The sequence below is a fragment of the Balaenoptera physalus genome (genome assembly GCF_965194825.1).
Source record: "Balaenoptera physalus genome assembly, chromosome: 16".
NCBI classification, from domain to species: domain Eukaryota; kingdom Metazoa; phylum Chordata; class Mammalia; order Artiodactyla; family Balaenopteridae; genus Balaenoptera; species Balaenoptera physalus.
Window position 1 is genome coordinate 92,631,921 of NC_138898.1, and position 68,024 is coordinate 92,699,944.

Genomic DNA, 68,024 nt, shown 5'->3' on the forward strand with positions numbered 1-68,024 from the left:
CTTTCCGTGAGCCCCAGGCTCCGACCTCTGCCTGGTGGGGGGGCGAGCCCTGTCAAATCTGAAGGCCAAGGGGGAGTGTAGGCCCCTCCCACCCCATCCACAGTCAGGACAGAGGGACAGGGCCTGCAGGCGGCCCCCAGGGAAGGAGATGCGGGTTAGCTGTGGGTTCAAGCCAGGTGATCAGCCAGACCCTGTGAACCCTTGGAATTCATATCCAAGATGCAGGGACTTGGCCATGAGTCCTGAAGACCCTGGGAGTTGGTGGTGGTGGGGGGAGCAGTTAGCTGCTCTGCTCTGGCAGGCTGGCAGGTGGTCGGTGGTCAGTAGAGTTTCTGTTTATGTCCCTACATGTTGTGTCCCCGCCCACAGCCTTCCAGTGGCCTGTGTCCCCCTAGAACAAATCCACATCCCTAACTTGGTATTAAGGCCTGTGTGACCTGCCCACTGCCGACCTGTCCCAGCTCATGCCCTCCTACCACCCCCTCTTGTTGGTCCTCGACAAACCAAGCCGGTTCCTGCCTCAGGGCCTTTGCACAGGATGCTGTGACCTCTGCCTAGAATGCTCCATCCTGATCTTCTCATCACTGGCTCCTTTTCTTTTTTTTTTTTTAATGAAATAGCTCTTTTTATTTATTTATTTTTAATTAAATAAAGCCCATTGTGGTGTGCGGGCTTCTCATTGCAGTGGCTTCTCTTGTTGCAGAGCACGGTCTCTAGGTGTGTGGGCTTCAGTAGTTGCGGTGTGTGGCCTCAGTAGTTGTGGCATGCAAGCTCTAGGGTGCGTGGGCTTCAGTAGTTGTGGTGCATGGGCTTAGTAGTTGTGGCTCGTAGGCTTAGCTGCTCCGGGGCATGTGGGATCTTCCTGGACCGGGGCTTGAACCCGTGTCCCCTGCATTGGCAGGCGGATTCTTAACCACTGCGCCACCAGGGAAGCCCCGCACTGGCTCCTTTTCAAACAGGCCTTCCTGACAACCCCAGATTCCTGACCTGGAAGAGTGTACACTTACTTGTCACTTGCTTAGTACTCCCTGAAGAGACTGTGTGTTCCGTGAGGGCATCGTGTTAGCACTGCTTCCCCGTGCCGTGCCCAGTGCCTGGCACAGAATATCTGTTGCGTGAACGAGTGAATATTTCCTCAAGTGGCCCTATGAGTTGGCTGTTACCCAGAGGAGGCAGCTGAGGCTCCGAGATGCTAAAGAGTTTGCTCAAGGTCATATGGCAGATGAAGCAACGGGGGGTGGGCAGAGCAGACCCCCAGCTCTGCTGGTCTCCAGGTCCTTCAGGGTTTCCAGGGCAGGACATGCCCCCACCCCGCCCCCTACACTCACACTCACCTGCTTAGCTCTACCCAGTAGATATGAACTCCGGGTGTCTAGACCAGCCTTGTCCAGTAGAAACGTCATTAAAGCCACATGCGGAATTTAAAATTTTCTAGTAAACACATTAAACAAAGGAAAAACACACGGGTGAAATTAATTGCAATCATACAGTTTACTGAACTCAATATGTCAAAATCTTATCATTTCAACAGGTAATTAATGGAAAAATTATTAACGAGAAATTTTACACTCTTCACTTTCATACCAAGTCCTGGAGGCTGCGTGTGTTTTACACGAACAACAGCACATCACAGCTCAGACCGGCCATGTTTCAAATGCCCAATGGCCTTGCGTGGCTAGTGGCTCCTGTCCTGGACAGTCCAGGTCTGGCCTCGGTTCCCGAAGCCCCCCCAGTGCCCCTTCCCGTAGGTCTTCATTCACAAAATAGCCACAAAACGATTGCGGGCTCGTATGCTATTTAAAACTTCATTGCTGTTTGTGTATTTAAAAAGGAAAATAAAAATATTTAATGGAGATTTAAAATCAACATTGAGAATGCCCTCCTGGGCTGCTGGCTGGCTCATCTCCCTTTCTGGGGAGGCTGGACTGGAAAGGCCTGATCCCGAGCCGGGGCCTGGGGCGGCCTGAGATGACGACTTAATTAACACCCGCCCGGCACTTTCAATCTTCAAGGAGAGGTGCCCACTCAGCTGAGGCTGCTCCTGGGTTAATTGCCCTGAACCAAGAAATCCTTGCCAGAGATAAAGGGAAATGTGCTGTTTCGTCATTACAAGTTGTTCTGAAATCTGCTCTGGCACCAGGCAGAGGCCTGGGTCTGGACTCCCAGCTGGCCCCCACCTGCACCACCCAGATGAAGGCAGCTGGGCGGCCGTGCCCTTGCCTCAGGGCACCAGGCCCTGCAGGGGTGCGCAAGGCTGCTGCCTTCCTGGGCAGGAGGCTCAATGGCGGGGGGCAGCCGTGCATGGTGAAGTTATCGGCCCCCACTTTTCAGATGAGAGAACAGACTCAAGGCAGTGCAGGGACAAACCACCCCAACAAGGCCAAGGTCAAGGGGCAGAGGGCAGCTAGAGCACCTTGGGACTGGGGATCAGGTGGACGTGGGCTCCAGTCCTGGCGCCTTCACTGCCAGGTGGCCACATCATCCTTCTTGCCTGCCTGAGAGATGCAGGACAAGCCGGCCTGAGGGTCCCCTCGGGAGCTCGTGCAGAGCAGCCAGGGCCCAGGGGCGACCGCCTGGGCCAGCGTTCTGCCGCTGTGGGCAAACGCCTGACATCCTGGTATCTGTCAAATGGGAGGTGGGGCAGCTCTCCACTCCTAGGGGTCACTCAGGGACCGAGGTGCCCAGTAGATATTAGTCATGACTCCCACTGTGAAAAAAATGATGAGAGCAATAATGGAGCGCCGGCTGGTGCCAGGTCCCAGGCAGGCACTGCACGGGGCAGAGCGGGAGTGGGGTGAGGGGGGCTGTAGGGTGAAATGCTGGCTGCGCACCACCAAGTGCTGGGCTGGCTGACAGGTCCTTAATGAAGCCCCCCCCCCACCACCTCTGAGGAACGGCCAAGGCCCTTCCCTCTCCTCCCAGGGTGCGGGGGCCATGGGCGGTGCCCGAGGGAACCCAGCGAGGGGCAGACGGCCAGACAGTCACCCCAGCTGCGCCGGGAGCCCCCCTCTGCGCCTATTCGGAGCACCTGACTCACCTTAATTATAGGTCCGCGGCACGTCGGGGCGCGCCGGGGACGCCCGAGATAGCCCGGAAGCACCGGCTCCGGGGGCGACCGGACATCCCGGGCAGCCAGGTGCGCCTTCACCGCCCACCAGCACCTCCCCCCGCCACCCGCGGAGCTCCCCGCAGCGCCCCCTTCTTCCGCCAGGGGCCCTCTGGCTGGCCTGGGGGCGCCCGCTGCCTGCCCGGGTCACGTGTCCGGGTCTGGGGTCCGAATTGTGTGTGTGTGGCGGCGGGGGGTGGGTGGTGGGCACGCGGGGCGGGGAACTGGTCGGGGGTCCGAGCCGGCCTCCCGCCCTGGGCGGGGATGCCCCGCGGAGCCCGGAGCGCCGCGCCCACGCGCTCAGCACCGCCGCCCACGCCTCCTCCGACTCCGATGTATATTTAGCCTCTTTATCAAATGTTTGCAGTGAACCGTGTGAACCGAAGTGAAACTCGATTCCCGGACAGAAAGGAGCATGTGACCACGCCTGAGCTGCAGGGATCGCCGACAGGGGCAGGTGCTGGAGCCCCCACGCGCCCGGCCTCCGGAGTGAGGCCCCCTCTCCCGCCGAGCATCCGAAACCGCCTTCCCACTTAGCCCCCTTCTCCAGAGATGAGGACGCCAGAGTGTGAAACGGGGAGGGGTGTCGGGGAGAGGTGGCAGGGCCAGGGAGTCCACGCGTGCGTGGGTTCTCATCCAAGTTGGTGACCTCTTGGTCAAGACAGTCCAAGGTCTAGGAGACAGCTTCTAGGGATCTATTTCTGCCAGTTTCTTCCGAGGATCCGGGGGGAGGGTGGGGCGGGCTGGGTTGGGGGTCCCTGTCCCACCCCAGGGCAGGCCTTGGTGCGCCAACGCGCGTCGTGCCCCGAGTCTCCCCCCAAAGCGGCTGTCGCGCGGCTGCACAAGTTTGTGCCACCCTCGCGCAGCCGCTGTTGTCGTGGTCGCTATGACGACGCGCCGCGGTTTTATTTTTAATAGCGGCCAGCGATTAGAAGGATGCCGGCGCCGCCCCCCCGCAGATCTCCAGTCCCGGTGGTGGATGCACCCAGGCCTGCCCCGCTCCCCGCCTAGCTTTGGCTGGAGCTCCCGGAGAAGGCGGCCCCCCTTTCCGCGTTCCCAGATCTCCTCTCCTCCGCCCCAAACTCGAACTGAGAGCCCCTGAATTGCTAGGCCGGGATGGGCACAGAGGGAATCACCCATCGAGGTTTGCTCAAAGGTGGCGGGACACCCAGGAACCAGCGAGCCTCTGTACAGAGGTTAGAGCAGGAAGGGCCCCTGCCCCCGCCCCCCCTGCAATACAAGGTGACCTTTCCTCTTTCATTCCCACACCCACTATCAAACCGAGTTCTTTCACCCCAAAGAAGTGTCCTCGGGTCCCCTCTGCCTGCGAGGAATCCGAGGCTCAGCCGGACGTGATGCAGTCAACAATCAGGATGAGTAAGCCACGGAGGGCTCCGCTCGGGGTGCAGCCTGTCCTGGCAGTGTGCTTTTGGCGGCCTTCCAGAAACCGTCCAGTGGTCTCCCTCCGAAGCCGTGGAGGTCCACCTGGTTGGACAGGGGCTGGCTCTAACGTGCTTTTAAACGGTTCCAAGGTTTCCCTAGTTCTGCCTCGGTCATCCTTCATCCTGACCCCTGAAAGCGCGCTTGACGGGGGAGGTCGCAGGTGGGGCTACGGTAGACGAGACAGGTGCGTTGGGGGGGCTGCAGGTGTGTGGAGGCCAGTGGAAGAGCGCTGGTAGCCCCGGCCCACTGGGAATCGCAGGAGGGGCCCACCCCTCCCCCCAGGAATCTGGGGGAAGGCGAGCGCCCCCCAAGCACCCACTGGACTCCGCCTTTGAAATGCCAGAGCCGGCCGAGCCGAGGATGAAAGACCGCCTGCGGGGCTGCGCCTTTACTGCCTTTGGCGGGAGGGCGGCCGCGGCGGGCCAGGGCCTAATCCACAGGATGGGGGCGTGGGGGTGGAGGGCTGGGGTGGGCGGAATTCTCCGTCGGCCACCCACCGCTCGGCAGTCTCCTAGCCTCTAACGGCCTCGCCGTCTAGGTTCGGGGTCGCTTGGCCCGTCACCCCTCGAGCCCTGATGCCGGGGCTCGTCCGCCCCCTCGAGGGACCCGCCGCCGGGGTGCGATCCCGCCAGGTCTAGGCAGGCGGAATCTACCCAGCCCGGCGCATCGCCCTTTGGTGGCGGGGGAGCCGTCCGGCCCAGTTCAGGCCTCGGCCTCCCTCGCGTCTCTCCCCCGCATCGCTCTGTGCGGCGCCGCGGCCGGAGGTGGCGCTCTGTGCGCCCAGCGGATACCGGCGCGGGAGGCTCAGACTCCTGGGTGCCTCATGAGCGGCTCTTTTCTTTTCCTTGTCTTCCAACCCCTCGAGTTCCCGGCTCAGGCCGCCGCCCGGCTTTCCACGAGGCCGCGGGGACTTGGAGGATGAGGGGTCCCAGGGTGGGGACGAGGCACGCTGCAGCCCCCTCCTCCGACCTGGGCGCTCTCCCCTCGCGGACTGTGGGTGGAGGTTCCTCAGTCAGACGCCCCAGGCATCGGATTCTGGGCGGGGGCGCGTGGCAGCCGCCAGGTGAGTGCCCCAGACGCGCCCCTAAACCCGCCCCACCTCTCACCAGAGACTCACTCCCCCTCCTTTTATGGAGAGGGGGAGGCAGGGGCCCATGATCCAAACCGTGGAAAGAGGCCGGAGCGCCGGGGCGGGGGGCGGGAGGCGGGGGCCGGCTCGCTTTTGCCCTTTTTGGCGTAGCAGTTCTGGGCGCTGCCCTCTGCCGCCGCTGGGGCCCGAGAGAGGCGAGCCGGCGACGGCGGCACTTCGGCGGCGGCCTCCTCCCCTCCCCGTCCGGTGCTGCAGGATTGCAGTTGGCACTGGAGGGTGGGCAAGCTCGAGGGAGGGGCGCGCGGGGAGCCCCGGCGGCTGTGCTCGGGGCCGGGAGCGGGGCCTTGATGGATTTTACTGCCTGCGTGAGCGCGTGTGTGTGCTCACTGCGGCGGCGGCGGCGGCGGCCGGGCCCTGCCCGGCCCGTGCGGCCCCCGCACGCTTCCGAGGTGCGGGTCCGGGGCCCGGAATCCGGGGGAGGCGAGGGGGAGGGGGCGGGGGAGGGGCGCAGCGGCGGCGGCGCTATAACCCCCTCCCCGCCGCCGGCCGGCTCCACACGCGCGCCCTGCGGAGCCCGCACAACTCCGGCGAGCCGGGCCTGCCCGCGCCTCCTCCTCCTCTCCTGCCGGCGGCGGCGGCGGCGGCGGCTCGGCCCTGCGCCCGCCCTCAGGCCCGCGCGGCGAGGCCCCGGGCGGGCGGCGGCTGCCAGGCGGAGCGGCCGCGGGCTCTGCCCGGCTCGGGCCGGCGGAGGGCGGAGCGCGGCGCCGGAGCCGAGGGCGCGCCGCGGAGGGGCGCACGCAGGCCGCCGGGCCGCGCCGTGCTGGGCCGCGCCGTGCCCGGCCGGGCGGCGGCGACTAGAGGAGGCCGGAGGCGAGCGCGGGGTCGGCGGCGGGCGCGCAGGGCCGCCCGCAGCCCGCAGGGAGAGCGCGAGCCCGCGCCGGGCCTGGCCGGGTGTCCAGACAGGTGATGGGTGGTGCGGCGGCAGCGGCTCCAGCCTCGCTCCGGGGTCCCTTTCGGGGCTGACGCCCGCAAATATGCAGAATTACCGGCCTGGTCGCTCCTAGAGCCAGCGCCGGGGAGCGAGCGCGGCGGCGGCCAGCACCGGGAACGCACCAAGGAAGAGGCCCAGCCCCCGCCCTCCGCCCCTTCCGTCCCCACCCCCTACCCGGCGGCCCAGGAGGCTCCCGGCGCGGCGGGCGCGGCGAGCGCGCACTCCCTGCTCCTCCTCCTCGGTGGCGCTGCCTGCCTCTCCGCACTCGCTGCTCGCGCCTGGCGCGCTCCGTCGGCTCCCTGCTCTCCGCGCCACCCTCCTCCGGGCCGCGCTCCCTGAGGGATGGTACTGAATTTCGCCGCCACAGGAGCCCGGCTGGAGCGCCCGCCCCGCGGCCTCGCCACCCCGCCGAGCCGCCAGCGCCTCGGGACGCGATGAGGACCTGGGCTTGTTTGCTGCTCCTCGGCTGCGGATACCTCGCCAGTGCCCTGGCCGAGGTGGGTGCCACCCCCGCGCCCCGTCCTCTCTCCGACTCCCCCCTGCGCACGCCCCCTGCGGCCGCTCGCGGGCCGAGGAGCCCAGGCTCTGGGGCTCTGCAGAGCGCATTTTGATTTCTGCTAGCGTGGTCGATTTTTAAATTTTCCCAACTGGGTTCTATTTTCTGCCATGCCTAAGTGTGTCTGGTGAGTTTCCAGCGTGTTGCGTCGCTCTGCCGTGGAGGGACGGAGTGGCGGCTGGGTGGACGAGTGGGGAGAAACTTCGGGGGGCGCGGGCTCCTCTCCGAGGAGGGAAACCCGGGGCGCGGCGGACAATGCAGCATCGGGGTGCGGGGAGCGCGGAAGGGGGTGTGTGTGTGAGCCAGCGGAGTCAGGGAAGGTAGAAGAGCCGCCGAGAAACAGGTAGGGGCGGTTGCGGCGGGAGCCCCCGGCAGGCAGGGTGGGCAACGCGGAGCCGCAGACCCGGGTCCCCGGTCCCCATGCCCGGAGGGGCGGCTGGGCCAGCGCAGTCCCGCTCGCCCTGGGCCTGCTTACAGGTGGCTGAGCGAGGCGAGCCGGGGCCGGGCCAGGCGCCCTCGCCCTCCCACCAGCCGCGTCCCCACCCCCAGCCCCCAATCTCGAATTCCGAATCCCCGGGAGCTCTGCTGTGATGAATGACTTTCTACACCCCGTCGTGGGAACTTAGTGCTTGAGACCCCCCAGCTACCTCCGACTCCCTTTAAAAATCAGGAAGGAGCGGGGTTGGCGGTGGGGGGGGGGTGCGGGGGGGGGAGGCCGAGTGGTGGGGGTGGTCTGGGCGGGGACCCGGAGCTGTGAGAGGTAGATGTTTAACCCTTAAGTTCCCTGGCAGCCCCTCCCAGCCGCGGCTGGATTTGGGGCGTCTTAGTCGGCGCTAGGGCCGCGGCTGGGCCGGAGCCCGGGGTGGGGCGAGTGTGTGAGTGTGTGTGCGTGCGCGTGTTTGCAGACGAGAGACCCTCTCCCCCGCAGGTTCGGCCCGGGATTCTGGGTGTGAAATTTAAGCCCCAGGGTAGATTAAAGTGTTAGGGCTGCCGTGACTTTCGTCGCCCATCCGTGACGCATTTCAACTTGATCTTCCTAGATGTTGATTTCACTGTTAGATCAGCAACTCCCTGGGCCCCTCTCTGCCCCAGACCTCTTGTAACCGACACCCCGGGGCGGAGGGGCCGAGTGTTTTTTTTTTTTTTTTTTTTTTTAATTTAATGGTGGGAAGCGCTTTCTTTTTGCAAAGGGCAGACATGGCTGGGGACGGAGAAATGGGGGTCTCACCCAGCCCCACCCCGGCCTCAGGCTCCAGGGCCCGGGCTGGGGGTCGGGCGGCCTGCGTGCGAGGCGCCCGCGCGCGCTGGGGCGGGGCAACCTCGGGCCGGGGACCAGGCGCTCTGGGCGGCCCGGGGCGCTGACCGTGTTGCTCTGCTTGCAGGAAGCCGAGATCCCCCGCGAGGTCATTGAGAGGCTGGCGTACAGTCAGATACACAGCATCCGGGACCTCCAGCGGCTCCTGGAGATAGACTCCGTAGGTAAATCGCGCCCCTTCCCTCGGCGCGCGGGGAGGGCGCGGGCGGCGGGCAGGCGGGCAGGCGGTATGTGCGCCCCGCGCCGCCTCCCGCGTTCGGGCCGGGCCGGGCGCCGAGCAGGAGCGCACCGAAAGGTCAGAATCCAATCCCGGGCCATAAAAGCCCAGGCGGATGAGTCAGGAGTTTCTCTTCCAATCACCACTTTCTCTCCCGGCTGCGGCCGAGGGCTGCTTGCTCGCCCAGGGATTGTTTTTGCACTTAAGGAAAATGCCCAGTGTGTCACAGAAAGTTCAGCCGCATAGAGGGCGCCGGCGCCCCGGCCAGGTGTGCGGCCCGGGGCCTGCCCGAGGGAGCCGGCCCAGGCCCTGGGCGCCGGTCGGGCAGGCGTGCACCGGTGCCCCCCCGCCCCGGCAGGGCCCCTTTGTCATCGCTGCGAACTTGCCCCGCTCCTGACGTGGGGCTGGGCCTTTGTGGTTGTAGGAGGCCCGTGTCTTTCTGTTTTCATGAGCCAATAAAAAGGCGCGCCTTGGACACATCTGCTGTTTGGGGACTATTTTGGGGCTCCCCCTCAGGCTCTGGAGCTGAGCCACTTTAGAAGACAGTTTCTTCCACAAGAGGACCCTGAAGCTCTTTTGAATGTCAGTGGCAGGGTTGGACTGGCCCCAGGTGGGCAAAGGTGGTGAGGGACCCAGGTTGGCTGGGCGGGGAGCCTGATGATGTTGGGTGACTGCGCTTGGGTGTGGACCAGAGGAAGGCCCTTCCTACAGGACAGGGATTCTGGCCCACATTTTTGTGGCAGGAACTCCAATGTGAGTTAGCTAGGGAGATACTCATATCGGAAAACTTACTGTTGACTGGATAAAAAGAGGTCCCAAATGAACTTGTCAGATGGAGCAAGTAAAGTCAGTAGGAGTTGGTTGGAAGAATTTTACGTGAAATGAAGATTTTTCTCTCACTGCAAACTACTCTGAAAAAGGGGGGCGGCGGGGGAATTAAGTAAAATCACATGGTCTAGTCATTTGGAAATTTGTACCTAATTATGGTGGTGGAGAGGCCTGAACTATTTTCATTTCATGCCAAAACCATTTTCTAGCAAGGGCGATGGTTTCTGTAGTTTCTTGACCCAGGAAATCCTTTGGCTGATCCTTATCAGGAAGGGGGGTAGAATTTCACTTGGAGATCAGAGTTGGGCGGGGGGGGGGGGGGGGGGGATTTTGATCTGGTTCCTTGATGTGTAACCCTGGGGGAAAGGATTTGGCTGTGGTTAGCCGAGGAAAACACTTGCCTGCATTCTGCTGCTCCCTGATGGATTTGGGAAAGTGGGGAGACTGGCTCCCAGAGAGGTTTTTTTCTGGCTGGCAGAAGCGAGGCCTGGGAAAGGCTGGGCCTCCTTGCAGGACCAGCTTTGGTTTGCCGTTGGGAAATGGGCCATTCACTTTCTGCTGGGACCATTCTTATTCTGGTCTCCGCGGCCCCGCCTCTCCCCCAGCCCCCATCCATGAATGCTTTTAGCATTGCAGCTCTGGGGTCATGCTGATAGATAGCATTCCTGACCTGGGGGCTTCTGGGTCCACCGCCTCCTTGGAGGGTCCAAACAGAAAAACTAAGGGTGCACCAGCCGGTTCTCCAGGCTGGTTTCAAATTGCCCCCTTATAAAAGCCCCCGGGAGCCCGGCTCCCTCCTGCCCCAGGGGGTGGAGAGAGTGGATCGCCTCCCCCCGTCACCCCCCCCCCCACCCCGGTCAGAAGATCTGGGGTCTGAGAGTGGGACTCCTAGTGCCTGGGAAACTTTGGGGTGAGAACATTGGAGGGGCCCCAGGGTCTCCCTTGCTCAGCAGCCATGCCCCTCTGGGACCCTTTGTGATACAAACCCCAAAGTGGGTCTCCTTCATCCTGGTCAGTCCCCCTTTCACAGATATGGAAGCTCTGACCTGAGCTGTTTGCTTCTATAGCTTGTTTTACGGGGTTGAGGGGGGTGTCTTTTCCCCGATATCTGTTTCTATCCAACGTGAAGAGTAGAAATGGAGCTGGCTGCTAGGAAAGGTTGCAAACAGCTGTGGGGTCATTTCTTGGAGGATTAAGCTGCCCTGCAGGCCCAGGACTCCCCACCAGGTCCAGTCAGAGGCCGGTCTGGGATCAGTGAGGATGGGGCTGGGTGCGGAGGAGACCCGTTGTTCTGGGTGTCCTTATTCTTCTTTGTAACTCTAAAGGGGGCTCTTCCAGGCTGACGCCCAGGAAGCAGGAAAGAGGCTCCTTTAACAGAGTGGCTCCTCCCGAGTGGGCGGGGCTGTGTGATTGGCAGGTGGGGGCGTGGCCTCCTCCCAGTAGCCGGACCCTGTTCCCATTTTACAGGTGAGAAGCTGTGCTGGAGGCCCCGAGGCGGTGGATTCCTGTGCCAGCGCCTGCGAGTTGCAAGCGTGCACGAGGACCGGGCAGTTGGTTTTTCACGTGTGGCCTTTGGGTGGAGAGACCAGCATGTGGTCTTCGAATGGCCAGCAGCGTGAAGTTTGTGGCCTGTGTGCCGGGTGTGCTGAGAGCAGGCCATTCAGCAGAGCTGTGGCGGGAGCTGGGAGCTTTGTTCTCTGAGCAGCCTGGCCCGGCGCCCGTGGTCATTGAGTAACTGATACATAAATATCCCATCTCGGCTATTAACGCTCCTGCAGGACGGATGGCTGGAGGACGGCTCCCCATCCTTTGGACATGTGTGCATAACAGACAAAAGGGAAAACCGTTGATTAACTGTTCTGAGAGCAGTTTTAGGGCATGATTCACGCGTGGCCTTCTCTTGGGAGTCCCCACTAGTTGCATCTCGACCTGCGTAAATCAGAGGGCTGCCTCCGCGTCAGCGGGTCCGAGCTGCGTTTCCAGACCACCCATCTCGATGGGGCAGTGGATGAGCTTGTCTGACCGGGAGCTCTCTCTCTACTCCTGAGTGAGATCGAGTCCCTGGTTCAGGTTTCAGGACAGTTGACGGACTGGGAGGAGGCTGTGTCTTCTCTGCTTTTTTGGGGGCGAGAGGCCTGGGCGGAAGGCGGTCTGGGTCTGGCCACGGGCCCCTGGGGTCTCCTGCCGGCCGTCGGCCTTGCTCGTCCTTCCACGTCTCAGGCCTCAGTTTCCTCCGAGGTGAAGAAGTGGCAGCACCTACTGCACACAGGGTGCCGTGACATCCCAGGAGGCGGCTGTCGCCTGGCTAGAGTGAGGCGCGTGAGTGCAGCCCGGGTTGCTGCCGTTCCATTTTCTCTTAGAAGCTCAGGATGGACCAGCTGCTTCTGGGTTTGGCGATGGCAAGATGGCCACCACCAGGACATGACTCATAATGTCACTTTTTCATGAAAAAATGTTTCTTGTAACAGTTGGTTGATGGGAAATTCTTACTGCATGAGTAGTTCTGTTCTGATCTTATTTTGGGTCTCAAAAAAAATTAGTGGCAGTGGAACATTGAGTCATTTTGAGGGAAGAGCTGGGTTCTCCTGGACGCCGGCATTCAAGGCAGGCATGTCTTCTGCATTCCCAGCGCGTTTGCCCCGTTTGTGCTCCATTTCCGATGAGTGCAGGTTCCAGACTTGTGGGTGTGTGGACAGTCACCAAGGCCTAGGTGGGCCGGGCACCGAGGAGGGGGCCTCTGGTCTGAGCTGGTGGCCAGGACACCACTGGAGCTTCTTGGGGTGGGGGGGGTGGCAAGAGGGGGAATCTTTGTGCAGCTGCTGACTATTGGGGCATGCCTTCTCGGGACCTGTTGCCCCTGGGTATCTATGGGGGAGGCAGTGACGGAGGGGAGAAGTGGGAAGATCCCCCAGTGGGTCTGGAGGCCAGGGTGGGGAGGCCAAGTGTGACCCACTTCATCCAGGTGCAGGCGCTGTCCTTGGGCTGGGTCAGGCCAGATGGCAGGTGGCAGGACTGTGTCCCTTGCACCCCCTTTCTGGGGTCCCTGGGGACAGAGAGGGTGGTGGTGTGCATACCAAGGGGACTGTAGCCAGTCCGGGGGACTAGGCCCAGCTGTGACCTTGGCTCTGAGGCCGCTGCTCTGCAGGTCTTAGATACTTGGATGGCAAAGCACTTTGCTTCCTGAAAGCTGTGTCCCCCCGGCAGGCACCCAGACTCCTGACTCCCCGCTCCCGGTTCTCGTGTCCTCTTCCTTGCAGTGGGCTAAGTTCAGGGACTAGTGGGGTCTGGCTGAGGCCCAGTCTGGCCTTGCTTCCGACGCCCCTCGAAGGCCAGGATGCTCATCGAGGGTTGGTTTAAGTGAGGGCGGTGGGGGAGGGAGACACGTGCAGTGCACGAGTCGCGGCAGCAGCCTCTGCTGGTCCTCGGTCCAGCCCGCTGTCCAAGGTCCCCTGTCCAGCTGGGAGCAGCAGGCCTGTTGGCTCTGGTCTCCTGGGCAGGGAGGGCTGGCCTCGGGTGCCTCCCTACCTGGTTCAGCCCTCACCTGCGCTTCCTTGAGGAGGAGCCATGGGGCAGGCTGGCTGCAGCCCCTTCCCCACTGGCCTGCGGCTTCGGCTTCGGCTTCGTGGTGACGTGCAGCAGGGGCAACGTGTGTCGGGGACCTCGTGTCAGCTGCGTGGGGGTGGGTGGGACGTTGTTGGCAGTTGGGAGTCTCATCCTGTGCACATCTTGAAGCCCGCCTTGTGGGTGTGGAGGCACCCCGTCCGGTCTGGGGAGGGACGTGCGGCTGGACAGACCCTGTGTGCCCAGGTGTGGGCGGCTGGTCGCTATCTCCTGTTTCTACCTGCAGGGGCCGAGGAGCCTTTGGAGACCAGCCTGAGAGCCCACGGGGGCCATGGCGCCAAGCATGCGCCGGAGAAGCGGCCTGTGCCCATTCGGAGGAAAAGAAGCATCGGTGAGCCCCAGGACTGCTGGGGCGGTGAGGGGCTGCGGGAGGGGCTCTGGGGCCTGCCCTCTCCCCCATTCCCCCAACCGTGGCCTCGGGGGATCCGTCCCTCTTCTCTGTAAGACAAAGGCACAGCCCGCTCAGGGCCCCGCGCGCGCGTCCCTCCTCCCTGCCGCAGCCCGCCTGCTCACTGCTGCAGGCCTGGCCTGGGCCGAGAGTTTCCAGGAGGGGGGAGCCGTCATAAATTCCTGAAGTGCCCGGTCTTGTTGGGGCCTGCGCTGGAGACAGCCTCGCTGGAAGACGGGTCGTGTTTGATTTCCAGTTCGTAGCGTGGAGCACCCCGTGCCCCCAGCTGCGCCGCAGAGCAGTGGGTACAGCCGTGCTGGGCCTGGCGGGCCCTTCCCAGGGCCCCCAGCCCACTCAGGCCTGGCCCCCCGGCCCCCGCGCAGGGTTTGTTCCCTCTCGCAGAGCACCCCCGGGTCTGCCTGGTCCCTTTAGGAGTGACTAGCTGGTGGGGGTCTCCTGGGGCCCCAGGCTCAGCCTTGAGGGAAGATCTTGCCTCAGGGGCGCAGCTGGGGGGCGGGTGTGACCACCCACTCCCTTGCCACCTGGGGGTCCCGACTGCTGCCCATCCCCCGTGTGACCTTGGGCACGTGACTCCCTCTGTCCGAGCTTTATTTCTTCCAAGGATATGGATTTTATAGCTTGTACCTTTGGGCGTGGTGTGTGGGTAAGTGATCCCTAGCTGAGGCCAGCGGGCCCTCCCCAGGTGACATTTGCCGTTGTGAACATATATTCCCATCTCCAAGGCCAGGTGCTCTGGTAGGGCTGCAGGATCCTCGATGGAGGCCTGTCCTGCTCCAGATGAAGGGGGTGCCTGTGAGCAGAGCTCACAGGACTGAAGGTCCCTGTCCCTGGCTCCGCCTCTGGCCGTGCCTGGCTGGGCTCCCCAGGCCCCTCCTGCTGGTGGGCGCTGTGAGTGGAGCCCCTTCCCCCACTGGGTCGGCCAGACCCCAGCACCCAGCCCTCTTGATTTGGTGGCTTGTCCCTAGAGGCCACTGAGGATGCACGTGCAGGAGGAGGGGGCCCTCAGGAGGCGGGGGCATCTGAGAGACCGCCCCCCCGACCCCCCTGCCCCCTGGCACTGGGGTGAAGGCGGTCGTCCCTGCTGGCTGCAGGGGTTGTGTGAGCCCCCGGGGTGTTGGGGGATTTCCAGCCCTCCGCCCCCAGGGTGGGCTCCCCGCAGCCCCCTTCCCCGGGGTCTCCCCTCCCGGCCCTCAAGCCCCTGCTCATCTTTGGGCCAGTCGGGTGCGCCCGTTGGGGGCTGGGGTCCTTCTGCCTCTGCTGGACCGGGGGCTGTGTGACAGGTCCTGTTGGAGAAAGCTGTGGCCCATGGCGGTGCTCCTGCCTGGGCCCCTGGGAGCTGCTGCAGCCCTGGGGCTTCCAGAACATTCACCGGGCTCTTGCCTCTGCAGAGGAAGCCATCCCCGCGGTCTGCAAGACCAGGACGGTCATTTACGAGATACCTCGGAGCCAGGTGGACCCCACGTCTGCCAACTTTCTGATCTGGCCCCCGTGCGTGGAGGTGAAGCGCTGTACCGGCTGCTGCAACACCAGCAGCGTCAAGTGCCAGCCGTCCCGCGTCCACCACCGGAGTGTCAAGGTGAGCCCGCGTGTCCCCCGGCCCCGGGGCAGCCCCACCCAGCTGGGCGGCCAGGCGTGCTGGTGAGCTGGAGGACGCTCCCGTGTCTCTGACAGGCACACCGAGGCCGGGGGGCGGAGCCGGGGCTTGGGTCCTGGTCGGTCACGCGAAACAAGTTCGGATCTTGTGACGCAGTTGTTTGCCTCACTAACAGGTCTTGCGAGGTGCCCAGCCACTTAGCTGGGAGCTGCCTGACTTCTCCTCCAGGCCCTGGAGAGGTCTCGCGGGCACTTTAGTGGGGGCTGTGGTGCACGGCAAGGGGCTGGTGGTCCCCTCAGGGCCTCACCCTGCTGGAGACGGGCAGGGAGCGCTGGGGTGGCACCCGGTGTGGGGGGAGGCTGGGGGTCGGGGGGAGGCTGACTTCCTCTGCGGCTCAGGCCGAGGGGCCAGGCGCACTGCCTGCCGTGCTGGGCCTCCGTCCCCGTCTGAAATCTGGGAGGGTGCCCCCGTTCCACTGGACGTGCGTGTCAGTGGAGTGCTAGCCAGAAGGGTCCTTCTGGGGGTGCTGAGGTCCTGGGGGCCAGGCCCCTCCCCTGTTGCGGGTAGGTATACTCTTGCTCGGAGACCCACAGGCTCCATGGCTTGGGTTGGATGTCTTTGCCGCCCGCCTGGGGCCCCTGGGAGCCAGCACATGGCCAGTGCTTGCCATGAAGCCCTCTCCCAGGCAGGGGGCTGGCCGTGATGACCTCTAAGGGCAGCACCGGGGGCATGCAGAAAGGTCAGGCTCACATGACACGTCCAGGGGCTCCTCCGCTGAGTCCTGGGGGAAAATTCTGCTTCCTTGGGTCACTGGGCAGCCCGATTGGGGTCTGGCTTTTGGCCCGATGGCTGGAAGCCTGTCTCGGCCTTGGCTTGCTCCCCTCTGGCTGCACTTGCCTCTTCTGTGGAATGGGTCTGAGGCACTGGGACTCAGTCTCTGGGACTGTGAAATGGGGGCAGCTGGCCTTGCTATTTGGAGGCAAGGTTCCCTGCTTCTGGGTGTCAGTCTTTCTGTTTTCAAAAGGGCAGCGTTGGAGGGAGGCTTCTAGGCTGTCTCCTGGCTTCTCCGAAGTGTGGCTGAGGCTGGAGAGTTCTGGGGGGGGTCCCTGTCTAGAGGAGGGGCTGCCCCCCCACCCCGGAAGCTGGCTCTGGGCGGGTCATGATCCCGTGTGACCCTGGGGGCGTGGACTCGGCACCTTCCACGTGGAGCAGCCCCGCCCCCTCTCAGCTGGGCCTACGGTGGCGGGGGGTCAATTTTTCCCGGAATGAGGCCTTCGGTTGTGGGGTGCAGTAGAATTCATTTCTCCGCCGGGAATTATTTCAGATCCCCTGTGAGTCAGTGAGTCCAGGCCTGTCGAGTCGGCCGCTGGCCCCCGAGTGAGGTGCGGGGTTAAGGACCCTGTAGCTGGCACGTGAGAAGCACTTTAGACTTGTAACTGGGGCTTGACTTGACCTTGGGGACTTGTCCTCTGCGTGCTTTGGGTGTGGAGTAAGCAAATTCCACGGCCTGCTGCCCCATGGTCTCAGGCGGACGCTCCCCTTGGGGCCGAGTTGCCCCTGGAGTGCTTGCCTGGGGCGCCGGCTTCCGCCTCAGGGCTCCAGACTCGGGCGGTAGGGCCCCCAGCCCACCACTGCATCCCTGCTTTCCCCGCTGCTGCCTCTTCCTCAGTTAAAGGAGGAAACTGGGGTCTAACCGCCCTGCCTGTGGGGTCTCTGCTGCCAGCCCGGCCAGCCTGCCTCTGCTTCCTTGGGTCTGGGGGTCGTCGCCTGTGGCGTGTTGGAGGGGTCTTGTGAGCCCCAGAAGCTGGGTAACTGAGGTCTTTCTCTCTTGGGCATGGGGGTGGGGTGCCCAAGATTAGATTGTCCTGCAGGTGGGCTCTGGGGCCTGTCCTTAGGGCATGAGACAGGGGCTTGGAGGCACAGGGGAGCGGGAATGGAGTGGGGGGTCTCTGCTCGTGGGCTCCAGCCTTTGGGGATCCCCCACTGCTCCCACTCCTGCTTCCCGTGGTGTGAGGACCAGGGCGTGTCCGGTCCTGGGATGGGCGTTAACCCCGCCTCTCTGCCCTGGTCCGCGCTGAGGGCGGGTGGGTGTGCAGAGCTCCTTGGGCATCCTGGCGGCACGGCGGGTGAGGATGGGTGGTCCCTCTCTGCTTGGGCACAGGCCCGACTGGCTTGGGGCGGGTGGGGCAGCCAGCCCGGGGCTTCCCCGCGGGCCCCCGTCTGCCCAGGGGGCCCAGTCCTGCAGCCAAGGGCCGGGCGGCCTGGCTCCACGTCCGGGGCCTTGCCCTCCTCAGACCCGGCCCCCTTCCTCCGTCTCCCTCTTCAGGCAAGGCGTCCCCTCCCTGCCTACCCATCCAAAGGTTGGCAGGAAAACATCCGGCCCCAGACACTGGGGGTTCTGGCAGAGAGGAGACAGAGGTCAGTGGGAACAGGAGGCCCATTGTGGAGGCTGGCCTGGCCCCCCAGCCTGGCCAGGAACCGTTCCTGTTCCATTCGGGGTTGAGGCCGAGCAGGGAGGGGGCCCCTGGGAACCCCAGGCTGGATGTGGTGTGATGGCTGCTGGGGGTCGGTAGGGACGACGCGCTCCTGGTCGTTCACGGACGGAGGCGCCCCTTGCTGAAGGGAGATAACGGTGAGGCCGGGAGTGGTTGCCCTCCTGAGGCCCAGGTGGCCGAACCGTGCCAAGGTGTCCTCGGCTGAAGGCAGCCCCCAGGCCCTGGGTCAGGACATGCTGGGGTCGATGGCCCGCCCCCCAGCTCCCCATCATGACCTCCATGAGGCTTTTTGTGCCCACAGCTCACTGGCGACCTTGGACCTCGAGGGCCTGCCCTCGGGGTGGCATCTGGAGCGGGCCCCGGCACCCCTGCAGACCCTCCAGCGTTGCCAGGTGGGCAGGGGTCCCGGGGGTCGACTTCCCTGCCTTCTGCTCAGCATGATCAGCGCTTGGTGTCTGCCCCACAGTGCGGACCCCGGCATGGGCTGGCAGTGGGGTCAGGGCGAAGGAGCAGCTCTGAGTAGCCATGTCCCCACCTACGGGCGAGCCTCCAGACCCTCACACGTTGGAAGTTTGGGGCTGCATTTGGTTTCAGGGCAGCCCGTGGGCCAGGCCTCCAGAAGCTTGGGCCCAGCTCTGTGGTCATGTCCAGGGTGGTTGTCTGCAGCTCTGCTTTGCTAGACCTCAGGCTTCTGGAAGGTGGGTCTGGCATGTCCACCTGGGATGTCCAGTATGGGCCTCTGCACCCAGTATTGGACTGGGGGGTTGCTTTGGGTGGGAGGTTCCAGCTGGGGCCCCATTAGCCATTGCTGTTTGGGGAGCTAGTTTGGGGCTTTGGGGAGAAAGCAGTGGCAGTGGCAGTGAGTCTCAAGTAAAGGGCTCCTGAGTCCCTCCCCTCTGGTGGGTAGGGATGCCCTATGCTTGCCTGAGGTTGGGGGGGGGCCCTAACGGGTCAGGGAGGCCAGCACCTCAGAAGGTGGACATGCCTCTGGGGCCCTGCCCATCGGCCTCAGGCCCTGGAGCTGGTCGCTTTCTCTGTGCCACTGTGACCCCCTAAGCCGGGCCTGGAGAAAGATCACCTGCCTGTGAGCCAGGTCGAGGTCCGTCGGCCATGACCCCGACCCCAGGAGTCGGCCGTGGAGCCCTGGAGTCCTCACCTGATAGACTCAGGGTGTCCCCCGGCTAAGCGGTGAGCTCAGGGCCTCTGCCGGTTCCAAGTCCAGGCCTCCTTCCAGCGAAACAAGCCCTGTTCATGCTGCCTCAGTTTCCCCGTCTGTAAAACAAGCCGCTGCTGTGCCCTCTCAGGGTAGCTGTGAGTGTCGTAGGCCTGGCACGTGGGGTTCAGCAGATGCTGGTGTTTATTCTGGACGGCACTCTGATAATCTGGGGGGTCCCCTGCAGGACGTGGCTCTCCCTGGCCCTCCTGGGGGCGTCCTGCCTCATAGCAGCCCAGCTGCGGGGGCCGGTGAGCAGCAGGAACTCAAGGCCCTGCTTGGAAGGGTGACGGCATTGCTGGATGGTGTCTCCGGTGGGTCTGCTCTGGGAACACGCGGGTGGGGTGTTCATGACACAGCAGCTCCGTGGCGGGGAATCTGAATGTCGGGTTTTTCAGGTGCAGCCCAGGCTCCCAAGACAAACAGCGGGAAGGAGGGGAGGGATGTGGGGCCCCAATAGGCTCCAGTATGGGTCTGGGGGCCGAGGCAATGGGATGGGGTCCCAAGGATGTCAGCGTCTTGATCTGTGGCCTTGGCTATTGTGCAGGACGCTTTTGAGAATTTAATACTCACAGCGTGTTCTTGGGGGAAAAAAATGTAGCCATTTCCTGGCCAGACAGAGGTGCCAGACCGGCCTGGAATCCTTGCATACCCAGAAGCAGGTGCAACCATAAATTCCTGTTTGTTTTTCTTTGATAAGAAAAATAAGATTTTTCTCTAAAGACTTGAGCAGCTGGTGTCGTGTGTCCTTCACCAAGGGGCCCACGCGGGGCAGCGCGGCCGGACCGTGCACTGGTCCCATGGCCAGTCTGTCTGGTGGGTGGCAAGCCCGCCCCCCCTGCCTCGGGGCCTGGGTCCTCGTACCTGCCCCGCAGAGGAAACCAGGGGAGGTGCCCAGAAGGTGTAGCCAAGTGGCCACGCCGGGCCTGGACGGGCCTCCGGGCCAGCTCGTGTGTGGGGTGGGCGGCCTTGTCGCCAGGGTGCAAGGCCGACCCCACTGCGCGGGGGTCTCCCATCTTCTGGCCTCCAGGCTCTTTGTGAAGGACTGTCCCTGGGCTGGGGGCTTCTGCTCGTGGCCCGGGGTCCCGTTCACTTTGGCCAGCTCTGGACCACGAGCCAGGCTTCCCCAGGGCCTCCACGTGCCCAGGGTGAACGCTGGGTGGGCTCTGCTCCCTTCCTGCCTGTCTCCCCGGGAGAACAGCGAGGGGTGGAGTGGGTGTCCCTGAGGGCCGTCCCGGGAATTGGGACCCGGGCAAGGCTGCAGGGCTGGGCCCGGCCCCACGTCAGGTGGCCGAGGGGTTCTCGTCTGGAGTCTATGACGGGCCAGAATCCGCATCCAGACCGACAGCCTCCCTGTGAGCCCTCAGGAGGGAGGGTGACACCCGAGCCGCACACCACGAGCGGCGGCCCTGTTCCTCAGCCGCTGATAGTCAAGTACACGTTGTCCCAGACGTCCCTAAAACGTGGGCGCAGACACCTTCCTTCACCCAGAGCTCCCACCTTGAGTGCATCCCTTTGGGCCTTCTCCCGGCGTGTGTGAGCCCTTTAGGTTTATTTTAAGTTAAAATAGGACCAGGGACTTCCCTGGTGGTCCAGTAGCTAAGACTCTGTGCTCCCAATGCAGGGGGCCTGGGTTCGATCCCTGGTCAGGGAACTAGATCCCACATGCTGCAACTAAGAGTTCACATGCTGCAACTAAAAGATCCTGCATGCTGCAGCTAAGACGCAGGCGCAGCCAAATAAGTAAATAAATATTAAACAAAAAGTAGGACCAAACCACAAATGCTGCACCGAAGCTCATTGTTTTCTCCCCGATAGCCCTGCTTCTCCCACTGGGAGGAGGTCAGAGGTCAGAGGTCGGGCTGCTCGCACCCCGGGTGGGGCCCGGCACATCCCCCCTCCCAGGGCTGCGTGCCGCTTGTCCATAGCAGGCTGCTGTCTCGGCAGGTGGCCAAGGTGGAGTACGTCAGGAAGAAGCCAAAGTTAAAAGAGGTGCAGGTGCGGCTGGAGGAGCACTTGGAGTGCACGTGCACGAGCGCCAGCCCGAGCCCCGACCACCGGGAAGAGGAGGCGGGTAAGGGGCACCGTCCTGATGGTGCAGTGGAGGGTCCGGAGCCTGGCTTCTGCAGCCACGTCCGGTGGGCTCGGTGGGTGGGTAGGGCGGGGGAGGCGGGATCGGGGGCTGTAGCCAAGGCCCGTTTGCTAAGCTGCCCTCGTGGCCTGGGACCTGCTGGGGAGGGAGAGAGGTCTGGCCGCTGTGCGGGTCAAGTCAGCCGCCCAGCTGGTGGGGTGAGTGGGTGAGATGTGGCCGAGGAAGGGCCCTGTCCCCGGCGGGTGGTGGGCGCTGGCCACAGCGTTGCCAGTCAGGGTCCTGGCCTCCCCCGGGGCAGACTTTGCCCAGAGCAGCCCGGCGTTGTGACCGCCGTGTTGGGCCAGCTTGAGGGGACCAGGAAGTGTCTCCGTGCCAGCGCCATCGAGTTGTTTTACAGAAAGACAAACACCCCAGGTATTTACGGCTTCAGTTTCCACCCCACAGCCCTCCCTTAGGCCCTCTCACCCTCCCTGCCCTTCTGTCAACAGGAAGGCGTAGGGAGTCAGGTAAAAAACGGAAAAGAAAAAGGTTAAAACCCACCTAACGCGGTCAACCAGGTAGGAGCCGGCCGCCGGCCGTGCCGCAGTCCTGGGGCGGGAGGCGCAGCGACTGATCTCTCAGCGAATCACCCCGAAGGCGAGGACGCGCCCTGATTGGCCTTGATCCGTCCGCGAGCTTCTGCTGTCTGGCTGGGCTGCGGGTCTCCGCATTCCCGTCCCCAACCCCTCCCCTCCCGCTGCTCGGGACACCTGGCCCACGGCTCCCTCCTGCTCCGGGGCCCCTGCTCTGGCTTTGGTCCTTGTTGATTGGGGAGGCAAAGGCATCACACAAGCGGAGTGATCTGGGTTCCCTGAGCAGCAGTGGGGTAGCTCTGACTTTACTCGCTGGGATCACCTCGGACAGGTTACCCACCTCCTTTGGCAGATGAAAAAACTGAGGCTTAGAGGGATTACAGATGAGGATTGTTGAAGGCTGAGTAGATCCTGTCTGAAAATGCTTTGTAAACATATAGGGCTATTGGCTACTGTGTTGGCAGTTGTGTTTGGCTGCTAATAACATGCCAGAAACAAGGGTTGAGATAAGGTAGGGAGACCAGAGCATGTATGGCAGTCTCAAGGTTTCGTCAGGGACCCACTTCTTTCCACGACTGGTGGTGTCCATCCTCAGAGTTGCCTCATGGCCCGAGATGGCTGCCAAAGCTCCAGAAATCACGTTACACTCCAGGCCTGGAAGAAAGATTATGGTGGAGATAATGGTGAAAGGACCCAGTGACTTTTGCTTTGATCTCATTGGCCACCCCTCTGCTGTAAGGGGCCCTGGGAAAAGTGGTCTTTCAGAGGGGCTTCCCAGGAGAAAGTGGTTGTGGGCAACCATGGAGGAGGCAGTTTTAAGCCTTCCTGGTCCTTCGTGTTGGCCTGTCTGGCTCTGCGGAGCCTGGTCCTTGCTTCTGGGCATGTGGGAGCCCATGGCATCCAAAGCAAATAGTTGTGAGAGGAATTCTTGGAGACAGGTGCCCGGGAGCCCAGGCTCCAGCTGAGTGATGTGTGACTGCAGAACGCTGCCAGGTCGGGAGCTTCTGAGGCCCGCAGGTCACGTCCGTTCAGGAGGATCCTCTGGGGAGGAAAGGTCCACGTGGACAGATCTTGAAGCAGCCCCAAAACGACTGCTCAGCCTTGGCTTTTGGGTCCCCAGGCTGTGGTGCAGGGGCTGGTTTTACACCTGCCTGTGCTGCCAAGTTTATGACCACTGGGCTTAGCCTCCATGGGCCAGCTGATGACTGATACCCCAAAGGGAGGGGCAGGCGTCCCTGCCTCCCTGCTAGCATTCAGGCTGTGGGCATGTGGTGGTACAAGTGTTGGGATGAGGAACAGACAGGCGACGTAGGGTGGGGAAGAGCTGCTCTTAGCTCAGCTCAGTGTAGCTCTGCCTGGTCACAGAGACCCCTCTGTCTTGCTGGTGGCATCCATCCTCAGGGTTGCCTCATGGCCCAAGATGGCTGCAGGAGCTCCAGAAATCACATCAAGCTGTAGGCTGGAAGAAAGAAGAAGGTGAGGAGACAGGCATAAGAACCTTTCTGGGCCTCAGTTTTCCCTATCTGTACAATGGGAGAATGGGGTTTGCTATGAAGCTGTGTTCTGTGAGATCCCAAGAGCCTAGTCCCAATTCTGGTCAGGATGTTACAGAAAGGGTAATGAGGCATATTTGATTTGAAAAATTTAATGAAAGCTCTGAATCCTACGACTTGCCACGAGGCGTGTGTGTGTGTGTGTGTGTGCGTGCGTGTGTTTGCGTGCACACCCCGATTGGCTTAAATGTTTCACACAGTCGACGTCACGCAGCGGTGTGTGTGCTCGTGGCCTCTCAGCGTCTGTCTCTCCCCTCTGCCTGCAGATGTGAGGTGAGGATCAGCCAGCAGCCCTTTTCCGGGACACGGATGTACATGGCGTGTTACATTCCTGAACCTACTATGTACGGTGCTTATTGCCAGCGTGGTCTTTGTTCTCCTCCGTGAAAACTGTCTCCATGCACACTCTGGAGAACAAAGAGACAGTATACGTTGTTTATGTGACATCAAAGCAAGTATTGTAGCACTCGGTGAAACAATAAGAAGCTTCCTTGTCAAAAAAAAGAGAGCAAACAAAACTACGAAACATGACAAACAAAACTCACTCACAAAAATATCTAAACATTTGCCGGAATGGAGGGACGCCCCGAGGGATGGAAGTGACAGACGTCTCGGCAGACTGGATCTCTTTCCAGGGTGGTCACAGGTGCTTTGGCCAAGGACACAGAGCCTGCTTTCTGAAGGCTGCGATCGGATGCCGCCGGGCTCTGCAGGGGCACGCAGGAGCCAGGAATGTCTCGGAAACCACATCTCCTTGCTGTAGTGTTTAAGTCTATACAGAAACCTTCCTGAGAGCCTTAAGTGGATTTTTTTTTACACCATAAAGTGATTATTAAGCTTTCCTTTTTACTCTTTGCCTAGCTTTTTTTTTTTTCTTTTTCTTTTTTTTTTTTTAATTACCTCTTGGATGACATTTACACCGATAACACCAGGCTGCAGTAACAGTCAGGACGGTGGGACGGTACCTTTCCTAGCAGGATGCAAACAAATGAGATGTATTAAAATAAACATGGTATACCCACCTATGCATCATTTCCTAAATGTTTCTGGCTCTACGTGTTTCTTCCTTGCCCCATTTTACTCACTTTTTAATTTAAGCCATTTCGAGAGAACTGCGTGAACCAATCACATGCCGCCCCCGAGCCTCTTTCCCTGAGTCCCTCCCACCTGCTGCGGCCAGGCCTGGGGATGTGGCTTTCCGGAGTGGCTGCCCAGGGTTGCTCCCTGCTGCTGCCGCTGGTGTTTGGACAGAACCTAAACTCTTTATTTTTGGTAAGATGTTACGCTTTACGTGTATTCAACAGAAATTATGTGTGTGTGTTGTTTTTTTGATTTTGTCTTTTTGTAAAGGTGAAGTTTGTATTTTTGTCTAATATTACCAGTTTTATATACCTGAGAGCCTGCCATGTTTTTTTTTGAACCAAAAGGAAAAAAACAAACCCACTAACAGAATGCATACATGTGACAAGCGTTTGTGGCCACGTTTTTCTAGTTGCGTAGCCGAGTCCATGCCCTGTCTGTCACGTGGCCCGTGGCCCGGGTGCTGGAGCTCCTGGGTGATGACTGGGAGATGACAGCGTCCTGGGCTGGCCCGTGATCCCAGGCCTGCCCTTGGGATTCCAGAACCTACGGGAACCGGCCAAAGGAGCTGTCCTGCTGGCGCACGTGGCCTCGCGGAGACGGAGCCGTGCATCCCCTCAGACGCCAAGTGGACTAGGAAGAATTGATCCCACAGAGTGTGTTGACTGTGGTGTCTGTGCGTGGGCCAGTGGACATGGCCAGCCTTACGTCGCCCACGGCCTACTGCTCCCGTCCTCATCGCCTCAGGGCTCGTGTGACCGTCAGGATCCCTCTGTTGCCATGGGGTCATCTCTGGTGATTGTGTCCCCGGGGTTCACCTGCTCATGGAGATTCTGTAAAGGAGCATCTTCAGCGCATCTGCACGGTGTGGTCTTGGCTGCAGCGTGACGCCTTTCAGCGAGAGCGCGTGGGGGTGGGGGTGGGCGCAGGTGGCGTGGCCCCTGGCCCCCCACAGGGCAGCGCCCCCCGTGCAGGTTCCGTGAGGGGTGCCCGCTGCGTCCGGCCCCGTGGCTGGCGTCCTGGGGCTGCGCCGTGCTCGACGCTGTGCTGCGGATACGTGTCTGATGCTAGATGTGTAAACATGTGATCTGTGTATTTACGTCCCGTGAGATGCTGCGAACACTGCTCAGATTTTCTTTCTTTGTGCAAAGCCATCTGATGAATGGTCTGTCCATTAAAGCGATGGCGCAGAAAGGCCTGGTGTGCTTTTGGGGAGGACGAATGTCCCAGAAGGGGAGGGGGGCCTTGGCGCTGGTGCTGGAGGATGTCGGTGGGGGGGCTGTCACCGTGTCACACAGAACGGAGGGTCTCGGGCCAGCTCCCCGTTCCCAGATGATGGCAGAAGGCCCTGCGGCCTCGGCTCTGGTGTCTGCCCGGCGCCCGTCCAGTCCGAGGGCTCCTGAGGGCCCCAGGTGAGCCTACCTGCCCCCCATCAACCACTGAGGGGTTCAGGTGGCCCCCTCGGCTGGTTCGGCTCCCTTGTCCCATGTCTGTGTGGGTGGAATTCCACTGGGTGCACTAGACAGTGGGGAGGAGAGCTTCCTCTAAGCAATCGGGGTGCCATTCAAAGATGTGGCTATACAGTGGGGTGCTGGGTGGAGCCTTAACCTGGGCCCCCAAAGCAGAGCCCGAGAAGGGCTGGGGGGCAGAAAGCTTATTGGAGGGGGAATCCAGGGGTGAAATTGTGCAGCGGGGAGATGGGCTTCATCTGGGGGGCCTGTCAGAGCCGTCTGCCCAGGTTGTGCACACGATGCATGGAGCTCCTGCAAGGTCCCTCCTGGGGCCTCGCCGGAGGTGGGCAGGAGGTCGGGGGATGCCTGCGTGGGGCCGAGTCGGAGAGCTGGGGGGGTGCTGTGGACACAGGGCTGTCTGTGGCAGCCCCAACAAACCCACGAGTGCAGGGCTGTGCCCGCAACTCGGGGACGCGTCCCGCACCCTCCCGGCCACCTGTCACCCGCACTTTCTAGCGCGCCCACCTCTGTGCCACCCCAGCCCCCTGCCCTCCAGAGAAGTGGCATCCCGTCCTTCCCCACCCCCGTCCTCTCTGAGAATGAAGTATGAAGCCTGGGGTGGGCCTTGGGCCCTGCCTGGCTGGGAAGTACCCCCGGCCTCTCCTCTGTGCTCTCTGCAGGCCTCATGACCCCCCACCCAGGCCTCGCCAGCTCTGTTCATTCCATGGGGTACAAATTGCAGCTGAGTCTTGGGGCCCAGACTGGGCGGGGCGGCCCAGGTGAAGGAGCCAGAGTTTCTGGGGCTCGGTGACAGCCATCGTCCCGTGGGGCCCCTGGCCTGGGAAGCAGAGTGAATGCCCTGAGCCCCCCCAGGCTGGGGAGGGCTATTTATCAAGAGGTCTGTCTTCAGACCCTTCCCGGGCACTCGTGGGGGGCAGCTGGAGGTGGAGTGTGGGAACAGGCTCTGCTGGGCTCTTCCCCGCCTGGGACCACCTGGCAGTGTGGCCCTTGGTGTCTCACCGTGTGATCTTGGGCGACCTTGCCGTGTGACCTTGGGCATCTCACCATGGGACCTTGGGCGACCTTGCCGTGTGACCTTGGCAGGTCACTTCCCCACTCTTGGCTGGACGGCTGTGCTGGTCTCTGTGGTGAACGTAAGGGCTTGGCCCAGAGCGGACCCTCCAGAAGGAGCCATGGAGCCCTCTACACGGAGGATGGGCGAGGGAGAAGCTGGTCCTCGGACCAGGGGGCAGCCCGCCGTGCCCCGCTCCAGGGGGGCAGCCCGCCGTGCCCCGCTCCGGGTCCTTCCCGGCGCCAGGAGGCTTCCCTCCCGCCCTGCGTGGCTGAGCCCCCTCCAGGCCTCGGGCCACCTGCTCTGCTCACGGCTCCTTCCTGGGTGTTTCCCCTCACCAGCCTGGGACCCTGGGAGGCAGGGCTGGGGTCTGAGTCTTCTCTGGGTCCCTGAGCGCCCCTAAAGCGGGCAGCAGGCTGTTTGCTCAGAGCCCATCCCTATGTCCCTGGGGCCCTGGACCTCAGGTCGGTCATGGCTACACTGAGGGAGGAGCCCTGGGTCACCCCTGGGGTGGAGGCCAGGGCCCAGCCTGGCCTTGGGGGTGTCAGCAGCGGGCAGGAGTTGGCCGTCACCCCGCGGCCCCCGCACCCACATGGCCGGCTGGAATCCACCCCCAGCCCCTTTGGGGCCCGGGGATGCAAAGCCTGTGGCTTCTGCAGAATAAAGCAGCGACTGTTCCAACCGGGCCCTTCAGCTGCCAAAAATGTGGAGTGTTCGCTGTCTGGCCTCCGGCCTGCCGATCGGGGGGCAGCCGTCCTGGGAGGACTGCGCACCGGACACCGTCCCTGTGCGCGCCGGCCGAGGCCCCTGCCCGGCGCACTCCGGTGGTGAAGCACCCCCAGCCCGCCCCTCTGGCCCCGCGGCCCTCGCTGGCACCTGTCTCTGCTGGGCCGGCCACCTTGGGGCTCCACCAGGCGCTGCCCTGCCTGGAAGTCCCCTTGTGGCTCTGGTGTGTAGGGTGTAAGGACAGTTGGAAACTCTTCTCCAGGCGGAGGACACACTGCAGGGCCCAGGCTTGGCGGGGGAGCCGCTGCCAGATAGCTCTCCCAAGGGGCCTGGCCCCCATCACCCTCACCTGGGGACCCTGGGCCCTCATCCTGCCCGCCTGGGGGCGAGGAACCCAGAGCGTGCAGCGGCAGGCCCCCGCCTGGCGGTCAGTCCTCCTTCTCAGCACTTCCAGGCTCCGGGCGGCCATGCCCTCTGCAGGCTGCGGAGGCCCAGCGGAGGGCCCGGCGGAGAGGCTGGCTCAGAGCCCCATGCCGGCTCCTCCTGCTGCACCTCTGAGATGCTGGTCTCGGGCCGTGCGCGGGCCTGGTGGGTGCCATCCTGTGGCAGCTCGGGGTGCCTGGCGCCTTCCCTGGGTGTCTTGAGTGGGGGCCTCTCCTGGGGCCGGCTGGGCACAGGTGCCGGGACCCTGGCCCTTTCTTTCTGTCTCGCTGCCCCCAGGTCCTTCCCAGTCCGTGTTCAGTCCTGCAGGCCCTCAGGGAGGGTGGGTGTGTATCCCCGTCATAGCCCCCGGACCCCGCCGGGCCCCAGGTGTCCTTGGATGCTCATGGAGAGGTTGTGGGCCTTCCCTACAGCTGCATTTCCGGAGAGAAAGAGGCGGCTGCAGGCTTGCCAGGACCTGTGTTCCCAGAGGGGCGCTGCCACCTGGAGCGGGAGGCCTGCCGCCTCGTCAAGACAGAGGCTCAGCTCGGCACCACAGCCCGCCTGCAAACTCTCCCTTACCCCAGAGCCACCGTCCCTTCCTCTGCCCGTCCGGGGCCCTCCGCCCTGTCCCCCCACCCCCGACCCCGGCACAGCCGGAATCAGGAGCCCGGGTCACCCACCCAGACTTCCTCCGGGGTGGATGGGCGGAAAAGCCAAACCCCGAATTTTAGATGCCAAGGGCAGTGGCTGTGGCTGCTGGGTCTCTAGAGGTTCCTTTGTTCGTTCGTTTGTTCATTCACTCATTCATTCATTCCTGTCCCAGCAGAGTGTACAGCGGGGCAGCCCCCTGAGGTGTCAGAGAGGGAGGTCAGTGACCTCACACAGGCCCCCTCTCTTTTTGGCACTGTTGTCAGTGGAATTGTTTTCTTAACTTAATTTTTGGATTGTTCGTTGCTGGTGAGTATTGATCAATATGCAGTTGGTTTTTATGTGTCGATCCTGCAGCCTTGCTGCTTTGTTTTTAGCCCTAATGTTTGTGTGGGTCTTGGCATTTTCTATGTACAAGATCGGTCACCTTCAGATAGGAGTAGCTGACTGCTTTCTTCTCAATCTGGATGTGTTTTATTTCTTTTTCTTGTTGGATTGCCCTGGCGAGAACCTCCAGTACAGTGGGGAGAAGTGGGGGAGCAGACATTGTTATCTTGCTCCTGATCTTAGGGGGAAAGTTTTAAGTTTTTCTCCATTGAATATGGTGCCAGCCGTGGGTTCCGTCCAGGGTGAGGAAGTTCCCTTCTGTTTCTAGTTTGCCGAGTGTTTATCATGAAAGAGTGTTGGATTTTTTCTGGGTGATGCTTTTTCCACATCAGCTGAGATGATCATATGTTTTTCTTTATCCTATTAATATAGTGCATATATATATATAAAACGTTGACTGATTTTGGTATGTTGAACCAGACTTGCATTCCTGGGATAAATCCACCTGGTCATGGGGTATAATCATTATTTTTATATGTTGTTGGATTTGGTTTGCTAATATTTTGTTGAAGATTTTTACGTCTCTACATAAAGATAGTGGTCTGTGTTTTCTTGTAATGTCTTTGGTTTTAGTATCAACACATAAAAATAATGATTCTATGAGAGTGAGTTCCTTCCTCTTATATTTTTTGGAAGAGTTTGTGAAGCACTGGTGTTAATTCTTTTTAAAAATATTTGGTAGAATTCGCTAGTGAATCCATCTGGGCCTGGCCTTCTCTTGTAGAAAGATTTTGATCATGAATTCAATCTCTTTCCTTGTTATAGACCTTCATTTTTCTTGGAGTCATTTCTTTTTGAGTCAGTTTTGGTAATTTTTCCATTTCATCTAGGTTATCTAATTCTTAGCACACAATTGTCTAGAGTGTTCCCTTATAATTCTCTTTCTTTCTGTAAGGTTAGTAGTAATGTTCCCTTTTTTCATTTCTGATTTTAGTAATTTAAATCTTTTTTTCTTGGTCAGTGTAGCTGAAGTTTCATCAATTTTGTTGATCTTTTCAAAGAAACAATTTTTGCCTCTGTTAATAATCTCAATATTTATTTCCCCTCTCATCTTGATTCTTTCATTCCTCTGCTTGTTTTGGGTTGATTTTGCCGTTGTTCCAGTTTCTTAAAATGGAAGATTAAGTTATTGATTTGAGATCTCTCTTTTTTCCTGTAACATAGGAGTCTGCAGTTGTAAATTTCCCTTTAAGCACTGCATTAGCTGCATCTCCAGAGTTTTGGTGTGTGTGTTTGCATTTCCATTCACCTCAAAGTATTTTCTAGTTTCCCTTGAATACTCCTGTATGTACTTCTATCTATGTTTTCTCTCTGCTCATGAGAAGAGCACCTCCCTAGGTTCCTAAACAGTCTTCAAAACCATGATTTCTGCTGGCTTCCCAGGAGTGCACCTGGCTGAGACCGCCGTCTCACGGGTCCTTCTGTGGCCTTCTCCCTGCAGGCTCTGGCTCCTGGGTGCAAAATCTTTCTAGAAGTGGAAGCACACATTTAAAGGTCCGTCACATCTTGCAATCCCCCCAGCAGCGTGTGGGCACTCCAGCACCCTTCTCACGGGGGCCATGGGGGCTGCACAAGCACATAGAGACAGACCCTCCTGCAGAGAAAGCAGGTGCCAGGCTGTGTGTCCCACGTGGTGAGACGTCCCATGACCGGTCATTGCCCCAGGACGGGCCCCACTCGGCCTCAGCGGGGAAGCACCCCAGCCGACCGAGACGGTGTTGTGCATCCCAGCAGCTCTGCCTTCTAGGTTGAAACTTTTGCCTTCGTCGAGGGGCTCGAATAAATAGTGTCACAGTTCAGCACAAGGCAGAGAGCCCCGGGCTTAGAGCAGGTCTGGGGAGGCTGTACGGGGGGCTTGACCCTGAGCAAGGCGTCCCCACTCTGGGCCTGAGCCCCAGCCCTGGAGGGCCCCCTGGGGGATTGTCCCGTGCTGATGGGGCTGTGTTTGCAGAATATTTGTAGGTTAAGGAGGGCTTTCTCAGGGCGTCGCCCTGGGCATCTTACGGGCCTCCGGGCCAGGTTTTCTCACGTGAAGTAGACCCTCCTAGATGGGGAAATGGGGACAGGGACCACATGCTGGGGAACAAACTGCAAAGACGTCACCTGCCAGAGCAGGCCCTCCCCCTCCCCCTCCTTCCTCCCTCCCCCTCCTTCCTCCTTCCCCCTCCCCCTCTTCTCTCCCCCCTCCACCCCCTTCATTTTTTTGGAGCCCATCAGTGCCTGGGGCTGCACTGGGATTGCAGCTACCTTGGGAAGGCCCTGGGGGCAGAGGGTTCTGTTTACCTAGTACTGGTGGCGGGGCGGTTTGGCAAACAGCCCTCGGCTCCAGGCCTGCCTGTCGGCCTGGGTGGTGTCCAGGGGCCCCTCGGCCTGCATACCTTCCTCCCCCCTGACCGACCTGCGGTGACCCTGAACAAAGGAAATCCCTAAAGCTAACTTCCACAGGCTGCATGTGGGGACCGGTCAGGGGCTCCTCGGAAGTCACACCCTCTCCCGCTCCGGCTCCTTAGAGGGGGCGTGAGGAATGTGCTGAGACCCCAGGGTGAGCCAGCTGGGTCTAGGGCCAGAGAGGGAAAGTGACCTGTCTGAGGAAACACAGCAACACCACAGGTTCCTCCTGTGGCTGCAGGACCCCTGGGAACCAACCATCTCCAGGGCCCCAGACCTCCCCTGACAACACCTGGTGGCTGGGGGCCCCAGCACTACCAGGGGGAGGAGGGGACAGTGGGGGCACAGACCCGCTTTCCGAGGTGGCTGGGCTCCTGTCCAAATTCACAACAGCCTGAGAAACACCCTCCGGAAGAAAGCAGCCCAATCAGCATCTTGCGTGTTTGAAAAATTCTGGCATTTTCCCCCTCAAAATCTGTCCTAGTTATGCTTGAGATCTCCTGACCCCAGAATACTTTTATTTATGACAGAAAATTCATCTCCATGGCAACGCCTTAGGAAGCTGCAGGCTCGAGATTATACTTCCCAAGCAATGAAGACAGTAAATGGATTTCTCACAAAACAGCAAACAGCGACTCCATCCCGCACCAGCCGCTGGGCAGTCTGGGGGGGACTAGGGAGAGGGTCCGGGAGGGACCTGGGGGGTGAGGGAGGAAGCCTTGCACGGAACAGCCAGCACTCACCCTCCATCCTGAGCAAACACAGCCCAGGGCTGCCTGAGGCCTAAGGGCAGGCCTCCCCCACCCCAGGCGCCAGACTCTCCCCGCCAGCCACCTGCGAGGTGACGTCTGTGCCTCATCTTCCTCGCCTGGTCAGCGGGCACGGGATGGGAAGACCGCTCTCAGACGCTCTCTCTGCAGCCCTGCTGTGCACCTGTGCTCCCAGGTCAGCCCGGATTCCACAGCGAGGGAGAAAGCACGGGTCCGTTCCAGTGGGGAGACGGTTCCTCTCGTCAGGTGTCGGCTGGGTGTCCCTCGAGGGAACCTCAGTGGGACATCAGAGTGGAGCTGCCTGTCCGGTTCCGCAGGTCTCTCATCCGTCGGTTAGTCCTTCCATCCTCATCTACCCATTTATTCTTCCAAACACCACCCACCCACCCAACAGAGAGTTCTTCAGCTCCTACCAGGGCCTGTCCCCGTGCTGGGCGCCAGGGCTCTTTACCTTCGTGGAACTGACCGTTAGGGGGAGAGTCGGGCATTACATTAATCACACACACACACACAATTCTAGACTGAAGTGGGGGCCTGGAGGAGAAGGCAGCGCTGGCTAGTGCGGTTGGGTCCTGAAGCTGTGTGAGGTGCTTTATATTTTAATCCTCACAGCCACCCCCTGGGACTGGGGCCACAGCAACCTCTGTTTTCCAGAAGGGTTCTGTACGGAACTGGCCTCAGATCCTGGAAGTGGAGGCATCAGAACCTGAGCCTGAGCCAGGTTGTGTTTGAACCCTCAGGGTCTCCTTTCTCTCCGGAACTTGGGGAGGGCTGCTGAGGGCACCCAGGGTGGGGAGCAGGGGCCGTGGGTGAGGCAGGGGGAGGAGGGTCCTGGGCGGAAGGGCCTGCTGTGGGCAGCCCTCTCTCAGTCTGGGGACTGACCAGGGCGAGTGGGAGGGGGTGAGGAGGGTGGGGCGGGCTGCCCACCCTCCCTCGGCCCCTCCTCTGTCCCCCATCCCCCAGAGCACCTGTTATCAAGCTCTGCTAATATGGAGAGATTAGGGGAGGTGAGCCTTTGGTTTCCAAACATTAAAACAAAAGTTAGGCAAAGCCATCCTTCAGAGAGGCTGCCGTCGCGAGGCCAGACGCTCCTGGGCCTGGGCTGCTTCTCAGAGCTGTTCGAAGCCATTAATTAGCGGGATCAGGAGCTGGTTTCCTGCCCACCGTGCCGCCTGGGCCTTCCTGCTTCTCCTGGAGGCTGGGCCTCTGTCGGGCGCTGCCTCCCTCCTGGTCCAGGGTGTGAGAGGCTTGGCCTGGACGTGGCCCAGCTCCACGCAGGCTCTCGGGACACTGTGGCCGGGGTGGGTCTCTGGGAAGCCACCCGTGTCTGGGGACAGAAGGAAGGTGGCTGCGGAGAGGAAATATTTTCTTCTCAGGCTCCTCCCAGTGTCAGCCAGCCCGACGTTGCTGCTCCTGGGCTCCATCCTGGGCCCGTCCTTCTTGCCCTTGGCTGGGCCTGCGGCCTCTTTCCTGCTAAAGGCAGTGACCTCGGGGTAGGGGCTGAGTGCCTGGCACCCCCTGCCCCCCGCCTCCCTCCGCAGTGCCTGGGACTGGCTTGCAGCCAGGGGTCAGAGCAGAGAACGGTCCGGCCTGGGGCGTGGGGGGGTCCAGGGCTCCGAGGGGACGGGCGCCGGCTGCTCACAGCCTGGGGCTTCGCTGGATGCGGGCAGACGCGGGAGGAAGGGACGACCTGGAGGGTCACGAATCCCACCGGCCCCAATCTTGCCAGGGCCATGGGGCAGGCTCCGGATGCCCACCACTGCCCCACCCCACCTCTGGGCCAGCGTCCCTGGTGGTCCTGGCTCCCAGGTCGGTCCTCGGTCGTACACTGTTTTCTACCTACTACCATTCATTAGTTGAAGACCAGTCTCAAAATGTTGCAGTGTGCCTAGGACACATGACAGGCATGGTAGAAAATGAATGTGAAGATCCCTTCACATTCCGCTATAAATTCATTAAAGGAGCCCCTCCTAAAAGCAATGGTTTTAATGCAGCAAGGCTTGCTAATCTTCCAGAAGAGGTTATTCCAAATGGACGTAGCGCATTTGAGAAGATGACTTGGGTCCTTGGTTCCCACCTCCCCCCCAGCAGTCTGGTGCCTCCTCAGGCTCTTCTGATCAGCTGGCTGACAGCGCCCCCAGATCGTTGCTTCCCAGGTCTAGAGGGAGGGAACCGCGGCCGGATTATCTGCCCCGTGCCCCTCCGTGTCCAGGGCTGGGCGTGCTGGGGGCCTAGAGCTCATAGCCCGGGGCCTCCCTGCTTTGAACCAAACCAGGAGCCGCAGCAGGGCTCCCACTGACCCCAGCCCTTGGCAGCCCTTTCATGTGGGCATCCGAAGGTACTCCACAAACAGCAGAAACTAAAGGCCCAGGAGAAGTGGGGGGCAGAGGCTTCTGGGGGACCTCTCCCCAGTGGGGCTCACAAGGTCCCTGGGCTGGGCCCCAAGGCCATTCCCAACTCACTCATATCGAGGCCTCTGCTTTCTAGGAGAGGAAGGGGTGTCCAGCCAGCCTCCCTGCCCCTGTTGGCTGGGGTGGCCAGTCCTGCTCCCAGCGCTGGTCTTGGCCCCCAGATACCCTGCCCTCTCCCTTGGCGGCCGATTGGCCCCAGGGCTGGCTTTCTGGAAGCAAAGAAAACCTGACATCCTTGGAAAATGGCACCTCGTGTTGGCTTCTCTACTGGGACTGCTTGGGTGGGGGCACCCTGCACACAGAAAGGGCACAGGCCTGCTCCCAGCACCTCCAGACCCTCCAGCTCACAGGGGTGGAGGCGACGCTGGTGGTGGTGTGGTCAGCTCTGGTCACGCCCTGCACTGCGAGCTGAGCGTGGGACACACGGCCGTGCGGTCATCACCTTATTGAGAAGTGAGGAATCGCGGGACTTCCCTGGTGGCGCAGTGGTTAAGAATCCGCCTGCCAATGCAGGGGACACGGGTTCGAGCCCTGGTCCAGGAAGATCCCACATGCCGCGGAGCAACTAAGCCCGTGCGCCACAACTGCTGAGCCTGCGCTCTAGAGCCTGCGAGCCACAACTACTGAGCCCACATGCTGCAACTACTGAAGCCCACGCGCCATAACTACTGAAGCCCACGCGCCTAGAGCCCGTGCTCCACAGCAAGAGAAGCCACTGCAATGAGAAGCCCGCGCACCGCAGTGAAGAGTAGTCCCGGCTCGCCGCAACTAGAGAAACCCTGCGCGCAGCAATGAAGACCCAACGCAGCCAGAAATAAAATTAAAAAAAAAAAAAAAAGAAGTGAGGAATCGGGCTTGGGGGCCTTCAGGTCAGGACCAGGCGGAGGCCCGGGACAGAGCTCCTGGCCATGGTGAGAGAGAAAGCCGCCCACCCAGACTGGGCCAGGCAGCTTCGCACGCCCCTGTGTGGTCGCCCGGCGCCTGGTCAGTGAGCCCCTCTGGAAAGGCTTTCAGAGCCTGGTCCAGACACCCCTGGTCGCCTCACCAAGGAAGACGTATGGGTGGCAAATAAGCCCAGAGAAAGGTGTTCGACCCCATTAGCCATCAGAACAGCTAAATAAGAGATATCGACAAGACCAAATGCTCCACCCGCCAACGTTGTAAAAACTCTTGGACACCCTGGTCCTTCCCACAGCCCCAAGGGTGACGTCCACCTGGGAGGACCTGTGTGACTCCGAAGGCCAGCAAAGGCTTCCCGCCTTGGGTGGGGGATCCAGACACTGAGCCAGACGAACTGAAGGAAACCCACCAGGCAGGTCTGGGTCAGCGTCACAGAACGCTGGTGCCGAGCAGGCTCATTTACAGCCGAGAAAAGCGGGGAGCGGCGGGGCTGGTGAGGCCACAGAGCAGCTCAGCACCTCGGGGCCTGGGCCCTCATCCTCTGCCTGGATGTGTCCCCTCGTCCCCGCCGCTCTCTGCCCAGGACAGGACACCCTGGGGCATAACTTCCCGTGTGCTCTGTGTCCGCTGCCGGGCCGTCCACGTGGCTGCCCTTCCCTGATGTCCCGACCACGGTGGGAGTCTGTGGTCTCTGCCTGTGAAGTCTCATTTCTCAAACTCACAGGCCCTCAGGTGAAACAGCCCCATCTTCGGAGGAAAACCCAATTTATTTTTGCACAGGTTTGGGAGAACGGATTCCAAAGGTATTAATAATTCATCTCTCATAACTTGCTCTGCTCCTCCGACATTTCGAGGTCAGGAGAAACAGCTGAATTAATTAATTTTGTGTTTTAGTAAAAACAACAACGGTGCTTCAGTCCTTTCCCCCCATCATGCAAAATGCTTTACCAAAGGGGAGGGTTTGCTCAGCACCGGGGGGACAGCGCTCAGGCCAGCTGGGGGAAGGCAGGCACCCCCGCCAAGACCAGCTCCTCGGAGGGCAGCAGTGACCCCCGTGAGCCGGCCAGAGCAGACGAGACTCCACGGACACAGGTCACTGGTGTCCTTTTTCTTACAAACCCCAGCGAGCTGGTGTTATTCTCCTGGAAGAGCCAGGGTGAGGCTTAAAATGCTTCCTGCTGCCATCGGAGGCCTTGGGGTCCGAGCCCTGAACACTCCTGCTTCTGTGGGAAACAACCACTGTGCATGGTGGTCTGTCGCCGAGTGGTATGGGGTCGCGGGTGTGTTTAGGAGGACCTGAGACCCAGTGTCTGGGGTGGGCTGGGCTGTGGCAGCTTGAGAAGGAAGACGGATGCTGTGTGGGCTTGCCCTTCCACCCCCATTCGCCCTCCTCTCCCTGTCTGCCACTGAGTGGAGGGACATCTGAGGGACCGAGGGAGGCAGAGCCCTGGTCACTTGGAGCCTGGGTCCCTGAATGAGCACGCAGGCTGCTGCCCTCCGACCAGAACATCCCAGTAGGGCTTAGGAGAGTGAGAGGCCCTGTCAGGCTCTGGAGAAAACCCACCTTGTCCCAGATTTTCCCTGCACACCCTGGGGTTGCCCTGGAAGGATGGAACCCACAGTTTGGGGTCCAGAGCCTGTGGTCTACTGAAAAGAGAGTTTCTTTAGAAAAATGAGTTAATTTTTTTTCTTATTACAGAAAGAATAAATGTTCACTTTACATAAAGAAAAAAGACAAACTTCCTGTAATAATTTTGGCAATGGGACTTTAGAGAATACTGCTGAGGTTTCCTGGGAACATCTTCTTGGCTCTTAAAAAACAGGCGCAAGGCAGGTGTGTCTTTAGAGGTTGGTGGATAAGGATGTGATGTCTGGAGCTATGGCAGTCATCTTGCAACCATGAGAGTCAATTCTGAGGACTAGGGCCAAGTGAGGATGGCAGAGCAGAGAAGAGGAGGGACCCCAAGTCCTGTGATGTCACATAAGCTTTGTGCACCAACTCAAACTTCCTGTCACGTGACATAATATATTTTAAAGCCATTTCAAGTTGCTTATTTGGTACTTGCAGCCAGAACATCCTAACTGGTTTAGGACATGTGTGTACTTGTGTATTAAGATTTCCCTTCTTAACATTAAAAGCGGGTCAAAGGATTGCTCCTTGGGCAGAGGAGAGGCTGGGAAAAGGCAGTTTTAGGAGAGGAAGTGATAGAATGAGAGGCCAGAGAAGCTGTGGCCAGACCTGAGCCCCTAGGACAGCCAGTGCCCTTGGAGTGGTGCCCCCTCCTCGTCACCAGGGGACAGTGCAGGGGGTGGGCCTCCCAGCCGCTCTCCAGCTGCATGGCGCCCAGCTCCTGGAGGTCCTCCCACGCTTTCTCCATGAGCTGTGCGAGCCCTGGGTGAGCACAAGGCCCTGGGGTCAGCCCTTCGGCCGCCGGACTCTTTCCCACAGAACCCCGAGAAGGGACTGAGTAAGCACAGCTATTTTTATGTCTTCAGTCATCAGAGTTGCTATCTTAGTTTATAAGACAGTTTATACTCCTTAGAAACTCGAGCTGCCCAGGAGCCCCTGGGGAGCTGCCAGGACAGAGTTTGCCCCTGGCCCTCTGCCTCCTTCCCCCTGGCCTGGGCGGGCCATGTGAGGAGGTCCAGCACCTGCTCCAGGCAGCCGCCTTCCGGGAGCTTCCTGGGCAGCTAGCACCTCTTCCATCGGCTCCCTCCCATCCAGGCCCCTAGTGACTCTGGGATGGAGGGGGCGGCAGCAGCACCCACCTTGCTGGGCAAAAGCCTCTGTGGAAGGGGTCCCCCAGGGCCGCTGTACGAGGCCCCGACACCTCTCCTCTGACACACACCCCTTGCCCAGGGCCGTCTTGGAGACCCTGCCCATCAACTTACCTGGCCCCCTGGCCAACCTGGAAGGGAGCCTCCCCTCCCCCATCATAGAGACAGGGCTCCGACCAGGTCACCCAGCAGAGCCAGGCCTTTGAACCCAGGTCATCTCCCTGGATCTGCACCTTTTCTGCTTGGGGTGGATGGTGTGACCTAGGACCTTTAGAGATCTGGAATCAGTCCATGTGGCCCCTCTGTCACTCATTCATTCATTCATTCATGAGCAAGTATTTGTTGAGCCCCACCATGGGCCAGGCTCTGGGTGTGCAGGGGTGACAGGTCAGGTGCTGACCTCGGGGCTTACGACCTGGAGGTGGAGACAGATGGCTACTCTGTAAAACAGCACAGCTGGTGGCCCGAGGCAGAGGGAGCTGCAGTCTGGCGGGCTGAGGGGCACGCTGGGTTGAGGAATGTCCCCCCAGAATTCATGTCCACTTGGGACCAGTGGCTGTGGCCTTATTCGGAAATAAGGACTTTGCAGACGTCATTAGTTAAGTCAAGGCCATACTGGCGTGGGGTGGCCTGGAATCGATGGCTGGTGTCCTCACAAGAAGAGGGAAATGTGGACACAGGCCTGGGGCGAGGGACCCTGTGATGATGGTGGTGGAGGTCGGGGCTGCTCTACACGACAAGGGGCGTCACGGGTGCCGGCACCACCAGAAGCTGGAGAGAGGCCTGGACCAGACCTCCCCAGAGCCTCCAGGAGGAAACAGCCGACGCAGCGTCCGGACCCTCAGCTCTGGACCCATGCGGTCCTGCCTTCTCACCGCGAGCCTAGCTCTGCCCACAAGAACTTTCCCCCACGATGGACGTGCTCACCCGTGTGGACAGGGCCCAATGTGGCAGCCACTGAGCATGTGTGTCCATGGCCACCTGAAACGTGGCCTGTGTGACCAAGGGACTGTGTCTAAAGTGTCACTTACTTTTATTTGTTTACATGTAAGTGGCAACATGTGACCAGTGCTGCCATGTCGGAAGCAGCCCTATGAGGCCGCCGAGTCCCAGGGAGAGTCCTGCCCTGTGGGACAGGCCCATGGAGGGCCTGCCTGTGCCCTGAGCTTGGCCGAGGGGCTCCGTGGGTTGGGGACACCTGGGGGACCGTTTTGTGGCACTTGTACCGTGTGGGGCTCATATTCCTGTCTTATCTCTGCCAGCCAGAGCTGCCCCGGGCCGGCCTTCCCGACTTCGTCTGGCTCCAGGGCCGGGAAGCATCCAGAGCAGGGGCGTCCTTGAGAGCTCTGCCCAAGTGCCCTGGCTTTCCTGACGTCCAGCTTTTCTTTCTTGAATTTACAAGACTCCAGGGGTTTGCCGAAACCACTGTCTCTGCTTTGCAAGCTGCCCCAGAGCCAAGTGAGCATTCACTTCCCAGGGTTAACAGAATTGCTTTAAATATAGACTCTATCAGCAGTCCTGATTGGGCAATAAAATGTTTTATTGGTGGTAGTCATACTTCGGCAGGGCAGTCCGTCAGCTCAGACTTCCAGCAAGGGTTATGTAATCGCGAGTCCGGGGTCCTGGGAGCAGGAATGCCGTGGTGCTGGCTCCGAGGGACCCAGGGTGCTTCGCACAAGCCATGCGATTACCTTAAAGGTGACACCTTTGGGTTCATCAGGAAGAATGCGGAGCATCCAGATACGTGAGGATTACGTAGGGCTTTGAAAACATGATCTCAGAATGATTTTTAGTTGGGCTTTCGGTGGACACACATCATCTGGGGACGGGTCTTGGCTGTGGGACCGAGAGCAGAGGGGCAAGGGCTCTGCAGTCAGAGTCTGAAGACCCACGTTGGAGTGTAGGGTTGCCACTTGCCTGGGGACTCAGATACTAGAACATTCACCTGTATCTTAGTAATAAAGCAGATGGGCTCAGAGGGGGTATTAATGGTGATGATGGTGTGGAAGTGGTGATGATGGAGGTGATGGAGTTGATGATGGAGGTTTTGGTGGTGGTGGAGGAGTTGGTGATGGAGTGATGGTGGTGATGATGGTAGTGGTACAGGCAGTGATGATGGGTGTGATGGTAGTAGTGTTGGTGATGGTGGTGATGATGTTGGAGGTGATGGAGGTGGTGGTGAAGGAGGTGGTGATGGTGGTGGTGGAGGTAGTGGTGCCGGATGTGATGGCGGTGGGGTTGGTGATGTTGGAGGTGATGATGAAGGTGATGAAGGTAATGGAGGTGATGGTGGTGCTGGAGATGATGGTGGCAGCAGTGGCGGTGGTCCTGGCGGAAGGGCAGTGGTGATGGTAACGGGGAGGTGGTGGTCAGGAGGAGACAGGATAAGGTCGTGGTGGTGCTCCAGACTTTCCTTTTTTTCAGTGTCAGTGAGATCCCGGGAACCTGCCTGGTCTGCTGGGCATCCTACCTTTTTTCTCTCGCATCACAAGGCTGGAAAGACCTGGGGTCAGATCTTGGTGTGTCTCCGTGTTTAGATCCACCATTAGGCCGCCGACTCCCACTTGGCCTGCAGAGACGGCCGCCCAGCCCCACAGGACGGAGAGAAGACACATCCTCTCCCAGACTTGCGTCTGTCTCCTGTCTCTTACAGCAGCGGTCCCTGAACTTTTTGGCACCAGGGGCTGGTCTCGTGGAAGACAATTTTTCCACGGATGGGGGTGGGGAGGGGGGGAATGGTTTAGGCGGTGATGGGAGCAATGGTTCAGGTGGTAATGAGAGTGACGGGCAGCGGTGGGGAGCGGCAGATGAAGCTTTGCTCGCTTGCCCCCCACTCGCCTCCTGCTGTGCGGCCCGGTTCCTAACACGCCGCGGACTGGTATTGGTCCGTGGCCCGGGGGCTGGGGACCCCTGCTTTACAGGATTCAAGCTCAGCTGAAGGGACCAGGGTGCGGGAGGGACATCCCTCAAGTGTTTACCTGTCTTTCACAGCAGTTGATTGAGATGTGATCTACACATGGCAAATCCGTGAATTGTGTGTACAGCTCTGACTTACACAAGCACCCCTGGGTGACCACCTCCCAGATCTGCTACACGGTGTTTCCCAACACCCGGAACACTTTCTCACCCCCTAGGACCAATCCCCGCCTGAGGGGAGCCCTGCTCTGACTCCCGTCCCTGTAGATCAGCGTTCCTCTCCCGAACGTCACCGAGGCAGAACCTCCCAGAGCCCTCCCGGTTTGGGATCTCATCACCACGTGCTCGTGACACCCGCCCACCCCTGTGCCAGGTCGTGTGCGGTTCCATTGTGCCCATGTCTGTTTATGCATCACCTTGACGCACATTTGAGTTTGTCCCGGTTTTGGACCATCATACTCAGAGCCGACGTGAGCATCCTTGCCTGTCTTTTGTTCACAGGCCTTGTCCCTCCGGCCTCCTCTGCGTCTGTGGCTCTGAGGGCCGCTCTGGGTCAGATCGTGTGAGGACCATGGTCTCCCAGCGGGGGTCTGCCGGTCCGATTTCTTGTGCACACATTCCACGGCCTCCGAAACTCCCTTCTCGACAGCCCACAGCATTCTGCTGTCAGAAAATGGCCAAGAGTCCAGAATTCTGGAAGCAGAGCGGGCGAGCCTAGAAGATGGGCGTGGAAACACGTGTTCACAGCCAGCAGCGCACAGCTGTTTCCTCTTGTGGCTTCCCAGCCTCAGATGATTTGTTTTATTAGAGGCGAGATGTGTTTGCTACCGACCCACAGCCCTGGCGGCCCGGGGAGGCCGGCGCCCAGCACTGACCCTGGCCCCCCAGCCTTCCCCCTGGCTTGTTCCTGCTGTGCACGCGCTGGGGAGGGGGGCACCGGGCCTGGGGCCCAGCGTGGTCGGTGGGCTCCGGGCTCTGGAAAGAGCAGGCCGCTTGGAGGCCCCCAAGGTGGGCCGGCAGGTGGGCACTGGCCAGTCCTTGGTGGAGCCCCGTCTGCTGGCCTCCCCCGCACAGCTGGGCCTCAGGGTGGACCAGCCCAGGGCCAGTGACCCCCATCAGCTCCGCAGGAGTAGCCAGAGCAGGCAGGGCCCAGACAGCCGCCCCCAGGGGAGTTCTGTTCTGAGCGCTCACGCCTTCTGCCTGCGGGGCCTCGGCAAATCCCGTAATGACCCCGGGCTGCCGTGCCCTCACCTGTCACAGGGCCAACCGCTGCTGCCCTCAGGGTGCGTGGAACGGGCCCGGGGTGTGACCAGCCTGCCACCTTGTATGCATTCCATACGCACTTGTGTCCTTTCCGCCTCGAGTTAAACCAGCTGCTGGTCACAGCAGCCAGTTGGGGGGCGGGGAAGCCCATCACAGAGACGGAGGCAAACGGCCAGTCCCGCCTGCCAAGGTCTGGGCAGCCACGGGGGACGCCCCTCCCCGAGGGCCTGACCTTGGACGGGCTAGGCGCTGTGGGGTTTGGGGGCTGGTGTGCCTGCCCACGTGCCTAGCGGTCTCTGAAGACGACATTTCCTGGTCCCCCCTCACTGGCCCACCAGCAGCCCCACACTGAGCTTTCCCAGGGCAGATGGGCTGCAAGGTGGGCTGTCTCGGTTGGGAGGGGCTCCATCAAATTAGCATGGTTTGCTCCGACCTTGGGGCCGAATTTGGCCCAAGAACCTTGTTTGAGTATTTAACTCAGAAGTGGGCTTTTAAAAGTTTGCCTGAAGCATCTGCCTTAATGTCTACATCTCGCGTGAGAGGACGGTGCTCAGCAAGCTGGATTCGGTTTGGGTTTGGCCTCTGCCTGGGGGGTGGGCAGAATGCCCTCTCCTGGAGCTGGCGTCCTGGGGGAGCGGGAGCCACCTGCCCGCCCGCTGGCGCCGCACCCACAAGGGCCTCTATCCCTGGTCACCCCGCCCCCTCCCCCCGCCCCGGCCCCGGCTGCTCTGCACCTGCTTTATGGGAAACCGTGGAAGGAGATTTTCTCAGGATTCCGGGTTGGGGGGTTTAGGGTGGGGTTGGGGAGGAGGCTCCCATGACATATTAAAACCCCCAAATGGAAAGACTTATTGAAAAATATTGCAGGATCCTCCGCCGTTACATCACGAACTTAGAACGTGTTGCGGGGCCGTCCAGTCTCCAGGCCGTCCTGGCTGAGCCTGTGACTTTTTATTAACGGCAGGCTGGCCGGGCCCCTGGGCCCCAGCATGGAAAATCTTCCCGCTTGTCTGGGTTTGCAGCTTGTGCTGGAGGGCGCCCAGCCCTGCGGCCAGATGCACACGCCCTTTCTGTGCACTGGGCCCCACGTTGTCCCCAGTGTTCTCCCAGGTCCCTGCAGTGGGGCTGCCCCCGGGGGCGGGGTCTGTCCCCAAGGGCCGGGGCCACCCCCAGGGCCCGGGGCCGCAGCGTGCTCTCTACCCTTCCTGAAGCCCCCGCGGGCCTGGCTCGGGCCTGGCGCGGGCACCGCTGGGCCAGAACAGCTGGGTGATCTGGGCTCTCCCGTCCGCTCTGGGCATCTTGGCGAGTCTTCCTCACACCATGAGGACCGTGGTCAAGGTCATGGCAAGGTCAAACCACTGGACAAGGTCTCTGTCTGGTGGTCAGGGGTTTCAAATCCCATAGACACCCCGGGAAGTGCAGTGGCATCTCCGTGTTACAGATGCAGCCGTGCCTTTTCTGGGCCCGTCATTCAAACTCCAGCGTGAGGCCGACCCCAGGAGACGCGTGGGTCCCCCTGTGCTGGCCCAGATGGGGTGGTCCCCGGACAGGGGCATGGCTGGGCTTTCCCCGGGGTCCTGGGAGAGCACACTTTGGAAACTGCAGTTGGCTGGCAGAGTTCCAGCCCAGGACTTGGGCCTTAATCGGGGGAGGGGGCCCCTGCTGGGGTTTCTCGTGGGCGCCGAGCTCCCCAGCCTCCGGGCAGCTCCCAGGCCTTGTCGTGCTGGGAGTGGGAAGTGGGGGTCTTTCACCCCCACCCCAGGGGTGCAGCTGGGTGCCTGCTTCTGGGGACAAAGATATATCAACCTATTAGGGAAGGTTCCTTCTGGGCAGGCCCAGCCTGGGGCTGGGAGCTGGGAGCTGGCGGGAGGGGTCTCCAGGTTGGGTGGGCACCACGTGCAGCTGCCACCATCGACGGAGTGGCCGTGAGCTCCAGAGCTGGGAGCCGCTTCCCCAGGGGCCTAGCTTCCTGTCCAGTGCCAGCCTGGATTCCAGCCAGTTGAGGCCGAAGAGACATTCGGCAAGGATCACTTATTGAGGGAGGCCCCCAGACTCCTGAACAAGCCCTAGACACCCTAGGGTGCTCTGGGCTGCAGACTGGGGCTCGTACAGTCACCTCGGAGGGGTACGTTCAGGCCCCTTCACCAGAACCTGCCTTCCTGCACCTGCTTCCCCGGGGAAGCATGGGGGGCTGCGAAGCCCCTGCCTCGTGTCAGGGACCCTGCTTTCATAGGGCGACATTCTCCAAACTTGGGGAGGGGGTCTACGAACAAACAACTTTCTGTCCGCTCTGCTGACTTTCCGGAAGAAGCCCTGCCAGCCTCTCCTGGGATCCGCTCAGGTCCGTCTGCTGCGGTGGGGGGTGCTGGGCATCCAAGCACTGGACCCTGGACCGTCTGCACCCTGGGGGCCCCTCTCTGTTGAGCCCAACCTCCTTGAGCGGAGAGGCTGTGCTTTCAAGGTTCACAGGTAGAAGCTCACCCTTGGCATGTAGCGGTGCCCACATCCTGCCTCTGGCTGCTGCCTCCTGCCTTACAGGGTCTCCAGTGCCAGCCCTCTTCGGGCATGCAGTAGGCACCACGTGTGTGCCACTGAGGTTCGGCACATGGCTGGAGGCTGCACAGCCAGGATTGGACCCCAGTCTCCCCACCACTCTGGGTCGGCTCCCCTCCAAGCGTCCAGGGGCCTATTGGCAGGATGCTTGATTGAGGGCAAGGCTGGTTCCAAAGTTGGCGCTGGCAGGACAAGGACCGTCCTGTCCCCTGCCAGGGTCAGCGCAGGGCCAGGCAGCGGCAGAGGCCGGAGGTGGCCCAAGAAGGAAATGGTTGAAATTTGCAGCCAGGGCAGGAAATGGACTAATTGTGGAGGAGGAGTTGGAATGCCAGCTGGAATGCCGCCCCCTCGGTGCCTGCCCCCCCCGCCCCTCCCGCCGGAGATCTGGGCCCAGAGTCAGGAAGTGACTGGTGTCTTGGCCAGAGGAGCTCTTGCCCCCTTGGGGTGGGTGCCCTCCCCGTGCCCCCTCCGGTTACCAGCCAGAGGCCGTCTAGGGGGAGGGTTGGGAATAGACGGAGGGGCTGCAGGATGGCGGAGGGGCCGGGAGCTGAACCAGGTCCTGCCTCCGCCACTCGCCGGGGCTCCCTCTCAGCTCCTCCACCGGGTGCGTCGGCCCCACCAACCTCTTTGGCCCCAGTGCGCTTGGCACTTAGCACGCTCTGGCACGAGTCACACTTTCGCACACACTCTTCTCCACCCGGAATGCTTCTCCCCAGTGGAAAACTTCTATTCAGTCTTCAGGACCCAGCTTTGGCGGCAGCTCCTGGATCAAGCTGTCCCGAAAGCCCCCAGCCAGCAGATGCTGCGCCCCTGCTCTCCTCCAGTCTCACGGTCCTGACCCCCTGTACCGGGCCCGCCCCACGCACTTGTCTGTCTCCCGCGCGGGGCTGTGGCCCCAGCACGCCGCAGCACGAGGTGGAACACACAGTTGGCACCCAGTGTTTGCTGGGCTTGGAAACGTAGCACTTGTGGTTTCAGTTGCCTGAGAGACGGCCTTGGGATCAGGAGCGGGTTTTCCCTTTCTTGGGCCGCGGGGGCCGCGTGGACTCCGCCTTCAACCAACGTGGCCGCCGTTCTCGCCGTCGGTCACCGTCCTCTCTGCGGCCCGGCGTGGCCAGACGCGGCCTCCGAAGCCAGCAGGCCTGGGTCTGCTCCGCCACCCGCGGGCTCTACCTCAGCTCCCGGAGCCTCAGTTCTCTCCCCCGTCCAGTGGGCAGAATGGCACACCCACCTGGGAGGGACGTGGGGGTCCCAGTGACGGAAGGCTGTCGGCAGGAGCCCAGCACCGGGCAGGCGCTTCCACCTCCCAGAAGGAGGACAGGAGAGAAGGGCCCAGCGACGGTGATCCAGGCTGGGCGGGCCCCCCCTCTCCGGATTCCTTCGCCCAGCGTTCCTGCCCTGAGAGAGTCACCCCGCAAAGGAGGACAGGCCCAGCCCAGCAGCCTCCTCCCCTCAGACCCTCATCTCCTGGGGGAGCTGCTGTCCCTCCTCAGGGTGCTGTGGGCATAGGGGCTGTGTGTGCCTGGGGGCTTGGTTTGCCCTCAGAGCCTGGTGCGGCCAGTTGGACGTAAGGCAGCTGTGGAAGCAGCTCGGGTCTTGTGGGTCAGGCGTGTGGGAAGCAGGGGTGGGTGCAGGTAGGACCCCTCCTCTCCCCCCACAAGCCCTGACGTTCCTGGGCTGGACTCGCCCTGGCCCCTCCGGGGCCATCAGCTTGGGCTCCTTGTCCCCGGGAGGCCCCCCGTCTCTCATGCTCGGGCTCTTGTCTTCACGCCCACTCTGGGCCTGCCCTGCGTACCAGGTCCCCACCCCTTCCTCCCAAGGCAGCCCAGGGGCTCTCAGTTGGCTTCAGAGGAGAATTTCTCATGGGGGTGGGGGGTGACCGAGAGAAGCAACCTTTTTAGGAGGCTCTTATCACTGGGGGCTGGGGGCTTCTGGGGGCTTTGCTGGGAGTCCAGGCCAGGGCTGAGTCTTCCTGGCCCATCTCCAGGATCTTTGCCCAAAGGGGCAGGTCTGAGTGGCCCAGGGAGGGAGCTGCACATCTCAGCTGCCCCTGACCTCCCCTGTCCCCTCTCTCATCCACCCTCCAGGGGAATGTGGTGGCACCTGGAGGGAGAGGCCTGGGTCCCAGAGGGACAGGAGTGCTGGCTGCGGCCACCACGGGCAAGGGGGCTGCACTTCGTGTTCCCCAGATTCTGAAAATCCCTCCCATTCAGAGCCCCTGCCTCAGAGCAAGGAGCTGGGGGGCGTCTTTGGAAAAAGCTGTGACTTGTGATGTTGAGTGTAACCCCCTTGACCCCTGAACACAAGCCCCGCGTGTCAACGTGCTCTTCTTCCGTAGCCTGTCTCGAGGGCCCTCCAGAGCCATTGCAGGGCGGGCAGCGCGCCGTGAAGGCCCCCACTTGAGGGGCAGGTGGGGAGCTGAGGTCGCAGACCTGCAGGGCGCCAAGTGGCCGCATAGCATCAGGTGGCCTCTCTTGGTCGCCGAGGCGCCACCCTCTGGGGACGGCCCTGGCCAGGCCCCTGTCCCTGGTGCCTGGCAGGGAGGCCTTGCTCAGAGTTTGGACCTGTCTCCCCGCTTTCCGATATTCGCCACTGGAGATCGGATACGAGCTAAGGAAACATTTATTTTAAATGTAAGCTGATCGTGGTGGAAGCCCTGGCCGGGCCTGCTGACTGCAGCCTGTGGATGACGGGGCCGACGATATAAATAGGGCACAGTTGCTGTCGCTCTTAACCCGGGGGGGCTGCCGAGGGCTGCGTGCGGGGAGACTGGTGGGGCCAGGCCTGCGGCCCGGATGGCCTGCTGCAGGGTCCGACCCCACGCTGGTGAGTGCCTCTCCCACCTCATTTCGCCAGTGGGAGGGAGCCTCCTGCAGCCCCCCGGGCAGGCGGAGGCCCCTGGACCCCCCCATGTGCCCCCGAGGGCTGGCACCATCCTGTTCCCCCCTCACCCCAGTCCTTGACCCCGGCCTCTGCTCCACACGTGAGCCTGAGCCTGGGACGAACGTCCCGCTGTCTTGTGCACCTCCCGTGGGACCCCGCCGCACGGCCTCACCTTCCTGGAAGGGGGGGTGTCAGCATGCCCCGCCCACCGCCAGCTCCCACCCCCGGATGCCTGACATCCTGTGCGGGATTCTGAGCGACTCCGCACCGCCCCCCCGCACTACCCCGTCGTCGGAAACAAAGGCAGAGAATGCCGAGGGGCCCCTGGGACGTGTGACAGCGTCTGGCCGGGCTCCAGGAGTCACCCACAGGCATGCTAGGGAGCTGGCGGGCGGCCAGGGGTGTCCCGCCAGCAGCCCTGTGGGTGTGTGGGGGGAAGCCCATGGAACAGGCCCCTTCCTGGGAGCCCGGCCCAGCCCCTGGACCAGGAAGCCAGCCCTGTCCGTCCATCTGTACGTCCACTGTGCCGGCCTGGGGACGGAGGCCAGGGCCAGGAACGCCAGAAGGAGTCTTGGCACTTTCTCATGCAAACCCCCCTAGAGACAGGAAAACTGAGGCTCAGGGAGGGGCTGCCCTCACCTCTGACCCCTGGAGCCCAGCACAGCGCGTCCAAGAGGGAGCGGCTGACCTCAGGAAAGGCACGTTCGGGCCACTTCATGCCAGCTTTGCTCTGAGTTAACATGCGTAGTATTCCTACTTCATTGGTATGGAAACCAGTGTCAGAGGTAGTCGATCATGGGCAGTGGTGGACCAGGGCTCAGGACCCACTCAGGGCAGGAGGAGGCATGTCCAGGAGCTCAAGGCAGGGCCAACACCCCCCGGAGCGCTCCACCTCTGAATCCCCATTTCAGGGGGTGCTGAGGGCCCCAGAGCTGAATCTGAGACCGACAGAGCCTCTGGCCAGGGGCCCCAGGTGGAGGGGAGGGCCCATGGCCTCCTCCTGCAGCCCCAGCTGGCGGGATGCCAGGCGCCTCGATGCCCCAGGAGCCCCTCCAGTGCAGCTCTGAGGCACGGCCCAGGGCAGCGGCTTCTCCCGGGCCCTGCGGCCTGGAAGCTGCAGGGAGAGGCTGGCCGTGGCTTGGGTGGAAGGAAGCCACAGCTCCTGGTCTGACCCCCCGGGGTCCAAGGCGTCCTTCTGCATCACTGGGCGTCCGTGTGGCCCAGTGATTAGTTCAGATCTAGGGGTCTGGTGATTAGTTCAGATCTGGGGGTCTGGGGGTGAGTTGCAGCTAGGCTCCCCAACCTGCCTCAGAATCCCGCTCGCCAGTTGGTGGAGGGGCTGCTGGGAACCAAAGATCTGCCACCAGGGGCTCAGGAGATGGGGCAGAGGGCGAAGTCAGGGCCACTGCCCGAGGTGGACAGGGGTGGACGCCCGGGTGCCGGGGTTTGGGGGTGGATATGGGGAGGGGGCACGTTGACCCCCCACCTTTCTTCTTCACCCAAGAGCCTGAGGACGGCTCGCCTCTGGGGCCGAAGGTGCAGGACAAGCATCGTCTTACTCTAGGGAACAGTCGTGTCTGTCAGGCCTCCCAGAAACGCCTGCTGTGATGGTGGACCTGGGTCACGGCCTCCAAAACCAGCTCACAAGAGAAGCAACACTGACACTAAAATAAAAGTGTAACTTAAATAAATGGGGCCTGACATGGGGATTAAGAGTCAAGATCCTGGCCGTTCCTCACCAGTCACGTGACCTGGGAAGAACGCTGACCTCTCTGTTTTCCGTCTCTTTATCTGGAGAATGGGTGTGTAGACCCCACCTCCAGGGTCTGACGTGAGCATTGACGGGTTAGGAGATGTAACAGTATACAGTAAGCGCTCAATAAATAGACGTGATCTTTGGACACGACACACACATGTATGTTTGCTGGAATTAAAGCAGGTCCTTCCTTGGCCCTCGGCGTTTTCCACGTGTCTGTGGCCTTTCTCCACGGCTCTGGCTGGGCACCGATGAAGGGACGTGGGACACAGGCTAGGTGGCGGCTGTGGTCTCCGTGCAGCCCAGAGGACAGGGACGTCCCCGCCCCTGCCTGTCCTCCAGGAGGACACGGTGCCCGCCGACAGCACACAGCCCTTCACCGAGGGCGTGAAGCCGTCCCTGTGCATCTTGATGGACACGGTGGGACCAGCCCCGTGGCACCTCCTCTGAGGGACAGGCCACCCCTGGGCCCTCGGGCGTTTCCTCCAGCCCCTGCATACCCACCGGCTGCTCGTTCCGGAGGTCTTGAGCGCCACGGGGAGGAGCTACACTGTGACCCCCCAGGCTGGCCGGGACCACCTCCCCTAAGACCCCGGGGCCCAAACGCAGCCTCCCCACAGGCAGTGGGCAGGGCCCCGCCCTGCCGGGCCTGCTCCCCTCTCTCTGGAATGTTCCACAGCCACAGCAAAAGTCCACCCGGAAAGGAAATGGGCAGCAGCTTCAGGCCCACAGAGAGAGGGTGGTGCGGGGCACCGTCCAGGCATTCCCGAGGCCCCTCCCTGTCCCCTGAGTCCACAGGGACCTGGCAGCGCCTGGGCCTCCCTCCTGAAGGTCAGAGAGGAGCCGGGTCTTTGCTTCCTTTGCGTGGTCCCTCTGGGGTCAGCAAGGGGCTCCAGCCGGGTCCGTGGGAGGAACAGGGAGAGGATGGGGTGGCGGGCAGAGGCCGGCAGCCGTGACTGTGATCCCAGGAGATGATCCAGGCCTCACAGCCCTTCGGGCGGAGTTTCGGAATCAGCCCCGTTTCACAGACTGCAGACTGCAGCCACGCGCCCACGGCCAGAGCTGCGTCTTCCTGCCCCTCCCCGCCAGGCCCTGTGACCCTGGTCAAGTCCTTGAGGTCTGCACTCCGTTCCGTCTCCCATGGGGCAGCAGCCCTGCCCTCCCCGTGGGGGTCTCGCGTTCAGCTCGGGCCTCACCCAGTGGCGCCGTGGTGACGACTGGCGAGTGTCCTGGGGCTGCCCCCAGACGGCCGGGATTTGCCCCCTCATGTTCCAGAGGCCACAGGGCCGCATCAGTGTCGGCGGGGCTGGCGGGGCCAGCAGGCCCGGCGGTGCTGGCGGGGCAGGAACCCCCTAAGGCCCCAGGGAGAGTCACTTCCTGCCTCGTTGGTCCCTCCTTCCTTCACCCCCTGAGCAGATGTTTCTCCCGTGGCTCCTGGGGACCAGGCATTGGAGGAGCCATGACCCTGCTGGTCTTCTGGAAGCTTCTTCAAGTCCCTTCGAGCTTCAAAGGCCTGGGAGCTGGGTGACCTCTGTCCTCAGCCGGGCGTGGTTTCCGGGCATTCCTGGGGTGGCAGGCAGCTCTTTGGGGCTATTTTGGGATCGCCACAAACTTCACCCTCCTCCTGTGAACGGGGACTTTTCATCGGACTTGGCTGAGATGGGGGTGACGTCACTCCCAAATTACAGGGGCTCTGCTGGGTGGGGTGGGGTGAGGGCAAAGGGTGTGACCCCTAGCACCCTGCCAGGTGACCCCAGGCCTGTCACCTGTGGGCAGGCTTGGAGCTCCCCTCTCAAGAGGCCACATGGCCACGTGGGGCACAGTGTGCATCTGGAAAAATCACCATGCTGGGCAAAACGTCTGTTTGTTTCTTTAGGATGGGGTAGCTGCATGTGAGCCTTCCAGGGAAGTGACTAAATGCCTTTGTCTCTCCCAGGGAGGCTGGCCTCTGCTGCAGCCCAGAAGGGAGGGGGTTAAGCGGTCCTCCTTTCCCACCCACCCATGGTTAGCAAGTCCTATCCCGGCCCCAGAGCCCGAGTAACCCAAGCTCTCATTCGGCCTCTGACAAGCTTCGAGGAGCCCCTGCCCGGCAGCCCCTGAGACCCCGGCCACCTCCCCCAGGGGCAGAACAAAGCACCAGCTCCAGGGGCCCCACTCACCCTGGAGGAGCAGCAGAGCACAGCTGGGAGTTGAAGAGAGATGGGGTGTCCCCAGCTTCCTTCTCATGTCGGGGTGGGCGGGGCGTGGACACAGACGGGCGAGAGGAAAAGAAGCAGAGACCCCCTCAGGGAAGCCGAGCCCCCAGCCTCTGGGCCCATGCTCAGGACCCTCCTGAACTGGGCAGGGGGTACCCCCAGCACTGGGAGGTCCCCAGGCTCAGAGCACCCCACAAGGCCAGGTGCACACACTCACTCACTCATTCACTTATTCATTCATTCACTCATTCATTTGCTCACTCATTCATTCAACAAGCGTCTGGAGCGGCTTCTCTGGGACGGGCACTGGGAGAGATCCGTCTCCCCACCTCACTTTGAAATTCTATTCAGTCCCTTTGGGGTCGTGGCACAGAAAATTCCTATTAACATGCAGCTCGCCTGCAGCCCGGGGCTAGGCTGGCAGCTGGCACTCGGCGAGCGTTGGCGGCACATTGGGGTGGGGGAGAGAGGCAATCGTGGTTCCTGTTGACACTTGGCGGGAAGTCGTGTGGCCTGGGCTCCAGCTCCCTGGTGGGCCTTGCGGGAGGGCACCCGGCAGGTGCACCCTAACCCTGCCAGGGGGTCAGAGGATTCTTTGGCTGCAGATACCGAAACCCAGCTGTCTGATGCAAAATAAGGAAGAGTGTGGTGAAGGGAAGAGGCGTGGAGATGGGGCGGGTCTGAGCGGTCAGCAGCTTGACGTCTCAGCCCAGACCCAGGCTGTCCCTCTGCCCAGCCATCCTCACAGGGGTAGACCTTGTCCTCAGGACGGTCCTCTGTGGTCACACAAAGGGGCAGGGGCAGTTGGGGTCCAACCCCGCATTTAAATTCAGCAGAAGAGTCTGGGAGAAGGGGGCCTACTCCTCAAGCTTGGGAGACAAGTCTCCTCCTCAGGCTGATTGCGCCTGGACCACAGACGACTGACTGGTCTGGATCAACAACATACTGTCTTTTCAACATGTAATCGACAAGCAGTTTATTAATGAGCTATTTTCCTTTTATAGAGTCTGGAATCTGGTGCATATATTACATTGACAGCACATCTTGATTCGCACACTGCATTTTCACTGGAAATACTTTATCTGTACTTAGATTCCATAAAATTTACAGTTGAAAAGTAGATTCACTTAGCTGAGTTGCCTGAACCATACTTGAAAGCTTTCTAATTGATTCGAATACCCCCCAAATTCATTTTTCTCTAATATTCACACTTCCAATGACAAATCTACTTCAGTTTTAAATTTTCCTGCCTGCTATCTTTTGAGCATATTTTCATATGATTACCTTTTCTGTTATCTATTCATTTCTTTAGCCCATTTTTCTATAGCGTTTGCCTTTTTCTTTGTTTGTAAAAGCTATTTAAATATCAGAGCTAGTAACCTTTGGCCTATGATATAGTTTGAAGATGTTTTCTCAGTTTGTCATTTATCTATCTAATTTCTAATTTTTCTGCAAAACAAAAGTTTTTGTTTTTGTTTTTTTAGGTATCTTTTTTTTTTAAAATTAATTAATTAAGTTATTTATTTTTGGCTGTGTTGGGTCTTCGTTTCTGTGTGAGGGCTTTCTCTAGTTGTGGCGAGCAGGGGCTACTCTTCATTGCGGTGTGAGGGCCTCTCACTGTCGCGGCCTCTCGTTGTGGAGCACAGGCTCCAGACGCGCAGGCTCAGTAGTTGTGGCTCACGGGCCCAGTTGCTCTGCGGCATGCGGGATCTTCCCAGACCAGGGCTCGAACTCGTGTCCCCTGCATTAGTAGGCAGATTCTCAACCACTGTGCCACCAGGGATGCCCAAAACAAAAGTTTTTTAAACAAAGAAATTATAGAAAAACCCATCCATATTTTCTTTCAGGGCTTTATGGGTTATTTGTTTATTTACTTCAAAGACTTTTAATTTTGAAACAGTGATGGACCCACAGGAAGTGGCAAAGACAGCACAGAGGGTCCCATCAACCATTTCCTCTTATGGATGAACTTTATCTGACTGGTCAAAACGAGAACATTGGCTCTGGATCAGAGTGGCAGGCAGATCTGTGGAATTTTGTCACGTGTGCAGATTTGTGGAAATACTGGCACATCAAGACCCAGAACTGAGCTGCCACCATGAAGATTTCCCTCATTATGGTTTCATTTTGTTTTATTTTACATTTATATCTCTGACCCATTTTTAGTTTACTTCTGGTATAAAGTACAAGGGAAGAATCTAATTTAATCTTTTTCTTATGAATATCCTACTATCCCGATACCACATTTTTCTTTCTTTTTTTAAACAGCTTTATTGAGGTAAAATCGACATTACTCAATCTGCACATATTTGGAATGTATAATTTCATAAACCCTGACATAAGTGTACACCATCACTGAGGGATGCCCATCACTAAAATCAAGACAATGAACGTGCCCGACACACCAAAGTTTCCTCGTGCCCTTGGTAACCCTCCCCGGCACCTCCCTGGTACCCCCACTCCACTCCCTGTCACTTCAGGTTGGCCGGCATTTCTTATGTTTTTATGTAAATGAAGTCAAAACGCATGTAACCTTTGTTTGTTTGGCTTTCTTAACTCAGCCCATCAGCAGGCCAAACTTTTTTATTGTTGTTGGCTGCCAGGCTGTTCACCTCCACCCACCCGTCCATCCATCCACCCATCCATGTGTCCATCCATCCACCCATCCATGTGTCCATCCACCCACCCATGTGTCCATCCATCCACCCATCCATGTGTCCATCCATCCATCCATCCATCCACACATCCATGTGTCCATCCACCCATCCATGTGTCCATCCATCCATCCATGTGTCCATCCATCCATCCATCCATCCACACATCCATGTGTCCATCCACCCATCCATGTGTCCATCCATCCATCCATCCATACATCCATGTGTCCATCCACCCATCCATGTGTCCATCCACCCATCCATGTGTCCATCCATCCATCCATCCACACATCCATGTGTCCATCCACCCATCCATGTGTCCATCCATCCATCCATCCATACATCCATGTGTCCATCCACCCATCCATGTGTCCATCCATCCATCCATCCATCCACACATCCATGTGTCCATCCACCCATCCATGTGTCCATCCATCCATCCCTCCATCCATCCACCCATCCATGTGTCCATCAACTCCTTCATCCACCTACTCATCCAACCAATAGCTACCATAACTCCTCAGGGTCAGGCAGGGCCCTAGGTGAGACCACGAAGCCGTGACAGGACACAGCACTGCCCTCACAGAGCTGGCATTCCAGGGCTTTAAATCATGGGGAAAATAGAAGTCAGAAATGCCATGGGCTCTGCAAACTCCTTTGCTCCCGGGGCTCCCTCTGGGATGTGACTGAGTAGCTGTGGGGGGGTCCCTATAGGAGGGCATCCCCAGGGATCACGGCAAGAAACCAATGGCTGTCACTGGCTCCCCTCTTGGTCTCACACTCACTAGGAGTTTTCTCGGGGCACGAGGGCAGTAAAGGGTCCCCACGCCCACAAGCCTCCCTTCTGGGGGCTCTGTACAGCTGGGGGCTGGGGGCTGGGGGCTGGTGAGGGTCTCAGAGTTTCTGACAGTAGCTTCTGAGCACCGGCACTCACCGAGAGGCCTCTGAAGGCACCAAGCCGGGAGCCACGTTTATTGAGCACCTGCTGTGTGCGCCTCACCCAGTGATGAGCTCCTCCAAACTCCTGAAAGAGAGACTCCATTCTGCAGCCAGGAACAGGTGCTGGGGGGCAGGAAAGGGCACAGCTGTGGGTCTGAACCCAGGTGGTCTGTCCCCCTCTGTGCGTTTCTCAATAAGGGCCTGCCCTAGGGGCTGGTGGTGGCCGAGTGCCCGGCCGAGACGCCCGGAGTCTCTCCAACTCTGATCTCATTCAGAAGCTGGCTCAGGACGCCGGACGGCTGGGCGGCCATCCTAGCGTGACCTCTCATCTCCCGGCCGCCTGGCCCCGGCCCGAGGCAAGTCTCGGCTTCTTTCTGGCCTCCACTGGGATTACTTAGTGGATAAAGGATAACTGAGTCTGTGGCTCAAGTGTCAGGCCAGGAATGGCTAACGTGGGCGGCCAGGGGCCTCTTGCCTGCTGGCTGGATCTGAAGAGCCCGTCCGCCACACTGTGGCGGGCAGCTGGGCTGGGGGCCGTGAGGCTGGGAGGGAGCGTTCTGGACCTGGGGTCGGAAAGTCCCAGGTGCAAATCAGAACCCCCTCACAATGTGTCAGTGAACTTGGGCAAACAGGGGCCTGGTCTGTGCCTCACGCCCTCTTGAGGACGGGCAGATTCGGCCTCACTGCAGACGCTGAGAGGGTTAGATGAAGGGGTGGGCCGGGCACAGGGGCTCCTCGTGTGACGCGGCCGTAGGAGCCCCGTTCTGGGGACGGCTCGTGCTCAGGTGCCATCAGCAAAGCAGGCCAGCAGCTCCCGAGGGCGAGCCAGGCCCCTGCTCCTGCCCCCAGCCCGGCCGCTTGCTGCGTGCTGGACGTTCTGGAGCTTTTCATGGACTAGTTCCATCACAGCATGTGACTCTGCTATGGACTGAATGTCCCCCGAGAGCCACAGGTTGAAGCCCTAACCCCCAGTGTGACTGCATTCGGAGATGCAGCCTCTAGGGAGTAATTAGTTACATGAGGTCATGGCGTGGGCCCTGATCCAGTAGGCCCGGTGCCCCTATAAGAAGGGGAAGAGGCACCAGAGCTCTGTCCCTCCGTGTGAGTGCGCAGGAGAAGGTGGCCGTTGGCAAGCCAGGGAGAAGTCTCACCGGAAACCGACCAGGTGGCACCTTTGTCTTGGCACCGGGCCTCCAGAACTGGGAGAAAGTGCATTTCTGCTGCTGGTGCTGCCCAGTCTGGGGTGTTGTGTTATGACAGTCCTAGCAGGCTGATACCCTCTCCAAATGCCACGGTGACCCGTCCCCCCCTCACTTTACTGCCTGGGAATAGGAAATAAAAAGGGGAGCAAGGAGAGTCCTGGACTGGCATCCTGGGCCTGCCTGGACCCCTGGCTGCTGTGTGACCTCAAACAAGTCCTTTTTTCTTTCCGGGCCTCAGTTTCCCCCCACAGATGAGGCCATGGCACTGAGTGGCCTCTGCAGGCTCCTCCCCACCTGGCGTGCGGCCCTTACCCCGATGGCCGAGTGCACGCTGGGCTCTAGGAGGGCGGCAGTGGTCCCTAGACTCCCTGGCGGGGCCATGCAAAGCCGCCAGCCTGGGGCAGCGCCCACCCCAAGGCCACTGGTCAGTCCGGCCTTTGTGGGAGCTCAGGAGATGGGCTGCCAGCCGGACCCTTTCGCAGGAGCCCATGGCCAGCTCTGCCCAGAGGCCGTGCCCCAGACGCCCATCCCTTCAGGGCTCCCGTCCAGCTGGAGCTGTGCAGAGAGAAGAACCCCCTTTCTCAGCAAGCCGGGAGGGTGGGCCGCGTGGCCCCCAGCAGGAGGCTGGGCTCCTCTTGCCAGCGCAGGCCCACCTGGCCCCTCTGTCCTCACCGTACGCGTGGCGGAAGTGGCCGCGTCCTTTAGAGCAGAGCCCATCTTGGAGCCTGACGCTGATGGATGGGCTGGGGGCCCGGGCTACCGCCGGGAGTGGGTGAGTCGACTCCCTCAGGCCACGGGAGAGGCTGGGCACGGTCCCTGGGCCTGGGGAGGGGAGTTCTAGGGGCAGCGTCCGGGCGGGTGGGCTCTCTGCTGAATCCAGTATTTCTGTGGTTATTTGTGAAAGTGGCCGTGTGCCTCTGACTTCACCGCGGGTCTTCCTGAAGGAAAAGCCTCTCTGGGCGCCACAGGGCGTGCTGGTGGCCCAGGCTGCCCCCCGGAGTCTCCAGCCCGAGAGGGGAGCTGGCTCTCCGGGAAACGGGCTTGGCTGGTTCAGGGCAGGCTCTCTGCCCATCTTGCAGTTTAAATCAAAAATCCCAAGTAAGAAGAGGTCACCCCTACGCTTGGGTACTTGTGACCTGCCCTGTAGGGCACTTGCTTCCTGAATGTGGTTCTCCCCAGGGGGGTCACTCATTCATTTGCTTGTTCATTCACTCACTCATTCACTCACTCATTCCTTCCTTCCTTCCGCACTGGGTGGCTTTCTTTTTCAGTCTTCATGTCCTGACCTTAAAATGGGGTGGTTTTTCTAGGTCAGAGCTGTCCAGTAGCCACAGAATGAGAGCCATGTGTGTATCGATAATTCCAAATTTGCTAGTGTCTGCATTAAAAGACATAAAAACAAACAGGTGAAAATTTAACTTTGATTGTATATTTAACCCAACAATACAAAGTATTGTCATTTCAGCATGTAACCTGTGTCAAACGTGTTAAAGAGAAATTTTGCTTTGCTGGCACCAAGGCTTTGAAATCCTGTGTGTTTTTTCCTGTTTCGCTCCCCTAACTGGGACCCAGCACAGCTCTTGCCCCCCCCTCCCCCCATGAGAATCCTCGCACCCTGATCTGTCTGCTCTGGGTCTCAGGGTGTGAGAGGAGGGCCTGGCCAGAGGGCAGAGACTGCCGGGCAGGTGCAGAGCCGGGCCGGGGCCCCCGGGGCTGGCAGGGTGCGGACGCTCCCCTGGGAAGCCCTTGGTCCAGGCAGCTGCTCCGAGGCCTGGAGGCCGGGGGTGGGGGGAGGCTGGCCTCTCGTCCTGTCCCATCCACTGGGGCCGTGTTGGGGGCTGGGAGGGGCGGCTTCCTTTCTGCTCTCAGGTGTGGTCTGGGATAAAGCAGGCCCTGGAGGCACAAGAAGGAGGCTAGGCCCTGGATCCGTGCAGAGACAGCCCCCCGGCTGGTGGGCTCCCGGCTGACGAGTGGGGTGGGTTAAGTCGCCCAAACACAGGGAGGTTAAGGGGGGGTTGGGACCCAGCCGCCTCCAGCACAGCCACCTACCGGCTGCTGGGGCAGCAGTCACTGTACAGCTGCGTGCAGGGCCTCCTGGGTTTACTCTCTGGGCAGGACTAGCAGTGGCTGCCCCAGGGGCCGTGGCCCTTCCTGGACCCGGGGGCAGCTGTGCCGGGAGCAGGTGGGAGGTGGGAGGTCTCCCTGTCTGGGCCTGGCGGCCCTAGCGCTGGGATCTGAGTGTGCGCGCAGCGCAGAGCAGGGAGCGTGCGGGTGCACCCAGGACCACCACATCTGTCCTCCAGGGGCCGCCCCTCATCCCCCCGCCAGCCCCTTTCATCTGATCCGCAGAGCGTTTTACAAACTCTGACTCGTTAACCTCCCACGGTCTCGAGGTAACTGGGTCCACTTTGCAGGAGGGGAAGCCGAGCCACCTCACTGTTCAAGATGTACAGCTGGGCCACCCATCAAGCCATCCCGTCCCAATGCTCCCTGAGATCCCAGACGCAGGACACGTTCGCAGGAGCAGAACCCGCCTGGTAGGGGGTGAGAAGCAAGGGGCTGGTCTAGGGCACTGAGCGCCTCTGAGCAGCTGCCTCTGAGCCCGGCGCAGGGCGTGCTGTTCCTCAAAGTGCCATCTGTGGCCACGCTCGCTGAATTCTCTCAAGGAGTCACATGAGTCCTGAACGTAGGTTCAATCCCCCTGTCACAGGTGAGAAAGCAGAGCTTCATAGAGGTTCAGCTCTCTGTGTAAAGGCAGCACAGCTGCGAAGCACAGAGCTGCCCAGATCGGGCCTGTCCGAGCCCGAGGCCATGCTTTCCGTTCCGTTCGCGCACGCCGTCACCCTGAAGGGGCGTCCTGCTCGGGAACAGCCACGTGAAGTTTGGGTGTGTAGCTGGGACCCCCGGGAAAGGGCCTAAGCAACGGAGTGACGGCCACGTGCAGAGAGGGGGTGAGTCTCACGGCTGCGCTCCATCTGGAAGCAGACTCCGGCTGGGCCTTGCGGAGAGTGTGCAGAGGCCGGCCGGCGGGCACCGTGCCTTGGACCCAGGACATCAGGGAGGGACGAGCCCTCGCTTGCCTGCCCGGCTGTGTCTTCGATGACCCAGCAGCCCCCGTGCTCGTTGTCCTCACACGTCCGTCCGGCCAGCTTCTTTGTGAATCACTTTCATTAGCACAGCCTCTCCTTCGATCTCGGTGGCTCATCAGCTGCGACTGAAGGTGAAAACCTGTCTTCTGTTTGACAGGGAGGGAGGCGAAAATTACTATGTGAACAGAAAAGTGCAGGTTACACAATAACGTGTCACAGGAGATCAGGAGCTGAGCCTTAAATCAGCTCCCCAGGCAGCAGGGCCTCTGCAGCCGCCCCACCGGGGTCCCCCCTGCCCGCTTCCCGCTTTGGGGCGGCCCAGCTGGGCCTCTGTCTGGAGCTTGTTTTCCTGACTCGGCTGGTGACATGCTCCCCCCTCCCCGAGCACGTCCCGGCCCCAGGCTTTCTTCCAGAAGGTGGATCCAGGCCCCAGGCCTGGCCGTGGAGACCCAGGACCCACCGCGTGGCCCGAGGCTGCCCCCTCTCTGTCCAGGGGCAGCAGGGGGTGTCCGGCCCAGGCACGAGTCGGATGATGATCACAGCACAGCAGGGACAGGTGACTTTTATTGAGTCAGACCCCTGGCCCAGCGGGACTTACTGCTTTTAATCCTCACAGTCCCCACAGGAGAGCAGCTGACCCGGTGACATCTCTGGCCAGTGGCAGGGGAGGCCCGACAGAGTTTTCTTGGGCCCCAAAGCCGGGCCCGTTCACCTCTCCACCAGGTGCCTCCAAGCAAAACCTGACATCCGATTTTCCATTCAGAAAGCTGACCCCTCATCCACAGAATGAGAGAGTGTGTTTGGGAGAAGGGGGTCAGGGCAGAGGTCTACTGAAATGAAGAGACAGTGGGAACTGGGGCTTCTGGGGTGCGGGGCCCTCCCGCGCCAGCAACAGGACCCTGTGCGGGGGCTCCCTGAGGGACTCGGTTTCCTGCACCGGGAAGGGTCCCGGCTGCCGAGGTGCAGCCGTGTGCCTGGGGCTGAGCTGTGGCCTCACGGAGGTGCCGAGTGCAGGCGGGACGGCTGTCCCGTTCTCGAGTTGGAGTGGACAGGGCCTGTCTGGATGACTCCATCCATCTGTCCGTCCGTCCGTCCATCTGTCGGCTGTCCCTCTCCTTCGCCACACTCCTGGCCTGGCTCAGAGGCTCCGGGAAGATCTGTGGGGTGAACATGCTGCACCTCTGTCCCCTTCCCCTGGGTGGGGCGAGGGCAGGCCTGGGTGGTCCCAGCGTCTGGGGGCCTCCCCGGCCCGGCGCAGAGCCTGGCTGCCTGCCCCGTCTGGCCTGTGCTGGCCTGTGCTGCCGCAGCGGCTATTGTTTGGAAAGTATGTGGCCCGACAACCTGAGCCCTGTGGGAGTGCCCCCCTCCCCCGCCCCCGCGCGGTCATCCGCCGGGCAACTCCCAGGAAGGGGGCTGCTGCCTCTGGCCTGGTGAGGGGCTGGTTCTGCGAGCCCGGCCCTGCCTGCCCCTTGGCCGCAGGCAGGATCTGTCCCTGGCAGGTGCTGCTCACCCCGACAGAGGCCGCCAAGCCATCCCTGGGATGTGTCCCAGGCCCCTCCCACAGCCAGCCTTTCCCCCACTCCCGGGCCAAGCAGTCAGGGAGGGGCGTGGGGGTCAGGGGGCGCCGTCCTGACTTTTCTTAGCGGGTTTTATGCAGTCATCTAGAATGACAGGGGCTGCCAGGTGTTTGCTCCCGCGACCACGAGAGCTCCAGGCTGCATCTCAGGACAGGCCAACCTGACCCACCGCCCTCCGAGCCCAGGCCCTGCAGAGAGCGGGCAAGGAAGGCGCCCCGCTGTGCTGGCCTGTGCGGGGCGGCTACACACTTTCCCACGCACCCTCCACTTCCTTATGAGGCTCAGAGAGGTGAAGCGACTTGCCTGAGGTCACACAGCAGCGTGGGGATTGGAGGTCAGGTCGGCTCGTTTGACTTTGCAGCCCCGATGGCCTAGGCTGAGCACCCGCCCCGCACACACTGCCCGAGAATGGCCGTGCTGTCCAGCGCCGGCCCCACTGCCCCGCGGGCCTTTGGACTGCGGCTCTCCAGGCCTTGTAGCCCTAGCCCCTGGCTTCCTGGCCACCAGCAGCCCGCTTGCCGTGCCCGCTAGCCCTTGGTTCTAAAGTGGGCGCTCCCCCAGCTCCCCGACGTGTGGCCCCCTGGCTGCCCCGTCCTCAGTGCCCTCCCTGGCTCTCGAGCCCACTGACTGCTGGCCGCCAGCCCCGAGGTCCCTGGGTCCCAGGCCCCCACCACCACGGCTGGCTCCAGCTGCCCTTCCCTGTCTCCACCCACAGCGGCTCAGGGAGCCTATGTCCCTGTCCAATTCTGCAGCTCTCTGTTGTCTCCGGCCCAAGCCTTTCTTCCCGAGGACCACGGGACCGGGCCAGGCTGCCCAGTCTGAGGGTGCGGGCGCCAGCCTCCCTCGGAGGCCACACGGTACTCAGACGCAGGGCCAGAGACATGTGTGGGAGCTGTCAGGAGAGGGCCAGTGCTGTCCAGCCCGCTGGTCCCTTTGTTTGAGGCCTCCCCACCCCCCGACTCTGTGGCTCTCTCGGCCCACCCGTTGGAGGCAAGAAGCTTCCGTGTGGCCACACGGCCTCTCCCACCCGAGGCCCTGGCCAGCCCAGCACCCTCCCTCTGGCCAGGAGTCTGCTGACCTCTCTGTCAGAGGTGAGGGGACTCAAGAAGCAGAGGATGGGGCACCCGGAGGGCCAGAGCGTGAGGAAGAGCCCAGCCCTTTCCTAGATGTCGGGATGTTGGAGGTTTCTACAAAGCTCTCCCCACCTGACTCCCTGTGAGTGGAGCCAGCCTGGAGACACTGTTCCTGCATCGGGGCAGCCAGACCCAGTGGTCAGGGGAATGGCCAGAGTCCAGTGCTCAGGCCGAGTCACGGAGCCCAGCCCTTCCCTCGGGCCTCAGGGACATGCCTGACACCCATGTCTGACACCCATGGGCTGCTCTGGCCCGTGTCCTGGGCCCAAGACCCTGGCATTCCCTGCCCAAATGGCCAAGTGACTTTCCTCCTCGCCGGCCGCCTCCTGAGTGGCCAGGCCGTTGGTCCTAAGGGGTGGCCAAGGGTGGCGCTTTGTCGGGGTGCAGCTGGGTGTGGTCACTGGGAGTGTGGTGTCCAGCCCTGGTTCACACGTCCACACATGATGAGGGACCGAGCTGGAGGGGGTGTCTTGGGAAGGGAAAGCTTCAGGCCACGTTGCGTCCGGCACTCCAGAACTGGAATATGACATCCAGGCCACGTAGGGATTTGTCTGGTGGGAGGATGGACCGGTGTTATTTATTCCGCAGTCGTTCAGCCTGGTGTGTAACTTCCAGTGTTTGGACGTAGAGCACGGGGGCCTCTCGGCATTCTTGGTCCAAAGGGGGTTCCAGTGGAAGTCACACCTGCGTCACCCCCCAGGAGCCCCAGCCGGGGGGTCTGCCTGGAGTCCAGGCTGGGGAAGTGGTGCACGGGGGGCAACGTTGAGGGTTTAGACTTCACCCCCAAGGGCCATGGGAGCCTCTCCCCGATCCGGGAGGACACCAAGACTCAGAGAAGTCAGGCAACTCGGCAGAGGCCACACAGCATGTCTGCACGCAAGGGAGTGGGGGGCAGGGTCCTTCCTCTCCTTCCGGCGCAGCCGCATTTCTGCACGAGTGCAGCTCTGGAGCCCAGTGTTCTAACCGTTAGTGGTGTCCTTGAAGTGCGCCCTATGATTTATTAATACTGGGTTGGAGTACTTCAAAGTCCCGTGGCTGCTGTGTCAGGATCGGGCCCTGACGGCAGGCTGATGCTCAGAGAACAATTTGCCTCCCGTGAAAAATGCATAACGGTGCTGGGAACGGCCGCGAGACCTGCATTACGTCCAACACGCGCCCCCGCCACTGTCAGGGATGCGCGCCCAGCCTGGCGCCCATGTGGCCCGTGGAGACGCAGGCCCTGGCTGGCCTGTAGTGTCTGGGAGGGTACAGCCTCCGAGCCCCTGGTCAGGGCAGGAGACTGGGCTCCAGTCCTGCTCTGGCCCCACAGAGGCAGGAGGGCAGCTGGCACAGTGCTCACGGTTCCCCACTGGGAGCCTTTGAAAAGGCTTTAGGCAAAATGGATGAAGGAATTTTCTAGGGCAAGGGTGTGCCATCCACTGAGGCAGCCACTGGCCACATATGGCTACTAAGCTCTTGGAATGTGGTCAGTGCGACTGAGGGACTGACTTTTAAATTTAATTTAATTTAATTAAAAAATTTTTTTTGGCTGCTTTGGGTCTTCGTTGCTGTGTGCAGGCTTTCTTTAGTTGCGGCGAGCGGGGGCTACACTTAATTGCGGTGTGCGGTCTTCTCATTGCAGTGGCGTCTCTTGTTGCAGAGCATGGGCTCAAGGTGCGTGGGCTTCAGTAGTTGTGGTGCATGGGCTCACTAGTCGTGGTGCACGGGCTTCGTTGCTCTGTGGCATGTGGGATCTTCCCCGACGAGGGCTCGAACCTGTGTTCCCTGCGTTGGCAAGCGGATTCTTAACCACTGTGCCACCAGGGAAGCCCCTCATTTAATTTTAAGTAACTTAAATGTAAACATTGACAGTGCAAGTCCAGGGTGAGGACAAAGTTCCTGGTGGGGTCTGGACTACACAGGTGTGGGCATTTGTCAGAACTTACGTACTGCTACCTTTAGGACTTGTGAATTCCACTGTGAGTAAATTTGACCTAAAACAGATGGATCTTGAACTCTGGTTGGTGATGTGCCTGTGGAAGTGTTTGGATTGAAGTCTAATAATATCTGCAACCTAAATGCATCCAGGAAAAAATGATGGACCAATGGACGGGTAGCAGGTAGATAGGTGGACTGGTCTGTGGTGAGAAAAATGCAGCCAGTGCTAACTGAAATCCGGGCAGTGAATAGAGGGCTTCACAACAGAATGCGGAAGAGCCCCGAGGGTGATGGAGACCCAGCGGCCCCTGTGGCTCCTCTGCGGTACCCGGCCCAGCACAGAGTGAGTGTCCAGCCTGGGCATGTGAACTTGATGTGGGGACAGGACAGTCTGGGCAGGACCTGCTTCGGTCGGGGTGGGTGGGGTCAGGCGACTGGGCACCAGGGGAGCTGTTGGAGGCTCTGGCAGTACCTGGGGGGTGGGGCACATTCCAGACACTTTGTCATTTCCAGGCCCAGAATGGGGCGGCCTTCCTCTTCCTGTGGCCTCTGCCCCCTGTGGAAGCCTGCGCTCCTGGGTCTGTGCTGCTTGTAAGTCCGGTCAGTTGAGGGATGGCCGCTGAAGGGCCAGTCACTCACCAAAGGGCTCAGGGCTGCCTGAGTGGCCTTGGCTCTGCTGTCACTCACCCTGCTTTGTAGCAACGGCCATTTGCAAGGCAGGTCGCCACCCTCTACAGTTTGTCTCCTCCTTAGCAGACCCAGCGAGGACCTTTCCTCAGCAACCCAGGTGTGGGGGCAGGTGGCCAAACTCTAGACTGTTAGGAGTCGGCTGCAACTGGTGGGACCATCCAGTTTCTTCCCGTGTTTTCCAGGGCCAAGGGCAGGACGACCCTGCCTTCAGGGGCCACCCTCCAGCCAGGCCCCTCCCCCGAGCACGTAGGACAAACCCCAGACAGGAACCGGCCCCCTGGGATCAAGTTCCCTGAGAGTCCTTGGAGGGCGTGTCCAGTCCAGTCCTGACCGCCCGACTCCCTTGGGCCTCCTGGGGCCTCCTGTCTCCACTGCCGCCCGCGTCCGGGGGCTGCAGCACATGGGGCCCCTCAGGTGCCGTCCTCGTCCCACCTGGCAGGCGGGTGGCTGCGGGGCTGGGAGCCCCTCTCCTCTGCCCATTCTCTGCTGGCAGGTGGGGGCATAGGCAGGTGGACACTGAGACTTGGAGCCCCTAGCCCCCCCGCAGGCTGCTCTGCTCACCCCCGGGAGATGGCCACCCACCCCTTGCGCAGCCAGGGCCCCGGTGCTGGGTTCCGGAGGCCTGTCCACCCCACAGGCCTGTGCACTTGCCTGGAAGCCCCGCTGGCCCTCAGGGGAGAAAGCTCGGCCTGGGGGTGCAGGTGTCCGGGACACATGTCCCTCAGGCATCCCCCTCAGAGCCCAGGCCCACGGCCAGCCTGGTCTGACGTCACCGCACCCCCCTTTGACTGTCCCCGGGTGGCTGCAGGCGCCGCCCCACCTGAACCTGGAAGAGGCACGAGGGCCACGGGGGACCCAGAAGCCCTGTGCCTGTTTGGGGAGGGCACAGACACCCACTTCTAAGTCCCGTGACCCCACGGGAGCTACACGAGGAGCTGGGTTTTCGACAAAGCTGAGCCAGTGAGCTCCCCACCCAACCCCGTCCCACCCACCCGGCCCTGCTGCCGACCAGCGGACACTTGCTCTGGTGTCCCTGTGGCACCTGAGCTTATCCCTGGGGGTGCTGCCTGGGGGAGGGATGTTTCCTGGGGGAGGAGGTGCTCCCTGGGGGTGCTGCCTGGGGGAGGGATGTTTCCTGGGGGAGGAGGTGCTCCCTGGGGAGTGCCTCTCTGGGCTGTTGCTGAAGGACAGTTCCTGCCCTCCCCTCACCTGACTGACCAGAGGGCAGTTCTGGGGCCTCTTCCCCAGCTCCCACGTTGACCCCAGGCTGGCACCCCGTCTTTCTGAAAGGGCGGCCTGCTGCCCGGTGACCTGCTCTGAGACCCTGGGCACAGTGCTTGCGGTGTGCGCAGGATGGGCTGCAGCTGGCCCTGCCCCGTGTGGACAGAAAAGGACAGCAGCTTGGCCGGGGCTGGAAACATCTGGACATGAAGGCTAGTGGCCCAGCCGCCCAGGCTGGACCCCATGGCCCCGTGCCCTGGACCAGGACCCCACCCGCCTGTCCCTGGTGGTGAGGACCAAGCGAGGGAGAGCTGCAGTTCCCAGTTCACGAATGAGGAAACTGAGGCCCACAGGGGCGCTGGCACCGCGCTCTGCCAGGCCTCCGACCACACACCCCGCAGGGCTTCCCCTGAAGACGGTCGGGGAGCCCATCCATGTGAAAGCCCAGGGGGCTCAGAAGGGCATGAAGTTCAGCCCCTCCGGCCACTTTCCAGGGGCCCACCCATGTCCGTGGTGGGGTCGGAGCCCAGGGAAGTAAGTGTGCGCACACGCTCACCCACACTCACACACGCACTTTTTTCCATAAACTGGTGTGTCGTGCCCTGTATTTCTGCCACCTGCTCACTCCGCTGCCTTCTGCCTGTGTTCTTCTGTCCACACTGCGCCCCCGCCAGCCCTCTGCCCGCCAGCTCCTGGGCCGCCCCCCGAGGGGTGCACGAGCTCCCACTCCGCAGGAACCGAGGCCGGGGCGTTCAGGGAGCCCTCGGCGCTCGGCCCGTCCCCAGGTTGGATTTGAACATCCAGATGGAGAGTGAGGTTGGCCATCTCTTCACATGTGCTGCGCCCGTTTCCTTTCCTGGGCTCGGCCTCTTCTTGCCCTTTGAGGGAAGCATGACTTACACCGTAGACAAAATGTTCTCCTGGGCCCCGCCCCTCAGCTGCCTTCCCAGTGCAGGGACCCTGACGGGGCTGGGCGGTGCTGAATGAGCCCTGTTGGCCAAGAGCTGGGCACACGTTGAAAGGGGTCTGTGAACTGAGCCAGGCCCGGAAGAAAGCAGGCGACCGCCTCCCCAGGGAGGGTCAAGCCAGGGGACACTGAGTCATGGGCAGCGGAGCGAGGGGGCAGGGGGTCGGCTGCTGCCCCAGAGCCCAGCTCTCCCGGCGGCCCCCCGGGGCGGGTAGCTGCTCAGCCTGGCCTCAGTTTCTCCATCCTCTGGGCAGGTTCCCATCCACCACGCGGGGGTCCAGGCAGGCTCACGTGTGCACCTGCGGGACTTTATGGCCTCCGTGAGGTTCTCAGGGCCTGTCCTCACCGGAGCTCTCCTGACACCCGGGCAGCCTCCCCTGGGGACATTGCTGGGCTCCCATCTGGGTGCCGGGCTCGGTACCTGCCGTGGAGGGGTGTGAGCTCTCCCACCCTCAGTCGGGTCCCCGGCCAGAAGGGCCTGCTCTGCACCTGCCCCCCTTCCTCTGAGTCAAGGAGCCCCCCTTCTGGATGCTGCCCGGTCTCAGTCTCCCGCCGGGGTGGACGGGCTCTGCGGACCGGGGACTGAGCGCTCGGAGCGGAATTGCATTCTGCGGACAAACGTGCTGATAAGGCTCTCGGGTTCCCCGGTGCTGTCTGTCAGGTGCCCGAGGGAGGGGCAGCTCTGGCCGTGCTCACCGACCCTCCGCCTCATCCTAGCCCAGCCAAGAGCCCACCGGGAGCAGAGAGGAGGCCACGCGGGCCCCTGTGTCGCCCCCCATGTGCCCCTGGCTTGGCGCTCTGCCCGGATGTCTGCTTTCTGCTGCCCGCTGCCCACTGCCCGGGTGCCTGAGGGTCCCGCCACTGTCCTGGAGGCGGCCAGGGGCTGAGACCCCCTCAGGCCTGTGCCCAACGGGCCTCCCTGCATGGAGCCAAGTACACA

The 68,024-nt window shown here is 61.1% G+C and overlaps 1 protein-coding gene and 1 long non-coding RNA gene across 16 annotated transcripts; one reads left to right on the forward strand and one right to left on the reverse strand.

Moving 5' to 3' along the window:
- Positions 1–1,472: 1,472 nt before the first annotated feature.
- Positions 1,473–3,562, reverse strand: LOC309646070. The gene is made up of 2 exons (XR_014255187.1): positions 3,038–3,562; positions 1,473–2,707 (listed from the first exon to the last, which is right to left on the reverse strand). It is a non-coding gene; the product is annotated as an uncharacterized lncRNA (long non-coding RNA).
- A 1,633-nt stretch (positions 3,563–5,195) lies between these two features.
- On the forward strand, positions 5,196–24,136 carry PDGFA (platelet derived growth factor subunit A). Of its 15 annotated transcripts, XR_014255185.1 has the most exons (9): positions 5,785–5,915; positions 6,998–7,127; positions 8,569–8,665; positions 13,394–13,498; positions 14,965–15,152; positions 20,826–20,952; positions 21,459–21,527; positions 22,944–23,018; positions 23,362–24,136. XR_014255185.1 is itself a non-coding variant. In XM_082432053.1 (8 exons), exons 2-8 carry the CDS (start codon positions 7,065–7,067, stop codon positions 23,370–23,372), a joined length of 666 nt encoding a protein of 221 aa, XP_082288179.1. In that variant the 5' UTR covers positions 5,196–5,612; positions 6,998–7,064; the 3' UTR covers positions 23,373–24,136. The 15 variants fall into 15 exon arrangements, 8 of the variants coding, with proteins under 8 accessions (XP_082288179.1, XP_082288176.1, XP_082288182.1 ...); XM_082432053.1 differs by lacking the exons at positions 5,785–5,915; positions 21,459–21,527 and adding an exon at positions 5,196–5,612; XM_082432050.1 differs by lacking the exon at positions 21,459–21,527 and having other exon boundaries at positions 5,783–5,915.
- The last annotated feature ends 43,888 nt before the right edge of the window (positions 24,137–68,024 follow it).

What these genes read in the sequence shown, in the direction of transcription:
- PDGFA (XM_082432053.1), top strand. Translation starts at nt 7,065, where the DNA reads ATGAGGACCTGGGCTTGTTTGCTGCTCCTCGGCTGCGGATACCTCGCC. An exon ending in TCGCCAGTGCCCTGGCCGAG is followed by an intron (nt 7,128 to 8,568) that starts GTGGGTGCCACC and finishes CTCTGCTTGCAG; the next exon opens with GAAGCCGAGATCCCCCGCGA. An exon ending in CCTGGAGATAGACTCCGTAG is followed by an intron (nt 8,666 to 13,393) that starts GTAAATCGCGCC and finishes TTCTACCTGCAG; the next exon opens with GGGCCGAGGAGCCTTTGGAG.